This window comes from Mustela nigripes, chromosome 5 (genome assembly GCF_022355385.1).
Source record: "Mustela nigripes isolate SB6536 chromosome 5, MUSNIG.SB6536, whole genome shotgun sequence".
NCBI lineage: Eukaryota > Metazoa > Chordata > Mammalia > Carnivora > Mustelidae > Mustela > Mustela nigripes.
In genome coordinates this window covers 105,751,842-105,823,930 of record NC_081561.1, presented here as the reverse complement: position 1 = coordinate 105,823,930, position 72,089 = coordinate 105,751,842, and positions in this window count along the sequence as shown.

The following is a 72,089-nucleotide window of genomic DNA, read 5'->3' as shown; positions in this document are numbered from 1 at the left end:
ATGGAGTGGGATAGGTTGAACCCCCTCATGGTTTTGTCACACACGATTAGTAATGGGGAACAATGCCACTGAGATGTCATCAGGTCTAATGTGGCTGGCCGTATTAAACGGTAGAAATAATAATGGAAGAAATGTGAACCTCTCTTTGCTGCAGGGTGCGTTGCCGAGGAAATGAAGAACGTTGCATTCAAGACCTCATTTCCTCTCTTAACTACAAGGGATTTTAGCATCAAAGGACTTCATACCCAGACTTCAACCTTGTAAAAACGCAGCCTGCAAAGGAAACCAGCAGGGGGCGCTGCTACCCTTTCTAAGACTTGGCTTGCTCGGTAAAACAGTGACATCTGGATTATGAACCAAAGATGATCAAGTCTGATATTTATGACCCTCCAGTTACAAATCTGAAAAAAGAAAGGTTTATAGTGGTGTAATTTATATGCTTTCTTTAAAAGTCACGTGAACCAAGTTTGTATAAGCAATCTGTTTGGCACATAAAAATATCCTCATTTAGTCTGGGAAAATCACCTTGCGATAGAAAGGATGACCCAAGCTTTGGGAACACTGATTTAACATGATCCAAATCCACACATCAGTTTCAGGTCATCTGAGCTGGATGGGGCTCAGATGGGGCTGTAAGAACTTGGGTGTGATTTCTCACTGTGGAAACAACTAAGGGAGATTGAAAGATGATTTTGATAAATGAAGGTGGGGGTTTTCCATAGTTCTTACAGTAAATATCAAAATCTGATTTTAGCTTGAGGCCTTCAGAGCGAGTGCAACAAGCAGGAAGTTAGAGGGAAGTGAGTGGCCTTATCTGCGGAGGTCTAGCTGGTGTATCTAACTCCCTAGGTGATGGCCCTGGTAGAAGGGGCCGGGGTTTGCAAATTTGTGCCACCTGAGAAGAGACTGACCCCAAAAGCCTCTCCATTTCCAGCTGGGTTTCGTGTTTCTCTCAGGGGTATGTCATTGTGGACTGGAGTGGACAGTCACATCAGTCACCTCAGGAGTCCTAGCTTCTGTTGCTGAACGTGAGAAAGATGCTCAAACAGCATGAGCCTCTCACCGCGAGGTGGGGGGTGGACAGCCCTTGTCATCCCTGGGGCGGGTCTGTCTGCGGAGCGCTGGCGGGTTGTGGCCATGTCCCCGTTCTCCTTATATGATCCTCACTGCTTTGGTGGGTGCTACTGATGACCCCCATGTGTTCCTCTCAGGCCTTCTGATGCCCAGCAGAGGGGCCAGCTGCAAGCCCTGATGGGGGAAACGGAGGAGGAAAGCCGTTTCAGGAGGCCTTCTGAGGCTGAAGGATAGCTGCGGCAAGGAAAGGAAAGCAGACATTCCCCTCAGGCTTGGTGAGTGCTCCTCATTCACGGTTCTGGCCACAGACATTTCCTGGGAAACATCACTGTTTGTACCTGTTTTTTCAGTCCTGGGGCTATTCCTAACACCTCCAGTTCTTTCATGTTAACGAGAAGGAGAGTCGACTTACCTGCCGTTCCAAGCCAGCAGAGGGGGAATTTCAGTTGAAGTTGGCCCCACAGAACTTGAGGCTTGATTGAGAGTTTGATCGGGGGAAGCTACATAATTATCAATCCACTGTAAGGGGGGGGGTGCAAATATTTCATGTCATGTGTCACATGCCGCTTCCCTAATAGAAGATCTATGAATCTTTTTTTCCTTGTGAAGAATAAAACACTCCAAAGCTCTGGAGTGTTTAGGAATTTGCCTCCCCTCAGAAGCTGAGGGCTGCCAGTGGCCATGTGGGGGAGTGTGGGGGCCCGGGCTGCCTGAGACCCACACCTGTGCCTTGGCCCCCACAGAGATTAGAACAAGACTGCCAGCTCAGGGGCCAGAGCTGGGCGACACAGTGCACATAAGCGCCGGCAGATGTTGAAATGTTTAGAGACAAGGGGCTGGTCCTATTTGCTGGGGTGGGATTGATTAATGGAGGTGGGGCCAATGCAAATTCAACAAGCCAAGGAGACTGCTGGCAGGAGAGCTGGTGTTTGAACACTTTTTGTAAAGACTTCGTGGAGGTCTTTAAAAACAGGGTAAGTCCCCATGTGTCTGGAGATTTAGTGGGAGGTCTTCCCATAAGCTTGGGTGTGGATTCGATGAACCCTCAAAGTCTTTTTAACATTCTGATTCTGTGGTCAAGATTAGACAGACACATGTGGCCACAAAAGAAATAAAATAGGAATCCAACGGAAAGTTTTATGTTCTGTATCTTGATTGAGTTCCTGCCTATTTCCAAATGGAAGCTAATCTATTGTATGTCTCAAGATCGATCCCTGTCCTGTCTCTGTTTAAAAAACTCTCGATTTTGAGCTTTTGAGAGAATCGTAGAATCGATTCTCTTCATCTTGACCTTAGCATTCTGCTTTAATGTAGAAACATTTATTCCAATCCTTCTTAAAAACCCAAAGCAACGGGCTTAAGAAAACGTACTCTCCTAGGATATTACAGATGTACCTTTTTGAAGTCATTCGTTTAAACCTCTCATTCCCAATTCCATCAACATAATTTGGTTTGTCTGTTAACATTGACAGTTTGTCCCAGAAGAAATAACTGCCATCCCAAACAAACCCAAACTCCCAACAAGTATCTTTAGAAACTGTTTTTTTCTTTGTTGGTGATTTTTGCTCGAAACAAGAGGATCTTGTGGTGTGATAAAATGTTTTGAATACCCAAGGAGGGCCTCCTTTTGAAGGTTTATGCACTGCAGTCTCTCTCAAGATCTGAATTTACTCAGAGAAGAAAGGTGAACTGCATTTGTTCCAAGTAAAATATACATCTGTATTATTCACCATCGCACCCCTATTCCATTATAAACAAATACTGACCTTGTTCTTGTGATGTGAAGCCAGAGGGGGTGTGAAATATAGCAAGGAGAGGAGTCTGAGGCAGAAATATGAACGTTCCAAGCAACAGAAACACAATATTTAAAAGGAGTAGGGAAGGTCCCAAGTTGGTCTTTCTAATTCCTATTCTGTTGCTGACCTTGGGAGAAATAATGCAATAGTTATCAGTCACTTTGGGAAAATTGCCTGTTATTTCAGATTGCCAGTTGGATTTTTTTTTTTTCTTCCTTAGGATCCATTTCTTGGAAGTCCTTCTGTTTCTTTCTTTTGGCCTTAAGAACTTCTTTTGAGAATTTTTTTTGGGTGAACTCTTGGCCTACGTACTAGAAACCAGTTTCCACTTGGATGCCGAGCAAATTCCCTCTTTCAGTGGGGATGGGAGCTACTTCCCTACTTGTGATTTTTCTTAGTGTGACATCTTAGGAGTTACTTGGCAAACATTATATTAGAAAAAAGAAAGGGAATACAGGTTGGGAGAAGATGCTCAAGATGTGGGACTTTAATATCAAATGGAAACCAACCCAGTGTTCAGTGTTTTCTCTTGTAAAGTAGGAATATAAGGAAGATTAAAAGAGATAATACAGGGACGCCTGGGTGGCTCAGTTGGTTAGGCAGCTGCCTTCGGCTCGGGTCATGATCCCAGCGTCCTGGGATCGAGTCCCATATCGGGCTCCTTGCTCCGCAGGGAGCCTGCTTCTCCGTCTGACTCTGCCTTCCACTCTGTCTGCCTGTGCTCGCTCTCGCTCGCTCTCTCTGACAAATAAATAGAATCATAAAAAAAAAAAAGAGAGAATACAGTTATTTCTGCTCTAGTGTAATATATGTCTTCTTAAAAATTGAGGCATTATAGAATTTCATGCAGTAAAAATGGTGGGGCTTACGGGAAAAATAGAATTGGGTAGAACATTCAACACCTGTATAATCTAGTAAGGAATACCCTTCCAAAAACCCAATAAAAGTTTTAAACATCTTAAATACCTAATAATTTTTTTTTTAAACTAGGGTATATAGAGCACTTCATCTTACCAAAAGCATGAGGTTTGCTTCGTGGCAGCCATACCGTGAAATGTGGGGGTTTCTGAGCTCTGGAAGAAGAGAGTGAAGGAAGAAAACAGGACGTCAGGTTCGGACACCAAAGAGCTTTGTCCCAGTTCCGACACCAAAGAGCTTTGTCCCATTTCCCTTCGGCATTAACCTAAAACAGAAATCCAGTGTTTGTTGTTTTGCCATGTCCTCCTTCCTTTATGAAGCTGCCCAGATGGCTGTTAAGTGAGATGGGAAGCCACGTGGGTGGCCACTCTGCCTGACCTTGCGGTCTATCCCGGCAGGTGTCTGTCAGCCCAAGTCCAGCGGGCGATGCTTCTGGCATTTTCAGCTCTGGTGGGCAGCCATCTGACCTCATCATCAGTCCTGCCCCAGTAGCCCCGGGACCATCCCTGGCTGCCTCCTCAAGCTTGTTGGAGAGACTCTGTAGCCCCTACACTTCCCCGTTGAACAGCTTTCTCTGAGGTTCTCTGCATCATCCCCGTGGTGTGCCCAAGACCGATTCCCTTAGCCTCTTGCTCTGGTGATATCACAAGTCCTCTTGTTTCTTTTTATGCTTTATCATTTTAAGTGGCTCCTTAGGATCCAGGGCTTTCCCTTTTCATTTGCTACTTGGATTCCTCTACTCAGGATTCTTCTTCATGTTTGGGATGTGACAGAGAAGAGTTTTGGCAAGACAACTACGTGAATTTGGAAGGAACTGTAGACGCTCATGGGGCAAATCATGTAGGTCAAGTAGGGAAACGGATATCATTTATGTTCCCCCCTTGGTCACAGCATGTGTGTGACTCTTTGACATTTTTGAATTTACTTGGTGTTTCTAGGTGATATCATTAATAGTCATCTTGAGAAAAATTATATAGCTACTACCGTTTTGTCTTGGGGACTTTATCCCTTATTTAGCCATCTTGTATCAATCAATATGAACATTACAAACAAGTTTTGGAGCTGCAAGAGTGTGCATGAACCATGCATCCAAGCCATACCGGACACAGAATATAGTAAGCACTCAACCATTGTCAGCTAACGATACATAAATGGACCTTTTTTTTTTTTAAGATTTTATTTTTTTGACAGAGATCACAAGTAGATGGAGAGGCAGGCAGAGAGAGAGAGAGGAGAGAGAAGCAGGCTCCCTGCTGAGCAGAGAGCCCCATGCGGGACTCGATCCCAGGACCCTGAGATCATGACCTGAGCCGAAGGCAGAGGCTTAACCCACTGAGCCACCCAGGTGCTGCATAAATGGACCTTTTTGAATTGGTAGCTCAGTGCTTTCAGTAGTGTGGTAGAGATGCGTGCATGGTGAGATTTTCTGTTGTGTAATTAGTGAAGACAATTGGATGAGCCCGTGTGGAATAAAGTGTGAGGTGATACACGCACATCTTAGCTTTGCCTCACAGTAGCAGCGAGACTGTCAGAAGAATCTACTCCACACCTTCTATTCTCTCTAGTCTCGTATCTGAAAGACGAAGCCATTAAAACCTGCCTTTCCTCTGTACCTGCTGCTTCTGAATTCAGAATGGGAGAGTGAATGAGAAGGCTTTCTGAAAACACTGAAGCATTACGGAAATGTACCATCTTCATTCTGTCACTGAGTTGAGAGACCACAATGCTGGCTGGTGAAAATTGTTTGCAGGTCTAAAAATGGCATTTTTCTTCTCATAGGATTATCCTGTTTTGCTTTCTCATTCCCACCTCATGGGATAGCTGGCCACATGCCCTCCATAATTTGTTAGATACTCCAGAAATTTCTACGGGTGGGCCTGTATTTCCTTTTTGCTTTGCCTCACAAATACCTAGGTTCTTCTTGAAGCCAAATTAGGGTAGGGATGGAGGAACCCTAAAAGCTATTCCCCTCATCCCCAAATCTCTTCCCTTTGAGGCTTTGGGGAGTGTCTGAAATTCTTCCATGAGGTTTATTTTGTTTCTTAATTTGAGCCATGAATAATGAAACCGAGGTGGTGCCAAGGCGGTCATAAAGGGAGTACAGTATCTATACTGTTGTCCGAAACACTCATACTGGAGTGAGTAAAAATTCAGCTACCCTAAAGCCATCATGCTGTGAGGAAGCCCAAGCCACAGAGAGAAGCCATGTGAGGTGCTCTTTTTGACAGCCTCAGCCAAGTTCTGCGGGAGTCAGTATAGCCCCGGTGCCAGAAATGTGAGTGAAGGACTTTCCAGATGGTTCCTATCCTCAGCAACTGAGTCATCTTCAGTGTCTGAATCTTCTCAAGTGAGGCCAAAAGATAAACATGCCTGCTGTGCCCTGTTTGATTTCCTGTCATAAACAAATGGTTGCTTTGCCCCACTGATTTTGGGGTGGTTTGTTACTGAGTAATATTAACCAGAACTGTAGACAGCCATAAATGTCCACCTCGGGAAAATTCTGCCCCATCTTCTAAGCATGCTTACTTCCACAGAACAGTCCAATTTAAAGTTGTATATAAATGAAAAGAAATATGGTATCTTTAAAGTTATGAATATAACCTTATATGTGAATAAGAAATGTTAATTGAATCATGTTTAAAGGACTAGTACATTTAATCCTAAACATATGTGCAGGCCAAACTCTGGGTTAGTCCTGAAAAATAAGGACTCCAGAGCCCAGCCTCAGACCATGCTCAAACAGCCTCTCCAGGTGTGGGAATCGACATGTCAATGTTCAGAATCTCTCCAGTCTATTAAGAGACACACTCCTGGCTGAGGAACATTGATTCAGACATTCTACAAGAGCCATTATTATCTACAGACAGTGGTGTCAGGCTGATAAATTATTGATGAAAATACAAAATGTGAAAATGTGTGAATCTTAAGGGTTGATTGAAAGCCGAAGTTGGCCTTGTACTCAAGTCTTTCAAAGCCTATTTCAGACATGTTAATAAATTGCCAATTCTGCATGACTAGTTGAGGTAGGAAGGACAAAGTGTGGCGTAACTCAGATATGTTTGTTTTTCCAATGCACTCATTCTTCCTAATGAATTAAATTAGATTGTTATGTGTTGAAGAGTAGTGGACCCACAATTACCATTATGAGTGAATTAGGAACCCCCCAAAGGTTTTGAAAATAGCATGTTTTGAAATCAAATTGACACAAAACATTAGCGTAGCATTTGGAATCCTTCTGAAGTCCTTGGCACACCCGAACGCACACAGTATTACTGCTTGGGGTTGCTCTCTATGATCCCTCATTGCTCCATCTTGAGTGTTTTCCCTCCTTTTGGCAAGCATGGCCGGTCACATGGAGGCCATTCACAAACCACACGTGGTCCTCATTAACACTTCATTGCTTTGCATCACAAAGTCTAATACCTGGGTGATTAATTGGATGCTATCAGCAGTAGACTTACTGAGAAGGCAAGACCACAAAATGAAGGCTGAAGGTGCCATGGCATTGCATAAAGGCTCTGTTTAGGATACTTGTATTTTATGATGACTAGAGTTGAATGTGTGGATTTTCCCCCAGAGTGGTAGGTGCCTGTTTAATGATTCCCTCTGCTTAATATAATTGGAAAACACCTTCTCCATTTAAAAATTCATATTTTGAGGATTTTTTAGAGCCCACGGCAAGAAAAGTAGATGTTGACTTTATGTTCTCTGAGTGGTGAACGTGGAGCTGAGAAAAAGTGGTGTGAACTCCCATTTTTGCCAACGTCACCAATGATTTGACAGTTTGTATAGATTATGAAAAATAAAAAGTTTGGGATCTGGGGAATTATAAGAGCTTTATGGGGAGAGACTATGTTGTTTAAAAAGTCCTCTGGTATAAAAAGGGAAATTTGATTTTCTAGTTCATGGAGGGCAAAGTGTTTATACTGCAGTGTTCTAGAGAAGTTTGGGACATGTCTAACAACATTAACAAGTAGGTAATGGATTATATTTCAGCAGGCACATATGATTTAGCAGCAAAACCAAAGACAAGATCCTTTGGATGTATGCAAAGTAGCAGCAGGCCAGTTTGGGGATGTAATAAACATAAGCCACAGCAGTGGGTTATACATGTGGATACCATCTTAGTTATGTGTGTGTGAGGGAAGGTTCTAGATCTTTGAGGGTATGTGTGCTGTTGGCTCCAATGGGAGATGAGCTGGGCCTGGAATGCAGGGTGCAGGGTTAATATTGAGATGTACATGCTGTGAAAACAAAAGATGTCTAAATCTTGCACTCCCACTGGGGGCAATATCAGCTTCCAGGGGACAAATAATGGTCTTTGGGGGAAAAATATCATAATATCATAAAATATTTTTAAATTTATTTATTTATTTATTTATTTATTTATTTGAGAGAGAGAAAGAGAGAGAGACAGCATAAGCCAGGGGAAGAAGCAGAGGGAGAAGCAGACTCCTGCTGAGCAGGGAGCCCGATGTGTGGCTCTGTCCTGGAACTCCAGGATTATGACCTGACCTGAAGGCAGCTACTTTCAAATGAGCCATCAAATGAGCCACCCAGGCACCCTCATAAAATATTTTTTAGTATGTGAAGCACAGATATATACAGAGTACACAAGCAGATAAACAGTAAATCTGTGGCATTAAAATTTTATTAGGGTTGGTTGCTGGCTTTAAAAAGCCTTCTGTGGGGGACGCCTGGGTGGCTCAGTTGGTTAAGCAGCTGCCTTCGGCTCAGGTCATGATCCCAGCGTCCTGGGATCGAGTCCCACATCGGGCTCCTAGCTCAGCGAGGAGCCTGCTTCTCCCTCTGCCTCTGCCTGCCATTCTGTCTGCCTGTGCTCGCTCTCTCCCCCTCTCTCTCTCTGATAAATAAATAAAATTAAAAAAAAAAAGTTAAAAAAAAAAAAAGCCTTCTGTGGGAGGTGGGCAATAATGTTAACAAATTTAGTCTAAACAGAGAGGAAAAGTTATCCGTAACACAAAAGTCCAAACAAGTTGAAGTGTTTCCTTTGTCTGGAACATTCTTTCCAAGTTCATGTCTGGAAAGGCACAGGCCCATTGGAAGGAACATCAGCAGATTCTCGTGAACAGCTCTGCTATTTCTCTCCTGACATCCCCAGAGATGTTAAATGTGTATCTGCACCAATGTCTTACTTAGAATGGGACCTTCATTTGGAGCTCTTTCTTAGAAAATGTGTATACTAGGCCTTTCCATGTCTCTTTGCAAGAGATTAGTAGAGATAATGACAGTGCATCCTAATCTTGGAGTGAATGGGCAACTACAACTCAGAATGATGCCCCCAAGCCTCTTTAATTCTAGTGTTACAAGGTCAAGGAACAGCCAGGATGTGTGTTTTCTAGTTCCTGCTTATACCGCCTCATGAGGGACAACTCCTTCCATGAACCTTTAGTAGGCCCTAGGTGAGTTTCTCTCTTTGTCCATGGGACTCAGGCTCCTCACACTCCCCCACCCCCCATCTCCAGTCTCTATTGGTGCCCACTGCTCACAGGGTAATTAGGGGAGGGAACTTATCCCTTGTCACTGGCCCTGTTGCTGGTGCCATCCACCCCAAAGGGTCTTTGGCCTCCCCAATCTTTGTGGCAGCCCAGCCCCAGAGCTGTCTTGGAAAAAGGGAGACCATCCTCCCAGCTGAGTGCCCTGATGGAGCCTCAGGGTTGGTCTGGAGCAGATGCTGTATCCTTGCCTTCATGGTCCTCACCATCTCCATCCCTCTTCTAAACTCTTAACAAGATGGTTTTCTTCCCATAGGATCCCTATGTCTCACAGTGCCATAGACTGAGTGGCTCACAGAAAACAGAACTTTATTTCTCACACTTCTGGAGGCTAGAAGTCTGAGATCGGAGCAGCATTATGGTTGATGAGGGCTCTTTTCTCAGTTGTAGACTTCTCACTCTATCCTCATGTGACAAAAAGGGCTAGAGAGCTCTGTGGGGTCTCTGTTATAAGAGCACTAATCCCATTCAGGAGGACCCCACCCTTGTAACCTAACCCAACATGACCCACCTCCTCACACCACCACACTGGGTTAGGGTTCCAACGTGCGAATTCAGGGAGGAGACAAACATTCAGACCATTGCACCACATAAATGAGCTCACTCATTAGACAGTAGGCGAGGGACTACTCCTGGCCTCAAACCCAACCCTCTTTGAGTTAATTCCCAGAATTTTCATGGGTTGCTTTTTACTGGGAAAATGTTGGTAAGTACCCTGGCTTATTTAGAACCTGCCAACACGCAGAGAATAGAAGTGGGAGAATGAGTTTCTGGGAAATTTTAGCAGAGTATGAGAGACATTTTTAAGGAGTGGCACAGCAGAACCTTGGAGACACACTGGAGCTGGGGAGGGGCTAGCTAGGGAAATGAGCAGGTTCTCACAGGACCGGGAGAACTAACACAGCTGACGGACAATAGGGCCCACCATGCCTCCTTTAACACAAGTCTAATCTTTTGTATCATTGGTTTACAACCCTAAGTCCATTAGAAGATTTTCTTTGGGGTAAAAACCTTCAATTTCATAATGAATGACAAAGTATTAGTTGGGTTATTATTACAAAGGATATTATTATAATATTCTTTTTTTTAATGCCAGCTTTGCTGTACCATATCTCTGTGGAAATATATGGTTATTTAAACATTGACTTCTAACTTTCTTTAACTGAAAAATTAACTTATTTGCCCAGGAGCTAGAGAAAACTGTGATTCCCCTAAAGGGAATCAGGAAATAAGTGCTGAAAATAGAATGAATGCAGTTTGCCTACTTCCAAGAAGTCTCTATCCTTCTCTTTATGTCTGAGAATATCTCCATCTCTGTCTCTCCATCTCCGGTAATCACACACAGCACAAGCATTTCCCATCAGAACCGAAGCCCCTCTAGGTGCCAGGCATTAACATTTTGTTAGCTAGATTGTAGATGGCTGGGGACGGAGAGGGGCACTCATGTGGTCTAGAAATATACCAGCCTTTTAACCAGTTGCTACAGACATCTTGATGGATATCCATTTAATACTTTTTCTTTATTTAGATTTCCCTTTAATTATCTTCTCCTTTAAAGAGCTTTTCATTTGCTTATTATGATTTTGTAAGGGGCTAGCAGCAGGAGACGAAAATGATGACAGTGTTTTGTTTTTTTTCTTTATACTAGACATGTGGGCAAAGATGGAACTTAGGAAGACCTGGGTTGGTGAATATAGCCAGGGCAAAGGAAACCATTGTAAGCCAAATGGTTTTGCTATTGGAGGCCTCCTAAATTTTGAAAGCTGTTCGCAAGAGTGATTTATTTGCAAAGAGGTACTGCAGGGAAAGGTTTTTTGTATCTCTGCTGTTGAAGGCCACCCAGTTCAATAGTGTAAAAGTTTCTAGGATCAAGTATGATTCCAGGCTCACTGTTTAGTTATTCAAAGACTCATTGGTCTTCTTAAGAGGGTGAATGGAATTAAAAAAAAAATGGGTAAGGCCTTTTTATGCTCCATTTAGTTCAAATAGTCCAAAAGTGCCAAGAAAATGTTCTCAAGTTCATGTCTTACATGGTAGACAGCTTTGAGCTTCCTGGACTGTAATGTTTATCATTTTGCTGTTTTCATGTTACTGCTCCTAGTACCATCATTTTTCCAAGGTAGTAACATAGAGCTACTTTTCATTTCTAAACTTTGATTAAATCTGAGGGATTGAAAAATGTAATGATACATCGTTTCTCAAAATTGTACTGCAAGTCTTTTATCTTACAATTGTTGGAGTCATATATAGCTTTATGGTTTGAAGTACAACAGAAGTATTATTCATGGTTCAATTAAGGTAAGAAACGCTATTCCTTTTCTTACTGAAAGTGTTGTAGTATACAGCTGGATCCCACCTATGAATACTGGGAAGAGAGGTTCTAGTAATAACATTTCCTTTCATGGGCCACCCACCCCTCTAGCATCAGTTCCAATTCATATTCATTATTTTTTCCCCAAATCATCACTTCTGTCCAAAGTTAGCATTCCCCCATTTAAATTCACTGAACTGAGTGCCTTATACTTGCTATCCCTTTAGCAAGAAGTTTGGACAACGGTACATTGTGATTATAGATTATAGCTTATTTGCTCATTAGATTTTGTCCTTAAATGAACCATCCTAGAGCACTTCTTTCTTTCTTTCTTTCTTTGCTTCTTTCTTTCTTTCAACAATTGTTTCTCAAGTGTCTAGTATGTGCACTGTGTCTCTTGTATCACAAGGGCTGCACAATTATTGGCTTCATGAATGAAAGAATGAGTTCCAGTAAGTCTCCTGGTGCTGATCATCCAGCAATAAACAAAAGAGGTGAACTTCTTAATCTCATGGAGTGTATAATTAATGGGGAAAGAAAGTAGATATTAAAAATTATGTATAATTATGTAATGAAGATTTTATATTATATATTTTATAATTATATCATGAATCATTTAGCTATTGCTACTATATAAGCTATTAAGGAAAAGCATATGGTGCTAAGCATATTTAACAGAGGGACCCAACCTAGTCTGGAAGAGAGGACAGGTCTCCCTAAAGGAGTGGTGGGTTAAAATGAGACCTGAAGGATGATAAAATTGCACTGAGGAAGAGTCACATCTCTCCAAATATTATGGCATCTTTGCACTCCAGAGGGAGTCTAGCACCAGTGCCTGTGCCAAGTAGAACTCAATACACGAGAATAAGTAAACCTAAAATGCGAATATTAAGCCTGTCCTATTATGAGCCAGTCACTGTGCTGGGTGTGTTAGAGAAGGGGTGGGTGGACACCAAGGTTGAGGTGTGGGGCAGGGTGGAATTTCCCTCATCATCTTCCTCAGCCGACATAGATTCTCTTCCCAGTTCCCTCCCTCACTGTGGCCCCACTTTCCCTCAGCAGAGATCCTTAGCTGCCTCTTTTCAGACAAACTGAGTGCACTGGTGTGAACTTCCTCAGCTTCCACTCTATGACCTTCCTTTTTTGCACTCTTCCTTCCCAGCCTTATCCCGGATCTCAGAGACATCTCTAACAATCCTCTAACCAAACTGATTTCTCCACCTGTGCTCTTGGTCAGATCCTTTTAGATCTCTTTGAGCACTGTGCTCAAATGGTTGAATTCAAAGGAATCATTGCTATTTTTCATTTTTCTCATACTGTTGTGGGAATTTAATGCTTCTGATTGTGTCTTTGTTCTTGAAGTATTCTCCAGCATCAGGACTCTTTATACTGTAACATTGCCCCTGGTCTCCCTCCAGCTGGTGAATATTCTGTTCTTCTCAGTCTCTTGTATTGGCCCCTCTTGCTCTATTTGCTCCTAACGTGGTGGGGGAACACCAGCTTCCATCCTCTGCCTTATTCCCTTTCTCTACACACTCCTTCATAGATCTTTCTACTCCTCTTGTTTAATCTGCCACCTATATGCATATGGTGCCCAAATCCATGGTTCCAGTCCAGACTTCACTTCCAGTCTCTAAAATCATTTATTTAACTGCCTTTTGGATGCCCCCACTTGTATTTTGTACAATTGCTTCAAATGCAGTCTGTGCAAAATCGAGCCCATTCTTTTCTTCACAAGCTGATATACTCTTCCCATTATAGTTCCCTAGTTCGGTAAATAACACTGCTCTACATCTTGTCATTCCAATAAAAAAATTGACTGTTATCTTGGACTCTGCCCTTTCTTTTTTTTCCCAGTTCCTAATTGGTGAACAAGTTATGAAAGAAGTCTTTCCTCTATGCTCCTCCTGTCTCTTCTGCCACCAATTTATTTCAGGCTTTCCTTTTTTTTTTTTACCTAGATCATTGCAACAGCCTTCTACCTGGGATGCTTCCCTTCAGTCTCTGAAATCACCAGCACATCCCCCATGATGCTGGTGGAATGAGCTTTCCAAAATACAAGTCTGATCATATCACTCTCACTTTAAACCCTTCAGTGGTTCTTCATTGCTAAGGGTAAGCTCCAGACTCTTTAGGTAGATTCATGGTCTTTCAGAACTGGATCTTCTCCCTCCTCTGGTCTTACCTTTTTCTGTACTTCACTGAATGCTATAGTTCCTCATACTTTTCATGACTGTATGCTCTGCCCTTGTGTTTTACTCTGCCTAGAAAGTTGTTCTCTCTTTTGATTGCCATGCAAAGATGTAGGCCCTTCTTAAAACATAGTGCAAGGACCAAATGTTTCTCAAGCATGTCTCTCTGTATGTGTATGAGTGATATAATTAACTCATATATACCCAGCACACAAAAACAACTAATTTAAGAGTGAAGAAAGGAGATGTATATATTATAAGATTTTGGAGGGCTTTTGGTTATGCATATATCATCCTTTTAAAATTATCAGGAATAGCAGCACAAAGATCTTAATATATTGGTTAGGAATTCTTCTTCCACATAGAAGACTCTCAGTGAAACTGATGGTTGACCAACTATCTGATATTAAATGTAACAGGCCAAAAGATTTCCATAGCTCAGTGAGTCAAAGGTGGCAGGTTGGGGGCAGGGCACAGAGCTGTGACACAAGCCCAGAGAAAGAGTGAAAGAAATACAAGAGGCTTCGGCTCTATTGTTGGTTTCTTCATTCAGTGTCTTGGGATATTGGTAGAGTCAAGTGACATCTGGCCATCAGGTGGCAAATACCTACGTTGACAGGGCTGTGGGCAGAGCGTGGGTCTTCCTGGCTATACCAGTCCTCTCTTATTTTGGTAAAGTGAGCCTACAGGTCAAAGGGCAGTTTTGTTTTAAGCTCTCTCTTGGCAACCTCTCCTTTTCTCTTTGTGGAGATAAAAAAAAGGGGGGTGGGCAAAAATAGGAAACAGATAAATTTCCAAGTCTGAGGATACATAGGCTCCTGAGAACAAGTCTGTTAAGTGACTCTGAGAATTGCCTACCGGGTTCCAGGAAAACCCCAGAAGTATATTTGGTGCTTCTTTCTAGTTGGCAGAATAAAAGGCAGTTGGCATTGAGGAGAAAGCCAACATTAATAAATAGGGTAAAAGGCTTGATTCTTTCTAAATGTGCTGCTGAATTTGCTAATAAAACCACTTATTTACTTTAGCAAAGCCATAGGTTTAGCCAGACTTCAGTTTTGTAGGTTTAATATAATGTCAACATCATTTATTATAATCCTGCTCTTAAAATTTTTGCCTTTAAGAATCTTGAGAAAGAATAAATTAGGAAATATATTGGACCTACAAAAAGTGGAGGCAAAATTTTCAATGGAAATTTTATAATAAAGATTAATTTGGAAGAGGATTTCAACTTTGTTTTCAAATTAATTTTAGTCTGAGAGAATTTGGGGAGTGACAAACCTATTTGGTTCTGTAAAACATTATACTCTAGGAAGGCAGTTGAACTCCCTAATGCTGTCAGGTTTCCTCTCTTGAATAGAAAAAACTAAACAAAACAAAAACCCAGGGGGTCTTGGTAGGGTTGCTCTGGAGAACAATTTTATATTTGTGACTTTGAAATGGAGCTCCCATTGATCCTACTAAACCTCTGTGAGAGGAGAATAGCTGCCACCTAGTGCTGAGCTTTTTTAAGTTTTATGAAGTCTTAAATGCCATTCTTATTTATTTATTTATTTATTTATTTATTTTAAAGATTTTTATTTATTTGACAAAGAGAGAGAGAGCACAAGGAGGGGAAAAGGCTGAGGGAGAAGGAGAAGCAGGCTCCCCGAAGAGCAGAGGAAGCCCCATGTGGGACTCGATCCCAGGACTCTGGGACCATGACCTGAGCCAAAGGCAGTGGTCCAACCAGCTGAGCCACCCAGGTGCCCCATTCTTTTTAATTTATTTTTATTTTTATTTTTTATTAATTAATTTATTTTCAGAAAAACAGTATTCATTATTTTTTCACCACACCCAGTGCTCCATGCAATCCGTGCCCTCTCTAATACCCACCACCTGGTACCCAACCTCCCCCCCGCCCCCTGCCACTTCAAACGCCTCAGATTGTTTAGAATGACTAGAAAAAATGCTCTCACCATCAGGGCTCTTTCTTGACCCTACAGTACTTGGATCCTTTCTGACATGGACTTGCATGCCGTGTTGTAGGGGTTTCTTTGAGGTCCTTTGGATCCATCTGACGGAGAATCTTTCACATCTAAGGAATCTTCAGAGTCAGCTTGTCCACCAGGCTTCTTTCTCAGGAACCCACTAATAGGTCCAGAAAGACCATTTCCTCATGTCAGAGCTAAAACCACCTAGGGTTTTCTGACATCTCTGTGACCTGATACCACATTAATTTGATGTTACGGCTTTTAATCTCTCAAACATCCAGTATGGCTTGTGCTCAGTTTGAGAGGTATATGTTAGCCCCTCAAGAGGCCTTCTCACAAGACTTGCAGGCTGGTGTGCTAGGTTGTGCCCAGTCATCCAGGCCAGGTGACTGCATTTCCCACAGGCTCACTAGACACTGGTGTGTATACCACAAAGCTGACTGGTTTGTCTATTGTGAGAAGTGTCCCTAGTGGAGGTTGGATACTTGAAAGTTGGCAAGTACTTTTACTCTTGAAGGTTTCTTGGTAGGAACAGAGCAAGAGCCATGAGAATCAGGATCAGGTAGTACTTTTTTTTTCCTTTTTCTTAAGCCATGGGGTAACTGCTCCTCAATGAAGGGTTCCTCTGGAGCTCTCAGACTTACTCTTTTTCCATAATTCAGTTATTTCCTTTCTTGACAAGATTGAATAAATATTGACAAATTCATACTCTTTAGTTAGAGAGTTAGTTCACCTATTGCTTTCTTCAGGTATGTTAAGGCCACTGATAAAACTAAAGACTTTGTTTACACTTCATCAAGACTGAATTATTTTTTCCAGCTTTCTGCCTTCTGTTTTTGATGTGGAAACTATAGGCCTTCTGCAGATATATGATGTCATTTGCCATGTGTTGCTTTTAACCAGTTTAACCCTTGAGACTGAGGGGTTCTTAACTCCTGATGTACTAACTAAAGCATATGTTTGTGATGTTTAATTAAAGTGAATTACAGTTTTTGTTCTGAGAATTTTCAACATGATTGGAAATAATAAGATACTAAAAACATGTTAGAAAATATGTGCCTTAGAATAATTACAAAATGACTAATAATTTTTTCATTTGGGAAACTCAGAAGGGATGTTGAAGCTTGTTAAAAGATAAAATAGAAGAGAGTAACACATTTATAATAGCAAAATAAGCCAACAGAAAGTGCCAAAACATGTATGAGGAGGAAAGCTGTAAAACATCCTGAGAAATACAAAAGTGGACTTGATCACATGAAAATGCATACCAAGTTCTTGGGTAGAAAGACTCAACATCATAATGATGTCAGTTCTCTCTAAGAGAGAACTGACATCATTAACCTATACATGTAAGGCAATTCCAATAAAAATATAATGTTCTAGAAAGAAGAGCAAAGATGCAAGAATATTCCGGAAACCTCTTAAAAGACCAGTGAGAAGAATGAATTCTATCAGCATACTGAAACCTATTATAAAGTTTCTATAATTGAAATAGTTTAGGTTGGTTCATAGACAATAGAAGTGTATAAACCAGGTTGCACATGGATATGGAGGTTATTATACAGACAGCATTAGTGTTCAGTGGGGGAAAAGATAGAAATTTATTTGGTTAATTTGAATTGTATAAAGAACTCCCATATAAACTTTCCTAAGATTTCCTAAGATATTTTCTTTATCATTTCCATTCTTTCCCTGTCCCCTCTACACACACACACACACACACACACACATTTATATATAAACATTGTGTGTATATATAAATATATACACACACATATCTATATACTTGAGAAGAGTTACACAATCATATCCTTTTACCTGACAATATTTTAGTGCATATTTCCTAAGAACAGAGTATTCCTTTTTAAATTTTATTTTATTTTTTATTTCTTAAAATTTTTATTTATTTATTTATTTATTTATTTATTTATTTGATAGACAGAGATCACAAGTAGGCAGAGAAGCAGGCAGAGAGAGGGGAGGAAGCAGGCTCCCTGCTGAGCAGAGAGCCCGATGTGGGGCTCGATCCTAGGATCCTGGGATCCTGACCTGAGCTGAAGGCAGAGGTTTTAAGCCACTGAGCCACCCTGGTGCCCCAGAACAAGAGTATTCTTATAAGTGTCCATAGTACAGGTATCAAAGTGAGGGTTGCTGGAGGGGAGGTGGGTGCGGGGTTGGGGTAACTGCGTGATGATGTAATGATGATATAATGAGCGCTGGGTGTTACGCAACTGATGAATCACTAAAGTCTACCTCTGAAGCTAATAATACACTATATATTAATTAATTGAATTTAAATTAAAAAATAAAATTTAGAAAATTTAATATTGATAAAGCACTCTAATATACAATCCCAGATTCTAGTTCTGTCAGTTATTCCATAATGTCCTTCATAGTTATTTTTCCCTAGAAAAATGTGCTAATTCAAGTCACATATTGCTTTTAATGATAATATCTGTTTAGTTGCCTTTCTTTGCTTTGTGCCATTGCTATATTTTGAAGAATATAGACCAGCACTTTTAGAGAATATTTCTTAATTTGGGTTTCTGTGATGTTTCCTCTTTATTAGATTCACATTATACTTTTTTAAAATGAGTAGTGGTGGGGGTAATAACATAACCATGTGAAAACTATTTAACAGGATAAACTCTAAATGTTTTAGAAATCTATTATAAAAAATGAAATAATACTATTAGTAGATTAAAACACAGATGGATTCCTTTATGAGAATTATTTCCTCTAATTCAAAGTCCATAGGCAGTATGGGTTGATAAATATATAAGAAAAAATTTCTTTTATGCCCTCCCCCCAATAATATTCATAAATAGAGTAAAATGGCAAGCTGGCAAAATATTTGCAATTTCTCTCACAGATAAAGGATTAATATCCTATTATTTAAAGGATTTCTAAAAACAAAAAAAAACACAACAATCCTACAGAAAAATGAATAGGAGAGATTGATGACTCATAGCAAAAGAAATTCAAATACTTTTTAGAAATGGAAAAAGATACTCTATCTTGTTTCTAATTAGAGAAATATAAATTAAAACCATACTGAGATACAACTTATCAGCTATCACACAGGAAAATTTTCAAAATTTTACATAAATACTCTTAGTTTGTGGGGAAATAAGTACTCTTGGGCATTACTAGTGGAAATGCAAACTATCAGGACTTTGACAATATCTAGCCAAGTTATATAAGCATTTATCCTTTAGTCAAGCAATTCTATTTCCAGAAATGTATCCCAAGACATAATATATTTCCAAATTTATGCCTCCAAGTTCTGTACAAGACAGTTTATTAAAATAGTATTTGGAATGGCAAAAGGCTGGAAACAGCACATGTGTCCTCACTAGAGGACTGGTTGAATAAATTATGGTGCAGCCACCTGCTGAAGTGATATGTAGCTATAAAAATAAATGAGGAGCACTATGTAAGTATAAAAACAAACAGAAATGAGGATGTCTATATACTTTCACAAAGTGATTTCTGGGATATGTTGTTAATATATTATTAAGTGGAAAAAGTAGAGAAAAGTGAGCAAAGAAAGGGAATATATATATATACACACACACATACATATATATGTGTATATATATATATATATACCCTCTAAAATATCAAATAAAAAATGAAAACATGGCCAACAGGCACATGAAAAGATACTCAACATCACTAATCATCAGAGAAATGCAAATCAGAACCACAATAAGGTATCATATCACATTTCTCAGACTGGCTATGATCAAAGAGAAATTTTAAAAAGTAACAACTGTTAGCAAGGATGTGGGAAAAAGGGAACCGTCTGTTTTTCGGAATGAAAACTGGTGCAGCCACTGTGGAAAACTGTTTGGAAGATCCTCGGAAAGTTAAAAATAGAACCATATGATCCAACAGTTCTACTTCTGGGTATTTAATTTGAAGAAAATGGAAATAATGAATTTGAAGAGTCATATGTACCCCCTGTATTCATTGAAGCATTATTTGCAATAGACAAGATATAGAAGCAACCCAAAGTCCACCAACAGATGAATGGATAAAGATGTGGTGTATATGCATGTTTGTGTGTGTGTGTGTATGTGTATATATGTGTGTGTGTGTGTGTATGTATGTATGTATGTATTTCTCAGCCATAGAAAAGAATAAAATCTTGTCATTCACAAGAACATGGATAGACCTAGAAAGTATTATGGTAAGTGAAATAAGTCAGTCTGAGAGAGAGAAATACCATTTACTTTTACTTACATGTAGAATCTTAAAAACAAAACAAAACAAACAAACAAACAAAACATAAACAAACTCATAAATCCAGGAAATAAACTGTTATTTACCAAAGGGAAGAACGGTTAGAAGATGGGCAAAAATAGGTGAAGGAGATTAAGAAATAAAAACTTCCTGTTATAAACAAATCATGGGTGTAATGTACAGCATAGGAAAATATAGTTAATAATATTGTAATAATTTTAGATGATGACAGATGATAACTAGACTTACCATGGGGATCATCTACTAATGTATAAAAATATTGAATCACTATGATGTACACCGGAAACTAAGGATATTATATGTGATTTAATCTTAATTAAAAGAGAAAGGAAACAAATAAATGCAACTATCAAGTTGGTGACATATAACCACATGAAGGTCTATTCCAAGAGATTTTAAAACATCTCTCATGGCATATTCCTTAACATCAAAAATTTTGAGAATTTTCTGACTTCAGCTTTGCCATGCAAAATATAAGGTGATCCCAGAACACTTTATTATAATATAGAATGAAGAATTTGTTAAAGACTGTGGGATCATGACAAAAGAACTCAGGAGCTAATTTGAAGGGATTATTATTACTTAAAAATGAGACAGATGTCACCTCATGCTAATTTAGCCATTTCAAATGGTTAAAATCAAGAAGACAAGAAAAAAGTGTTGGTGAGGATATGGAGAAAAAGGAACCTTTGTGCACTGTGGGTGGGAATATAGATTGGTGCAGCTACTGTAGAAAACAGTATGGAGTTCCTCAAAAAATTAAAAATAGAAATAATCTATGATTCAATAATTCCACTATTGGGTATTTACCTGCAGAAAACAAAAACACCAACTTTAAAAGATATACACAATATGTTTATTGTGTTTTTAATATGTTTATGTTTGTTAATATACAAATTATATTATTACAATATTATTATATTATTACAATTATACAAATATAAATATATTTGTATAATATACAAATTATATTATTACAATATACACATTATATTATATTAATATATATTAACATATGTTTAATATGTTTATTATGTTTACTGCAACATTGTTTACAATAGCTAAGACATGGAAACAATGTAAGTGTCTATGAATAGATGAATGGATAAAGGAAATGTGATATATATATACACAACAGAATATTACACAGCCATAAAAGGATGAGATTATGCCATTTGAAACATCATGGATGGACCTAGAGGGTATGAAGTAAAATAAGCCAGACTGAGAAAGACAAATACCAATATGATTCCACTTATAAATAGAGTTGTAAAAAAATGAATAAACAAACAAAAAGCACAATCAGAACTATTAATACAGAGAACAAACTGGTAGTTGCCAAAGGGGAGGCAGGTAGAAGGTTGAGCAGAATATGTGGTGGGGAGAGGGAGATACAGACCTCTAGTTATGGAATGAGTAGGTCACTGGAATAAAAAGCAGAGCATAGGGAACATAGTCGATGATATGGTAGTGGCAATGTAATGGGACAGATAGATGATGGCTACACTTGTGTAAACAGCATAATGTATAAACCTGTCAAATCACTAAGTTGTACACCTGAAACTAATATAGCATTGTGTGTCAACGATACTCAAATTTTAAAAAAGATGGGGGATAATTTGAGCATCAATAAACAGTGGACTGATAACTGCAATAGATTGAAATATACAAAATACTAATTTATGAGTTCATAAAGATAGTAAAAGTAAAATCAGGCGTGCCTGGGTGGCTCAGTGGGTTAAGCCTCTGCCTTTGGCTCAGGTCATGATCCCGGGGTCCTGGAATTGAGCCCCACATCAGGCTCTGTGCTCAGCGGGGAGCCTGATTCCCCCTCTCTCTCTGCCTGCCTTTTTGCCTACCTGTGATCTCTATCTGTCAAATAAATAAATAAATCTTAAAAAAAAAGTAAAATCAGAAAAATCTTCTTAAGGATGTTAGCAAATGAACTCAATTTTTTGAAAATTGATAAAGGGAAAGAGTTAAGCATTTTACCTTTTTTTCAAGGTACATCAAGGTAATCAAACTGTTGATGAAGAAATCATTCTCTTTAAAATGTATTCAAGCTAAATGAAGAAAGAGTAGAATGAGAATCATCTCCATTTTGCAACCACTGATAATAATTCCAACAACAACCTGCCACAGCTGCTAATATCACAAAAAGAGACAGCTAAGTATAATGATGTCATGTGCTTCTTGATGCCTGTATTGAATGACTGATAGAGTATTTTTGTAAAAAAAAAAAAAAAATCAAACCTGAATTTAAATCAAGCCTCTAGACCTAATTAGTAGTTTACAGGAGGAAATAGGTGAAGAGGGACATATTAAATGACACCAGGGGTGTCAAAATTCAGAGTGTGAGAAATGATTCAGGAAAAAGTCCCTGGTTTGTTCAATAACAAACTGCAAGAGATAGAGGAAACAAGACAATGTACTACAGATTGAGATACAAGACCTATTGATTGCAATATAAGGTCCTCAATTTGAATGAACAGGTGTACAATATATTTATTCAACAATTCTACACATTACTTAAAGGCTATTATGTTAAGTGCAGTCACCAACTGTAAGCATACAATGTTATTACAATATTATTAAGTATGTTCTCTATCCTGTACTTTTCACCTCCATAACTTATTTATTTTATAACTAGAAGTTTGTACCTCTTTTTTTTAAAAAATATATTTATTTTTATTTTTATTTATTTATTTTATTTTTTATAAACATATATTTTTATCCCCAGGGGTACAGGTCTGTGAATCACCAGGTTTACATACTTCACAGCACTCACCTTGAATGAACAAGTTTGATTATTGACTGGATATTTGATGATATTAAAGAATTTCTAAATTTTCATATATGTTAATGGCTGTCTTAAAAAATAGTCCTTGTCTTTTAAAAATAGACTGAAGGGCGCCTGGGTGGCTCAGTTAGTTGAGCGTCCGACTCTTGGTTTCGGCTTAGGTCATGATCTCAGGGTCCTGGGATGGAGCCCTGTGTTGGGCTCCTTGCTCAGTGGGGAATTTGCCTGAAGTTTTTTCTCTCTCCCTCTCCCTCTGCCCTGCCCCCTGCTCCCACATGCATGTGCTCACACTCTCTCAAATAAATAAGTAAATTTTTTAAAAATTTAAATTCAATTAGCTGACATAAGGTACATCATGAGTTTCAGATGTGGTGTTCAGTAATTCATCAGTTGCATATAACAACCAGTGCTCATCTCATGTGCCCTCCTTAATGCTAATCACCCAATTACCCCATCCTCCCACCCACCTCCCCTCCAGCAGCCCTCAGTTTGTTTCCTAGAGTTAAGAGTTTCTTGTAGTTTTTCTCTGTCTCTGATGAATTCCCATTCTGTTTTCCCTTTCTTCTATGATGCTCTGCAATGTTTCTTATATTCTACATATGAGTGAAACCATATGATAATTGTCTTTCTCTGATTGACTAAATAAATAAATCTTTAAAAAAATAAAGATAGACTGAAGTGTTTACGGATGAGATTGTATGATGTCTGGGATTTGCCTTAAGGAATCCAGTGTTGGTGGAGTGCTGTGAGTGAGTTATTGATGTAGCATGATTGGCCAAACGTTGATAATTGTTGAGACTAGGTGATAGGTGATAGGTTCATTATGCTAGTCTTCTATTTTAATATATGTTTGACATTTTCCATTTTAAAAAAGAAGAAGAGGTATACTTAGAGATAGGACATTCTCTCACCCACAGGTATGATTAAACCATGGAATATACTGGCCTTCTTTTTGTTAAATAGGAAGCTTAATTGCCATTTCGATTCCATATAAATTTTAGGATTATTTTTTCCATTTCTTTGAAAAAAGTTGATGGTATTTTGATAGGGATTGCATTAAATGTGTAGATTGCTTTAGGTAGCATAGACATTTTCACAATATTTATTCTTCCAATCCATGAGAATGGAACTTTTTTTTTTTGAAATACTATTTTATTTTATTTTCAGTGTTCCAAAATTCATTGTTTATGCTCCATGTAGTACGTGCTCTCCTTGATACTCACCACAAGGCTCACCCAGTACCCCCCAGCCCCCTCCCCTCCAAAACCCTCAGTTTGTTTCTCAGAGTCCACAGCTTCTCATGGTTTGTCTCCCCCTCCGATTTCCCCCCACTCACTTCTTCTCTCCATCTCCCCATGTCTTCTGTGTTATTTCTTATGCTCCACAAATAGTGAAACCACATGATAATTGATTCTCTCTGCTTGACTTATTTCACTCAGCATAATCTCTTCCAGCACCATCCATGTTGATACAAAAGTTGGGTATTCATCCTTTCTGATGGAGACATAATACTCCATTATATATATGGACCATATCTTCTTTATCTATTCGTCTATTGAAGGGCATCTTGGTTCTTTCCAGTTTGGTGACTGTGGCCATTGCTGCTATAATCACTGGGGTACAGATGTCCCTTCTGTTCACTACATCTGTATCTTTAGGGTAAATATCCAGTAGTGCAATTGCAGGGTCATAGGGTAGTTTTATTTTTAATTTCTTAAGGAATCTCCACACTGTTTCCCAAATTGGCCGCACCAACTTATATTCCCTCCAACAGTGTAAGAGGGTTCCCCTTTCTCCACATCCTCTCCAACACATGTTTTTTCCTGTCTTGTTAATTTTGGCCATTCTAACTGGTGTAAGGTGGTATCTCAATGTGGTTTTGATTTGAATCTTCCTGATGGCTAATGATGATGAACATTTTTTCATGTGTCTGTTAGCCATTTGTATGTCTTCTTTGGAGAAGTGTCTGTTCATGTCTTTTGTCCATTTTCTGACATGATTATCTGTTTTGTGTGTGTTGAGTTTAAGGAGTTCTTTATAGATCTTGGATATCAGCCTTTTGTCTGTAGTGTTGCAAATATTTTCTCCCATTCCGTGGGTTGCCTTTTGTTTTGTTGACTGTTTCCTTTGCTGTGCAGAAGCTTTTGATCTTGGTGAATCCCAAAAGGTCATTTTTACTTTTATTTCCTTTGCCTTTGGAGACATGTCTTAAAAGAAGTTGCTGTGGCTGATATCAAAGAGATTACTGCCTATGTTCTCCTCTAAGATTTGGTAGATTCCTGCCTCACATTGAGGTCTGTTATCCATTTCAAGTTTATCTTTGTGTATGGTGTAAGAGAATGGTTGAGTTTCATTCTTATGTATATAGCTGTCCAATTTTCCCAGCATCATTTATTGAAGAGACTGTCTTTTTCCCACTGTATGTTTTTTCCTGCTTTGTCGAAGATCATTGGACCATCGAGTTGATGGTCCATATCTGGGCTCTTTATTCTGTTCCACTGGTCTATGTGTCTCTTTTTGTGCCAGTACCATGCTGTCTTGGTGATCTCAGCTTTGTAGTAAAACTTGAAATCAGGCAATGTGATGCCCCAGTTTTGTTTTTCTTTTTCAACATTTCCTTAGCAATTTGAGGTCTCTTTTGGTTCTATACAAATTTTAGGATGCAATGTTTTTCCATTTTGCTGTGTCTTCCTCAATTTTAATTGCCATTTTGGAATTTTCAGAGTATTATGATGAAAGCGGGTATAGCCTCTATAAACTGCCATGGGCCTTCCTCAAGGTTTTATGTGCACTTGATTACTTCTAGCTCAAATGTATCACCTCCAGGACACTGAGAAGAGCACTAGTGATTTTGATTCCATGTGACCAGTGACTGCCAGCTATGTGCTTCCCTTGCTGATTCTTACCAGGAGCACTAATGATTTCCAAGGTCAGCTCTTGCAGCTTTCTCCCAAAAGGCTGCGCCAGTGGAGTACTTTGAAGATCTCAGCTGTGCCTTGGCTGTGAACTCAGAGTGTGAAGTGTATGTGGCTATCTCTACTTCCGTTCCAGAAGTATTTCTGACTCCCCTCTGTGTAGTCTGTCGGTGACTGATCCAATGCTGAATGGGGTCAGGTGGACCTCTCAGGAGGACCCAGGCTAAGAACTCCATCTTAGTTTGCTGAGTGAGGCTGTCAACTGAAATTGGTTTTTGGAAGGCAAAAGTAGATTTCCCTTAACATTGCCAGAGCTGTCATTCCCACCAGTGGTATTTTAATTGCATACCAAGCAACTGTCTGCATATTTTGTTGTCCAACATGTCTAAATTTGTCCCCAAATGATTCCAGTGCATTTTCTTTTTCAGCGTATCTTAAAGGAGGATGTGTTGCACAAACATTTATCAGGGTGAGGTCTCCCACTGTCTGGAACTGATACAATGGCTCTAACTTATTCTGACATCAAAAATTAATATTCTTGAAATGATGCAGTCCTTTCTTTCACACTTTTGGAGGCAATATTAAGATTATAAGAAGTATAAATCATTGCTATGTTACAGTTGAGAAAATTTTTGTCAACTTTAGACTATTTCTGTTTTGACTATACAGTCTAGAAATAAAACTGGGTATGTTGATCTCACCACATTTTATTACCTGTTCCCATGGGTAGCTGAGGGCATATTCCCACAGATGGGGGTTCTAAAATGTCTCCTTGGCCTAATTTGAAAAATAAGGCTTAAAGCTATTAGATTATCTCTGGATTGGGAAGCAGGGGGCTAGTACAGAGCAAGAATCCAGACCCTTTCCATACTCACCCTGGTTGAATCTGTTGATGTGGGCCTTTGCCTGTCACACATTCAGAGCTTTTTTATCCCTAGACATATTGTGTCCAGAAAGCATCAGTGTGAAATGGAGGACAATGGCCTAGCCCAAGTGTGTGGGTGGTCACTTGTCAAGATCTTATGTCTTGATTTGGGGTCAGAGCTGAGTCAACTGAGGTGTCTGGAATTTCACTCTAACCATGTGTTATTTCTGGATTTTCTGTGTTAGATGCATCATTTCAACTTAGAGAAGGAATAGTAAAAAGAAATCCTCATTTATTTTTAAACATTGTGCTCTTATGATGGGGAAACCACATCGTCAAAGTGTTTCAATATCTGATCTAAAAATAAAAGCAGAGTTTCATGGCCAAAAGTAAAGTGATGTAAGTTCAAAAGCACTCATTTAGTTCATAAACACTGTGGAAGTTTCAATACTTTCTAGCATTGGGCCAAGTTTGGGGAAATTGAGGAAGACAATGTTTCTTTCTTCAAAGAACTCTCAGCATAGGTAACCCGAAAGCTATAAACCTGGACATTTAACCTTCATGGATTTATTTTGACTCTTCTCAAGTTATCCTCAAGGCCTAACTGAGAGCCATTTAGAATTTTGCTGGGACCAGATCATGGTCAGGGGAGGGGCTCACTGAACTGGAGAAAGAGTCCAGCAGGCTCTTCCATCCCTTCTCTCCCTCCTAATCAATCCTTTTGGAACTCAGTTTTGCTCTTATGTGCTCCAGTACCAATTTTATAGTAGAGATTATAGGTTTGGTGATATTGAGGGATTTGCTGATATGGGAAGATTTCAGGAATGCTGAGCTGAGGTGGAACAGGAAAGGAGAGCCAGCAGAGAGGCATTGACCCAGATGGGTCAGAGATGGCTCTGTGAAAGGCCCTAGCTGAACCCAAGAGAACTGGTAGGAATCGGCCAGAGAAGCACATAGCTGGCAGTCACTGGTCATGTGGAATCAATGTTACATTCTGTGTAGAGAAGATAGCACATTCAGAGAGCAGGAGGGTGACAGCCTGGCATAGTTTGGAGGGAAAGTAAGCAATTCAGCCATTCAACATTTGACAAATATTTATTTACTGAGTATCTCCTATATACTTAGGTTCTGTTGTAGGGGTTAGGGATTTGGTAGTGAACCAGATTGATAAGCTCCTGTTTTTAAAGAGCTTGGGGAAGATAGTAATTAAACAGTCAATAAATAGGGGCACCTGGGTGGCTCAGTTGGTTAAGCGGCTGCCTTTGGCTCAGGTCATGATCTCAGGGTCCTGGGACTGAGCCACAAATTGGGCTCCCAGCTGGACGGAGAGTCTGCTTCTCCCTCTCCCTCTGTGTTCTCTCTCCCTCTCTTTCTCTCTTCAAATAAATAAATGAAATCTTAAAAAAAAACAGTAAATAAACAAGTAAATTTCAGACAGATGTAGTTGCAAACTTCTCCTGGGGCTTTGCATTAAAAAGGATGACTATTTATTGATAGGATTAAATGCCTAATTATGACATTTTGTTTTATTTTATTTTATCTTTTAAAGATTTTATTTATTTATTTGACACAGAGAGAAAGAGAACACAAGTAGGGGGAGCAGCAGAGGGGGAAGGAGAAGCAGGTTCTCCATAGAGCAGGGAGCCTGATGTGGGACTTGATCCCAGAACCCTGGGGTCATGCACTGAGCCAAAGGCAGATGCCTAACTGACTGAGCCACCCAGATACCCCTAATTATGACATTTTAGAGGAAGTTTTATGTTAAGGCTGAGGATCCTTTTGACTATCTCTCAAATCACCAAATATGAGGTTGGTCTTATTCATGGGAATGGGTGGGGGCATAGGCAGTATCTGATAAGGGAAAAGAAGAGGCACTAAAGGTGTTAGGGGAAGAAAGAGGAGGGAGAGAGTAATAGAATAAGATCAGGGTGCATATTATGGCATGGATTATGAATAATAATTGTTGGCATTTTGGAGTGTTTATATTGATCAGGCACGGTGCTAAGTGGTTTAGATATCTTAACTTACTTTATCTTCACCACAGCTCTTGAAGTAGTTACCAGCATCACTCTCATTTTATACATATGGAAACTGAGGCAGAGAGAGGTTTGACAACTTGTCTGAGGGCTTTGAGCCAGAGGTGAGACTCTCTATCAGTTTCACTGTGGCCACTAATGGCCAGGGACAGCACAGTGGCTTCTTCATGCTGCATTCATTTATTGTGCACACAGAATTGGGAGATTCATCTGGAGCCAACTCAGACTTGTGATTTTGCAGAAACAATTTTAGCCTTTCTAGTGTCATAGCTTTGGGCACAACTCTGTTTTACCTTCTGGGGCTATCACCTGGGTGGACGTTGAGGATCCAAGGAGAAAGGTAAAAACCAAGACAGGGTGTTATCAGAATCTCTGTTCTGCTCCTGTGAGGACACTGAAAACCCTGCTGCTTTAGAGTCATGGAAATGAAGCCAGGAAAGGAAACATGGAAGTTCCTGCAGTGATGTCATAACTCTGAGAATCTAGGGGAAAATATCTTTGAGAAAGGTGACTTCACAGCATTCTTGGGTCATTTATTCTTGTGTCTAACCACCCTGTGATCAGCACATTTCTTTTCCTCTTTTAGTTTAATAGTTAAATGTGACTTTATTGTAGATAAAAAATTTCCTATTCCCATCTTTGATATAACCTGTATCCAGAATTTTCATTTATTTGAGCTAAATACTCACCTTTTTAACAGAATTTTGTCCAAACTCTCTCTGGGAATTTTATACTGTTACCTCAAGCCTGAGCAGTGTATTTTGGGGAGGATTACATGATGCGTATAAGTTTACTTGGACTGTCCTGCTCGATTTGCCAAAATACTTTGGAATTATAATTGGATCATTGTGTATTAATTATTGCAAAGTTGCTTCTTTGTATGGAAATGAACATTGATTTGGATGATGGTAGACAATGGAAACCATAATAATATTATTGAAATAATTCTACATGAGAGCCAGTGCTAGGTTTGTGCAGCAGAAGCCCAAGTCCTGGCTCCTTTGCTCACTGGCTACCCCAGAACCTGGAGCTTCAATATTCCATCCTTCAGTTTACTCTGCTAAAAATAAGAAGTTTGGATGAGATGGTTTTTAAGTTTTTTCCAGTTTTCAAAGTCAAGGACTTTAAACTCTTAGAGACAGAAAGTAGGACGGTGGTTTGCAGGGACTAGGAGGATAGAGGAAAGGGGGGTTGTTAATAGGTATAGGGTTTTAGTTTTGCACTATTAGAGAGTGCTACAGTTGCACAACAGTGTGAACACAGTGAATACTACTGTATTGTAGATTTAAACATTATATATATATATTCCCACAATTAAGTAGGCAGGGACTATAGTGGGTTTCTCTGTTTTATATCTCAGTAAGAATAAAATTTTTTAAAAATTTAAAACACAAACACACTAAACTTGCAAGTCATATTTATCTTGAGGTGCACTTGAACTCCCAGACACATCTGACTAACTCTCTACTTCAGAACACATACTCTCTCTACCTCTTCTCTCTTTTTCTGAGAAGTTTATGTAGAACTGTCCCTTTGGAGTGCATTTTAATGACAAGAAAGTTGTCACAGTGTTCCCAAAGTAAAGATTGCTTGGCTGGATTTATTTATCTTCAAGAACTTTTCTTTCATGATGGGCCTGGAGAAATTTAGAATTTATCTCCAACATGGGAAATATTATCCCATAAGAATCTTCTTCAAAGCTTGTTGTCAAAGCCAGAGAGTTGGCAAAGGCTTACATTTGGTTTTGGAACAAAGCGAACTGAAGTGATTTCTGCTTCTGTTCACAGTGTGTGCCTGAAGGAGGTCCTCCACGTTGCTTTTTCAACACTTTTTTGGATCCTTTGTGTTGACATGGTAACTTGGAGGAGAGCTGAACTGCTCTGTGAACATCAGAGCATCAAAACCTAGTGGGGGCAGGGGGTGCTTCGAGGTGGGCTGAGTTAAATGCTGTGAGCAGGAGCAGATGTCTGCTTCCTTCCCAGCAACCTCCACCCCACCCCTTTCCCTACATGGTCTTCATTTATTTATTTAGTACCAGTAACATCTCTCCATTGCGTATATTGATACAGAATATATTAGTGATGCTGAAGCTCCAGAAAGTTTTAGAAAGGAAAATGTGAATATTCTTCTACTGAACATTTAGAAGATCAAGACCACTGCCTGCCACAAAGGAAAAGAAAATAGAGATTCCACAAAGGGACAAATGCCCTTAACAAAGGTGAACTTCCTTGAGCTACTCCTTCTGTTGGGATGTTGTGATTCCTGTCTTATCTCCTGTAGGTTATGGAAAGCTGTGAACTAACTAACTTGAGGCACAAATTGACTCTGGATGTTTCCCTTATGGTGAACTCTTGCTTTTGGATCACTTCAGGGCAGAAGAGAGGCAGTGCTTGGGGGGCATGTGGCTTTGTGCTGCTGGTGGTGGTGGTGGTAGTGGGGGCGGTGGTGGGATGGATTCTCCAGCTGAAACCAATAAAATCCACCTTGGAAGAATTCTTCAAAGTCAGATGATGATTTGACAGTCCCTAAATGCTCACACAATTCCAACAGCTGTGTAGTCCTTAAAAAAAAAAAAAAAAAAAAAAAAAAAAAGGAAAAGAAAAACAAACAAGTTTCATAAAAAAAAAAATAGACAATTGTTCTGAATTCCTCTTCCCACTCTCTCCCTATGTCTTCCTCTAGGCCAATGATCATAAGTACTTACTTCTCAGTGATGTTAATTCATTAATAATTGCAAATATCTGTGTTCAGACATCTCTGAAGTTGGCCCCAACATTTCTTTATTTTTGGTAGAAGTGTGGTCAGCTTCCTCTCCATTGATTTTTATCTGGTTGGAGAATGGGCTCCCTGTTAAGTGTGTTTAGGGGCCACTATCAGCCCCTGGAGTTTTCCATTTTGATATGTGGCTAAGAAAACATCCAGGTTCTCTACTGGGTCTGGGTTATCTCTTACGTGAGTACTACTTCACACCTTGCAATTTGTAGAGGAATGATGCTGAGTTGCTACCTTAAAAATGTTTTCTCTCTTCTTTTAAGGGTTGTAATAAATGGTATTCTCATTTATCTGAAACTTGCACAAGAATGCTTATAGTAGCATTGTTAATATTACCAAAAGGTAGAAACATTCCAAGCATCCATCAATAGATAAATGGATAAACAAAATGTACTACATACATAAAATGGAATATTATTTAGGCATGAAAAGAAATGAAGTACTGAGACATGGTGTGATTTGGATGAATCTCAAAAAAATTATGCTAAGTAAAAGGAGACAGGCACAAAAAGACATATATTGTATGATTCTTTTATATAATAAACCCAAATTAGGAGATCTATAAAGTCAAAGAGCAGATGAGGGAGGGGAGAATGGTTTGGGTATTTTAGGCCCTTAGACTAGGCATAATTGCTGTTTAGCTCTGCTCCTTATATTCTCTCCCAGAAATATATACATTCATAGTATATAGTTTTCATCATATATCATTCATAATGTCATTTTCTTAGTGGCAAATGTATTCTTTTGAAGAATCTATACATCTGTGTTCAGGACTAGCCCTGATTGCAAATGAGGAGAACTCTGGAAAATTGGTGGAATCTCTGGAACAGGCAACTTGAGGTGAATAAACGTTTGGCCTTTCAAAGCCTTTTGGGTCAGACTACAGCAAGTGCAGCTCCTTTCCCCTTCCACTGCCCCTGCCCCTGCCCCTGCCTCTGCCCCTTCCCTTTCCTTCCCTTTCCTTTCCTCCTCTCCTCTCCTTTTTTGTCTTCTTTCTTTCTTTCACTGAACATTTCCTTTGTTTCTGTTCTTTTATTTATTCAATTCCCTTGACTGGTTTCCTAAGTGGAATGTTTTAATAAAGGAAAGAGTTTTCCTCCTACCTAGTCCTCTACTGGGGCATCAAAGCAATGGGAGATGCTGAAGTGAGCTTATTTATAAAAGTAGAACACGATAAACCCCACTGTCACTGGGCAATGGTAATTCATATTCTGGATGAGAGTGCCTCAACAGGAGAGAGAACACTCCTGGAGGAGGTTGTAGTGTGGATGGAGAGAATGTGCTCCCCTCTGCCACTTATGGTATTACAACAACTTCTGGATAGAATTATATTTCAGTTTGGTAGTCTTGTTCCTCTTTTACATCTCAGCCACAGGAGATAAGAGAACAGTTTTTCTCCTAAAATCTAGAACAACTTAATGCTGAGTAAACTTAGTGTTGAATCACTTGGGGTCAGGTGAACCAACCAAACTCAAGCTGAGGCACTATGGGATTCAAGTTCCATATACCAAGGATGAACCTCAGTCTTCTTGTTCACAGGGAAAGGACTGTGACAGCTTTTTAAAAGATTTCTGGACGGCAGATAACTTAGTCAATATTGAGACGAGTTAAGTGAAAATTAATCAGAAACACATACATTGCAGTTTATCTTGAAGCACACAGGTTTTAAAATGATGGAGATTAATTAGTATAAAAGTTGTAGGAATTTCAGCAAAATGTTTCTTGTGTTGCTTTTGTAGACAAATCTTAGATAAGCATTCAGATTATCCAGAAGATTCTGAAACCAGACCAGATTACTGATTGTTTACAAATATTATTCTTGCCTTTCCAATACGTGGTTCTTTCATAAGAGTTTCAAAATGAATATAAGAGGGACAGTTCTAAAAAGAAAAGGTATTCCTGTAATAACCTTATTGTTTTTTGGGTAAAATATAAAATTAAGGCAGCAGAAGTTTCATTTGACCTATTCCTGTATGAGACTTTCATGTTTCTCCCAACTATATTTTCAGAGTGCCAAAAAGGAGTACCCCTAGTCACAATGATTGGATCATGTGTGGGCATGTGACTCAACATGGATCAATCAGATTTTATCACCTGGAAAAATATGGAATTGGGGCATGGAGACTATATCCTTTACTCTCATATCTGAGGAATCATGTTGAATTGGAGAATGAGGTTGCCACTGATACGTGGTTAATTAAATTGAGAAGCTGGCTTGGGGAGAGAAGATAATTCAATATATGTACAGAGAGACACACAGGATTAAGAGAATATTTGGTCCCAAAGAGAGAAAGAACAAAGGTTCCTGGTGGCTTTCCACTTTCCCTAAGGCCCAGCTCTGGTTCCTCTCTTTGGTCTCCTTGAGATTCCCTAGTGTTCTCACAATAAAGTCTTTCCATTCGTTCTTGCTTGGGTGAATTTCAATTTCTCACAACCTCCATATGATCCCCCAAATAATTCAACCCTCTGCCTGTTCCCCAGAGCCAGCACCTCTAGGGCAAATGGTGATTTCCTCCATTTTAAAGGCTTTTCAGGGATGGAGATTCCAACTCTCATAAAAACCTATTGCAGTATTTAGAAACCTTTAATTAAAGTCTTTCTTATTCCACACCAAACTTTTACAGAGATGAGAGCCTTTTTTGTTGTTGTTGTTCCTTTTTGTCCAATGAGACAGGTAATAGTTTCGTTTCTTAGTGAAAGTTGACTTCAGATCCTTCATTAGTATCTCCCAAATTTGTTTTCATAAGAATCACCCAGGAGGCATGAATTAAAAATTCAGATTCCCTGTATCTTTCTCTGGATCTGATCCAGGAAGTCTGGGGTGGAGCTAAGAATCTGTATTTTTAACAAGCATCCTTAGTGATTCCTATAATCAGGGAAGTTGAGAAACATTATACTTAAAGATAGTTAATAAGTTATCCCTTGTGATTTACTGTCTCCAAAAAATTTCCTCACCTCTAATTGCCTCCCCACCTATGTCTACAAGTTCAAACTCTTCATTCTCTTCAAGGCTCAGAACAAATGCCAATGTCTTTGTCATCCCACAGCTGGAGGAAATCTCTTCTTTTATTTCAAGTATAGGAAGATAATTCCTGAACAGTGCTTGGTACAGTACAATCTATCATTGACCTTATCTGTGGTTCTTTATGGAATTTGTTCTACTTTACAATTATGATTTTTCAGCTCCTTATTGAATACCCCCTGTCAGACCCTGCACTCATTCACTCTGGAATTCTTTGGAGCACCCCACAGAGGGATCTGTAAAAAGTAGGTTCATGGGGTACCTAAGTGATTCAGTCATTAAATGTTTGACTTTGGTTCAGGTCATGATCTCAGGGTCCAGGGATCAAGCCCTACTTGAGGCTCCATGCTCAGAGGGGAGTCTGCTTCTCCTTCTCTCTCTGCCCTTCCCCCCTGTTTGTGTTCTCTCTCTCTCTCTCAAATAAATAAAATCTTTTTTTAAAAAGTAGATTTATGTGGTATGTGTTTAAGGACCTCTTCCCTGGAAACCATGTGACAGCAGCTCAGGGGTTACAGTGGAGCCCCTCTCCTCTACCCCCTGCCCCATTGGTAACATTTACTGAATTCTCTCTGACCTAGTCCAAAGAGGACTTGGTTCTTAATATGTGTTTCCCTACCCTATCCTGCTGAGAGGGGATCAACAGTTTGAGATCTTTATCAAGAAAATGTAGAAGAGAGTGAGTGGATACAGGAGATGATTTTGGGTAGAATGCAGAATCAGTCAAGAGGTAATGGTGTCTTTCTCCTCTTTTTGCCTCATGTACGAGGGAGCATTTGATTTTTAACTTTGACTGTACAAGATGGGAGGTGCTCAGAATATTCTTTTCTCTATAGTTAGGAATGGGTAGTAGTTTCTTCTCTAAAAGTTACTGTGCCCCTAAACCCCAAACCATCAGAAGGTGTGACACTGCTCTTGAGGAAAAGGAGTAGAAAAGAAATGGCAGAAGGGAGAGGGAGTTCTGGGATAAGGTGGAGGGCAATTTCCATGGTGCCTTCTCATTGTTTGACTTGACAAGGAAATATGGGAGTTCTTTGTTGTCAAGTGGAGACCTCAAGTGGAGAATGAGCTTAAGTAGGCTTAATTTTAGTAGAAACATCTAAGAGTGGTGGCCATTTGGGTGAGGGGACCCAAGTCCCAAAAGGGTATGGATTGGGCTACCCATTTTTGTGAATGGTGGTGGGGAATATAGGCAGAGCTGCAGAGCCTCAGCAGCCTTCTCTCTTGGGGAGCACAATGCAAGAAGAGGTCACTGAGTGCCCTGGGAAGAACAACATGTAAATGCCCCTGAGACAGTCAACATTTGGCTGCATGGCGAAGGAAGCAGCAAAAAGGAACCAACAAAAGGGACAGTGGACTTTCTGTCTATGATTTTTGGCCTCTGAAGCAAGCGAGTGTCACACCTCCCCCAGAACTCCCCATAGAAGCTTTTGTAATGACCATGTGCTAGAGGGGTGAAGAAAGGAGGGAAGTGAGAGAGAGTGGGAGAGCAGACTACTCCCCACCTCCCTAACCCAAGTAGCTTGAATCAATAGTTCAACTAGAACTGGAGCAAAAAGAAAGCTTTATACAGGACCAGAGATGGTTTTAATTGCCAAACATCATGGAAAAATAATGGAGCTGGAACCAAGATTTTGCTAGTGGGGCTACTCAGCAGAAAGGGGATATTCCCTATGACCCTGCAGTTGCACTACTGGGTATTTACCCCAAAGATACAGATGTAGTGAAAAGAAGGGCCATCTGTACCCCAATGTTTATAGCAGCAATGGCCACGGTCGCCAAACTGTGGAAAGAACCAAGATGCCCTTCAACAGACGAATGGATAAGGAAGATGTGGTCCATATACACTATGGAGTATTATGCCTCCATCAGAAAGGACGAATACCCAACTTTTATGGCAACATGGACAAGACTGGAAGAGATTATGCTGAGTGAAATAAGTCAAGCAGAGAGAGTCAATTATCATATGGCTTCACTTATTTGTGGAGCATAACAAATAGCATGGAGGACATGGGGAGATAGAGAGGAGAAGGAAGTTGGGGGAAATTGGAAGGGGAGGTGAACTATGAGAGACTATGGACTCTGAAAAACAATTTGAGGGTTTTGAAGGGGCGGGGGGTGGGAGGCCGGGGTACCAGGTGGTGGGTATTATAGAGGGCACGGATTGCATGGAGCACTGGGTGTGGTGCAAAAATAATGAATACAGTTATGCTGAAAATAAATAAAAATTAAATTAAAAAAAAAGAAAGGGGATTTTGAAATGGTGAAATTAGTAGTCGTTAATTAGAAAATGTCAATAATCCAAGCTTATACTTCTTAGTTTGGCCAATTACATATACAATGAATGGATTTTCTACTGAATTTCATTCTGTCATTTTTCACATATGGACCGTAGATCAACCCCTGTGCTTGAATAAGGGTATGACCAGTACTGCTACAATGGAAAGATTATTGCCAACCCTTGCACAACAATACCATGTTGTGACAATGGTATTTCTGACAGTAATATTATAAAAAATGGTATGCAGATATACTGAGCTATCCATTATTACGCAGTTCCTTTTTTCCTTCTTTTGGAATTACTCTTTGACTTTAATTTTATGTGTGTGTGTTTACCATTTAACCACAGTATTATCAATATATAATAAATTATATACAGTTAATATGTACAATTTTATGTTCTAACATATGTATACAACAGTGAAACCATCAACACAATCAAGATAATGAACATATGTACTATTCCCCAAAGTTTTCTTGTGTCTTTTACAATCCTTCCCTCTTAATACAAATCAAAACCACAGTGAGATACCACCTCACAACAATCAGAATGGTTAAAATTAACAAGTCAGGAAATGACAAGTGTTGATGAGGATGCGGAGAACTGGGAACCCCCCTACACTGTTGGTGGGAATGCAAGCTCGTGCAACCTCTCTGGAAAACCGCATGGAGGTTCCTTAGAAAGTTGAAAATAGAACTACCCTACGACCCAGCAGTTGCACTATTGGGTATTTAATCCAAAGATATAAATGTAGTGATCGAGAGGGGCATGTGCACCCCAGTGTTTATAACAGCTATGTCCACAATAGCCAAACTATGGAAAGAGCCTAGGTTTCCATCAACAGATGAATGGATAAAGAAAATATGGTATATATACACAATGGAATATTATGCAGCCATCAAACCCCTGAAATCTTGTCATTTGCAAGGATGTGGATTGCACTAGACGGTACTATGGTAAGCAAAATAAATTAACCAGAGAAAGACAATTATCATATGATCTCACTGATGTGAGGAATATGAGAAACAAGACAGAGGATCATAGGGGAAGGGAGGGAAAAATGAAACAAGACAAAATCAGAGAGGGAGACAAACCATAAGAGACTCTTAATCTCAGGAAACAAACTGAGGGTTGCTGGAGGGGAGGGGTGGGAGGGACTGGGTGATGGACATTGGGAGCGTACATGCTATGGTGAACACTGTGAATTGTGTAAGACTGATGAATCACACACCTGTACCCCTGAAGCAAATAATACACTGCACGTTAATTTAAAAAAAAAAAAAATCCTTCCCTCTTGCTGTTCTTTTCTACCCTCCTCATGCCCCACAGCTTCCATCTCCCAAGTTTCCAGGCAGCCATAGATCTGCTCTTTGTCATTTTTATATTAGTTTGCATTTTAGATAATTTTTTATAAATGGAGTTATGCAATAGGTATTCCTTTTTTGGGCTCCTTTCACTCAGCCTAGTTATTTTGTAATTAATCTATGTTGTAGTGTACTAACAGCTCATTCCTTTTTTCCCCTGAGCATTTCATCATATGGATATACCACAATTTCTTTATCTAAACATTTGATAATGGCCAGTTGGATTGTTTCCAGTTTTGGCTATTGCAGATAAAGTGGCTATAGACATTACTATACTTAGATTGGAATGACTAGCTCACATGGTAAATAAATATTTAGCTTTTTAAGAAATTGCCAAACTGTTTTCCAAGATGCGTACAACATCTTATGTTCCTACTAACAGCATATGAGAGTTTCATTTTATCCACACTTCTTCTGTTCAATTTTCTTAATCTTAGACATTCTGTGTGGTGCTTAGTGGCATGTCATTATGGTTTTAATTTGCATTTACCTAATGACTAATGATAATTATGATTAACATCTTTTCATCTTGTGTGCCATCTATATGTTTCCTTTAGTGAAATATGTGTTCATATATTTTATCCATTTTTTAAACATTTTGTTTATTTTCTTATTATTGTGTTCTTTTAAGAGTTCTTTATGTATTTTAAACACAAGGTGTTTATCAGATGTATGATATACAAATGTCTTTCTCCTGATCTGTGGCTTGTTTTTTACTGTTAACATTGTCTTTTGAAGGGCAGAAAATTTAAAAATGTTGAAGTCTATCTAATTTTGTGTACTTATTTTTTTATTTATTTACAAATCATGCTTTTGATGCTATGTCTAAGAAATCTTTGCCTAACCTAATTTTGTATCTGTTGTTAATCCATAAGCATTCCTAAAGAACATCATTTTGGTTTTAGCCAGGTACCTTGAGATCACCAAATTCTATTCCCATATTTTCATAGTGTTCCTGTATTTGCTGCTGAATGTTCCAGTGATATTGCATTACTTATCCTGCCAGTCAAGTTGCTGAGAAAGCCATTAATGAATGTCAACCATCTCACTCAATGACATCCCTTAGGTTGATGTTGAATATAACCAAATTTTAGGTTTAGTCCTCTAGCTGATTGTGTACTCACTCACACATTAAATTATGAGCTAGACCACATGTTGTTCATTGATTCATAAGAATGTCATATTAGAGATATCAGAATCTCTGGAAATATTTTTATTTCTTTTTTGACATCTGTCTATTGAAGAAGAAGACTAAACTGACCTGCCTTAATTCTCCCTCTGGGCTCTCCAAACATTTTACATATACCTATCTTTAGACTCACCTAACTTAGATATTGATCTACACTAAGCACAAATAATAAGTGACATGAATGAGCACATTTTCAGATATATGGCGGCTAAAAAATATCCTTCCAACCTCTTCTAGATATTAGTCAAGTTGGTTTGAATTTTTGGTGGCATTCCTGTCATTTTTTTAACTGAAGGAAGCATACCACTATTATTTATTTATTTATTACTTTACCACTCTTCAGGGTCCTCTACTGAATTCAGAGCTCTTCTGCCTCTTCTCTTGACTTCTTTTCATGAGGTTTGCAGAGAACTCACATTCCATCATAAGGAATTCACCTCTACACTAGGTTTTTATTGTTCAGGTCATCATAAACCTCTTATTTGTGGCTCATAATCACTCTTCCTGGGTGTGTTGCTTCCAGCTCCACACATGTCTTAGAACAAAGTTTACTCATACTGTTTTCAACCACAATTCAACATGCTTCCATTTTTGTTTTTTGTGTGGCTGTTTTCCAATTCTTATCTTTCCCTTCTTTGACACATTAGCTATGTTGGAGACTCAGCCTTATTGACTTTTGTAGAACAATCAGACTCATGATTCTTCTATGTATCTGTCCACCATCTTGCTACAAAGAGGCTAATTGTCTTGACATGCCAATTTCTCACATGAAAGTATATTTTATGTGTGCTCTTTCTGTAGCCCCTTTAGAAAATTTAGAGATTTGAAAGTATCTTTTTGCATTCAGCTTCAATATGATCTTTACAATTCTGGAACATTCTAAAAATATATAAATAACTGAATAAATGGTGAATAAATAAATAAATAAATAATATCTTCATGCCCAGTGGGTTTTTGAATGGAATATCTATAGTTGACTCATGAATATTCGCTGGATTTATTCAGTGATGAATAAATCTGGTGCTTGACAACTATCAAGAGTCATGCTTTGGATGCCATCTTCTTTTACCTACTTTCCCTAGGTTACTGCTTTACTGTTGTAATAGCTCTGAAGAGAGGATTTTGGATTGATTTGAAGTAACATGTGAAAATGTAGTCATGAGTTCCTTACAGTCTCCAGTGGAAATTTGTCCACATCAGAGAACCTTTGCATGAGGTGGCATGATTGGTTTTATATGTTCCAGGGAGGCCTAGTATTTGACAAGCTGGGAATGTTTTGGATTAAAATGGAAGCAGGTTGGCAGAATGATGTGGGGAAGCTTGCATAATGTATAATGCCTGTCAGCACCCTGCCCTGATCGAGCCAGTGCTTATGAGTCCCTCAGTTTAATGAGTCCAATATACACCTATGAGTTTTTATAAGCTAACACCAAAGCAAGTTAGAAAGAGTTGAAACACATATGTTTTTTGACCAACTGTGATATTTCCAGGGACTCACCCATGAGACTTTAAAATGCCTATAAAATTTTCTATTGGAAGCAGTTTCTGGCAGCAATAGTGTATTTAGGGTCTAAATTTACACAGAGCTGTAAAGGTGTATCACCTTCATGATCTGAAGATCTGCCTTACGGTGATTCCTTCTTCCCCATTCTTCTGTAGTCATGTGTTCATTTATTTTGGCCAGAAACTAAAACCTTTTGCTTAATCTAATGTCCCTTGACCTACACAGTTATTCAAATTTAAAAAGTCCTGGCATTACCAAAAGCATTCATAGGTAGTAGAGTTGGGTGCTTATAATAGAATTATATGATTAACAATGAATCCATTTTTGTTTCCTTTCTTATTGATAAAAATCTTATTTGAACATTTTCCCAACCTTAGTAAGTTTAATATAGTAAACATAGATAATTTCCTAATGGTTGAAGGTGTTCTGTCTGAGGTCACATATATGAACATTTCCTTGCATTCAGAACAGTTCTTAGCATACAGTAGGTGCTTGGTGTGTGCTGAGAAAAAGTGAGTGAATTGCACAATACTGCCAGAAGTATTGTAAGAGATGTATTGCCAGAAGATGTAAGAGAAGAATTTAAGTCTGCAATGACCCCAGGGCATGCATTGCCTATTTTTCCGTAAAATATTGTTTTCTATTCTTTTATTTTTTTTTTTTCTGAAAGTGGAATGCAGAAAGAATCACTCAGTTTACTGTGCGAAACTTAGATGGATTCTGATTAACTAACAAATATTTTTCTCCTTGTGTCCTTTGTAGATAAAATAGCCAAAAAGACTGACAGTATTAGTAAGAAACAGGTTTGCTCAGATGTAGCTTAAGACACTGTAAAGCTGTCTTGAGCATTCAAGAATTTAGTGGGCTTTGTGTGTGCCAAAACTCTTTATTTAGCTTATACTATCCCAGCTCCAAGATCAGAAAGTTCAACAATCCACAGAGTCAAAAGGAGTGCAGCTCAAGCCGAAGAGAGTGACAGGATACACTGTGTATGTTGCGTATTGCCCTCTTTTAAGAGATGCTTTTTCAAAGAAGACATGAAATGAGAATTCCCTAGCCAGGCTCTCTACTCTCATCATTACAGCATAATTGGCACGATGGTTTCCCTGACATCTGTACCAAAGATGTTGCTGATTGCTGAACGCATGATATTGGCAATAGTTGTCAGCTGTTCTGGGTTAGTGTAGCTGATGTAATCACCCAAGTTTCATTCATAACAAGCGCTCATCTTATATGGCCCCTTAACCACTTGAATATGGATTTGTGCTGTACAGGTCAGAGTTCAAGTATATATGCAGGATGAAGCAGTCCAGAATGTTCTGGTAGGTATTTTATTTGCCAACAATGTTTCTTTCAGTTCTGTCCAATAAAAATAGTTTAAGCGGATGGATGGTGTGGAGAGACAAGGTTCTTATACCTATAGGTCTCTCTGATCTTTCATCTTTCCCCCTGAGATCTCTACTATACTTTTCATCAAAAGCACCAGATACACACTTCTTCAGGATTGATTCTCATGCCTGTTGCACAGCAATTGATGATGTGTGCTTTCCTTGTGTAGCCATGTGGATGGTGTAACTGATCTTCCTTGTTCAGCAGTTAATAAGCACTTTGCTTTGCCTGGCGGACTCCTACTTCTCTTTTAAGACTTGGCTCAGGCATCCTCTCTGTAAGACTCATTTCTTGACACCCTCCTGCCCCCAACACTTCTGCTTCTGCTCTCATAATATCATGTGTTTATGTCTGTCAAAGCACTCATAGCACTGTATTGAAATTTTGTGGTATATATCTGTCATCCTTTCCAGAGTGTAAGTTTTTCTAGGTCAGTGGCTTCCTAGGATTTCAACTCCAATTTTTCTGATTTCAATCCCCCCCACAAACTCTTCACACTTTGTCACACATGGGTTACGAAGTGAAGCTATGGGTGCCTGAGCTCCAGAAATTTGTAAGAACAACACATTTAAACATGCACACAGTGTTACATGACTGCACATAATCAAATCCTTTTAAAGAGACAGCCCAGTATCTGAGGACTCTAGCAAAGTGCATACCAGAGGCCAAGCTCGTTTCAGGGTTGATTGTTCATTGTCTGAAGTTTCATATTGTGAACATAATCTATATGTGGATGTGGATTGGCTGGAAATATTTGGTCTGTGCTTTACTTCTCTCTGATTTTTTTCCCCAGAGTTTTGTAATAAGATGGGAATCTCAAGTGGTCTTACAAGTAGAGAGAATAATGTTGGTTCAGAATAGATGGCTGTGAGCCCATGATGTGTGGACCAGAGAAGGGCTTCACTTCTTTCCTGCATTAACTGTGAGGGGTAAATGTCACTAAGTGGGCTTGGAGAGTTTTCCCGAAATGCTTAATTTCCTTCCTGAACAGGAGATAGCAGAGTTATGGAATCCCAGTGTTGGAAAGCACTTTAAACATTCTATTAATATATTGATGACAGATAGATGGAATAGATAGTTCTAACTTTCCAAATCCACAATGCTTGATAATTGGTTAACAAACCAACAGTTAGCTCCTTTCCCAGACAAATGCTTTGCATTAACATAAGGTGGAGATACTTAGATTGATTTGCTTTGTTAGCCTGATCCATTACAGATATCACTTAATATTCCCAAGTGGTGTGTATATGTCTCTAGAGTGAAATTCAAAAAATATTTTACCAATATACATTATAACATCACATGTCTTAGTCACATTCTCAGGTGCGCAAAAAAAGTAACTATCTTTAGTTTCCTGTCACTTGAATTTATCTCCATCTCTCCATCTACATCTTAGAATCTTAAAATCTACATCTAAATCTTAGAAAATGCCAGACAGGGCCACCTGGATGGCTCAGTGGGTTAAAGCCTCTGCCTTCGGCTCAGGTCATGATCTCAGGGTCCTGGGATGGAGCCCTGCATTGGGCTCTCTGCTCAGCGGGGATCCTGCCTCCCTTCCTCTCTTTCTGCCTGCCTCTCTGCCTACTTGTGATCTCTCTCTCTCTGTCAAATAAATAAATAAAATCTTAAAAAAAAAAAAAGAAAATGCAAGACAAATACAGTCATTTTAAGTTAAAACGGAGTCTATTCAAAATTTCCTTCTGCCTCTTTCCCGAGGCCATGCCATCATTTCTCCAGGATTCTATGCAGGAACTCTTGGACTCCCAAGTTTGTTGGGGTGTTCTATACCCCCACCAATTGTAACTAAACAGGTGGGGAACATAGGCCCATGGATTCTAAGAAGTTGTCATTAGAGTCTAACTCTTTTTTAAAAAATTTATTTTCAGCATAACAGTATTCATTATTTTTGCGCCACACCCAGTGCTCCATGCAATCCGTGCCCTCTCTAATACCCACCACCTGGTACCCCGACCTCCCACCCCCCCGCCCCTTCAAACCCCTCAGATTGATTTTCAGAGTCCATAGTCTCTCATGGTTCACCTCCTCTTCCAATTTACCCCAACTCCCTTCTCCTCTCTAACTAGAGTCTAACTCTTGCTGGCCCTCTAATTCTTCTCTAGTCTTGTCTGATAGAATCTTTACTAAGTCTGGACTAACAAACTCATTATAACAAATATTCCATGCTTATTGTTCAAACCGGGACTCAAACAATGCCAAAAATTCAGGGTTTTTTTTTTTTTTTTTAGCTCAAAAGCCTTCCTTACAAAGCCATTGTTTCTTCGAAAGATTCATAATTGTATTTTTAACCTCAGAAACTGAGTCTGGATCGCTGTGTGTTGGTCCATTGTAGTTGATTTTATTATAAACCTATGGCTTACATATATATTATATATGTATAGTTTTCGTGGGTAAATATTTTAAAAAACAAACCTGATCAGTAACTTTCTGCATCTTTGCAATAGCACAGCTCTGAGGGCATGAAGTTGGAGCACCCCAGCTGGCTGGACGGGTGGTGGCAGGGACTCTAGGAAACAAGGACATGATAATTATCCTTCCACATATATGAAACCATTCATTTTTATAAGTCTGATGGGACATTAAATGTTATGATGCTTCTAATCTCATAATGGAAGTTTATTCCTACAGTCTACTGAAGAAGTAAATTTTTTGCCTCTTAACGTTATTAACCATGATCAATAAAATATGGAAGAAGATAAATTCTTGCTATAAGTTCTTCAGAAGAAATTTTATTATTTCAGTAGAAATTATTATTTAAACATAATTTTAATTTCACATATTTTTCATGTTTTTTTGAGATAAGTATGTATTTTGAAGGGGTGGGGTTGGAGTGCTTTATAGCTAGTGGAATTTCAGATTAAAAGTGTCAGTAATATTGTGAGTGTTTAGCAGTTGCCCTGGCCCTGGTCCTGCAGGCCCCGGGACCCTGGGGAAAGTAGAACGTCTAGAACCAGGGTGCCTGATTCCACATCCTGGCTTCTCTCTCTCTCTCTTTTTTGTAGTTACAAGTTTTTCTTTAAATTAGTTAGCATACATTGTAATATTAGCTTCATGTCTAGAATTTAGTGATGTATCACTTACATTCAATACCCAGTGCCCATCACAAGTGCCTTACTTAATAATACCCATCCCCCATTTAACCCACCCACCCACCTCGCTTCCAGCAACCCTTTTTTTTTTTTTAAGATTTTAAGACAGAGTGGCAGGCAGAGGCAGAGGGGGCAGCAGGCTCCCTGCCGAGAAAGGAGCCAGATGTGGGACTCGATCCCAGGACGCTGGTATCATACCTGAGCTGAAGGCAGATGCTTAACCAACTGACCCACCCAGGCATCCCCTCAGTTTGTTTTCTATAGTTAAGAGCTCTTTTGTGAATCACCTCTGTTTCCCCCTACATTCTTCTGTTTTATTTCTTAAATTCCACATATGAGTAAAATCATATGATATTTGTCTTTCTCTGACTGATTTATTTCACTTAACATAATACCCTCTAACTGTCCATGTCATTGCAAATGGCAGATTTCATTCTTTGATGGCTGGGTACTATTCCATTTACACACACACACACACACACACACACAATCACATCTTCTTTACCCATTCATCAGTCAGGGGACTTTTGGGCTGTTTCCATAATTTGGCTATTGTGTCAACAGTGTTGCTGTAAATGTCCTGGTGCATATACCCCTTTAAATCTGTATCTTTGTATTCTTTGGGTAAATACTTAGTAGTGCAGTTGCTGAATCATAGGGTAGTTCTATTTTTAACATTTTGAGGAACACCCATACTGTTTTCCAGAGTGGCTGTACCCGTTTGCTTTCCCACCAACAGTGTTAAGAGTGTTTCATATCCACCACCAGTTGTTTATTATGTTGTTAATTTTAGCATTCTTACAGGTGTGAAGTGATATCTTATTGCAGTTTTGATTTGTATTTCTGTGATAATGAATGATGTTGAGCATCTTTTCATGTGTCTGTTCTTTACTTTTCTGTTAATGAGTTGCTATAGGACCCCTCTATGTCTCAGCTATTTCAAAGATAAGGATGTGAAATAGCAACAATATCTGTGAAACAGCAACAATAACTCTACTGCAGAAGGTTGTTTTGGGGATAAAGTGAGTTACTGTATATGGAGAGTTAGGCTAGGGAGTGAAATCTTAGCCATTAAACCTTGCCTTTTATCTAAATCCAAATGCACATTTTTTGCCTCCCAAACATGACATCCAAGGCTCATAATCATTAGATTGACTTATTTTTTAAAAAAAGATTTATTTATGTTAGAGGAGGGGAGAGAGAGAGAGAGAGACATTGAGCAAGTGTGAGTGGGGGGAGGGGCAGAGGGTGAGACCTAGGGCGGAGCTCAACAAGGGGCTCCATCTCTTGACACTGAGATCATGACCTGAGCTGAAATCAAGAGTCCAACACTCAAGTGACTAACCCAGGTTCCCCTAGATTGACTGACTTCTCACAAACAGAAGTCAGACGGGTGAAAGGACTTGTTTCAGACTATTGCTGTTAATGGATGTTGTCAGGTTACATCATTGGGCAACTTTGGGATATTTACCATGTGTCAAGTGCTGTACTGGGGTGGATGGCAGGAACATGAAGTGGCCTTAAACATGGTCTGACTCCAGGGAATTTAGAAACAGGGCAGTAAAATGGGCACATGAAAGGTAGTTTTCAGAGAAAATTAGTTTATGCAAAGGGTCAGTTGAAACCATAATTGTGTAAGGAGAGTTTAACTTGTGCTGACATGGGCTGAATGTCCAGGACTTTGTGTGTTGTACTCCTCTTCATGTTTCTTGTGTCAGGTGAAAGGTATCTTTCTCCTTCTTCCAGAAGCTTTCCCTACTGCAAGTAGGGAAAGTAGGGACCCTTCTGCAAGTCTCCTCTGACACACAGGGCAAAGAATGGTGAGGGAATTCCAAGTAGGAGGAACAGCATAAACAAAGCACTGAAAACAATGGAGATCTTCTGTGCATTTGGTTCTGTGAAAATGTAGTGTGTACCATGGGAAGTGGTAGGAATGTTGCTGAAGTAGGGCATATGATGGTAGGCTGTCAGAAGTGTTTAGGCAAAATGTTGTTATGATCAGGCTTTACATGTTAGGAAACAATCCAATGTCAGTGTGGAGGATGGTGTTCCTGGGGACAGGACCAGAGATAGGGAAACTGTTGGGAGGTTATTGTAATAGTCCAGGTAAGTGTTGTTGCTGGTACCTACTAGTTGTTATGATAGGCATAGAGAGGAGGGAATGGACTAATGAGCTATTCAAGAGGAGAAATCTGCAGAGTTCAGGAGTGATATGAATGCTTTGTGCTCATAAGAAAGCATCATTGCCTGAAATGGGGTTCTTAGGAGAAGAAGCAGTATTAGACAGATGGGAATCATGAGGGTGAAGAACCCATCAGACGTCCAGATAGAGGAATCTTGTTGAGGTTGGATGTGAGTTAGTTACTGGCATACATGGGTGAACTGGGCCAGGACAAGTGTGGCCTGAGCAGAGTGGTAAGCCAGGATAGGTCTGGGAAACACTCGTATTTCAAGGTTGGAGGAGGAAGAAGAGACCCAAAGGAGCTGGAGAAAGAACAAAGATGGGGACAGAAACAGGAGTGCAGGGAGTGGGAAGGAAGTAGAAGGAAACCAGTGTGGATTACTTTTGAAAACTTGGCTTGTAAGGTTTGGAGAGAGAAGCAATAATTAGAAGACAACAGGCAGAAAATAGGTAAGCAAAGGGAGGTTTGAACAGGGAAGCCAGGAGAAACCTGCTCGGATAGTTCAGGCATGGGGCTGTGACCTACAAGAACCAGAGTGAGAACAGAGAACAGAGAATAGGAGAGAAGAAAAGGACACCGTGGGTATTAAGAAGGAAGGCTTTTTGGGCTGGGAGACCTGCAAATGATGCTGCTGTTGTCAAGAAGGTCATCCCCAGTTGGCCTATTTCCAGGGATATGTTCTTCTAGCTTGATCATAGGATGGAAATTCTAAACAGAACAGGATGTAATAGTGTTATTATTTAAAATCAGATTCTGTTTGTAGATACTAGCAAAAAAGTGTTTCGGTGATGTTTTTCATGGGCACTCTCTTCTTATTTAAATGTACTGAGACTGTGCCTTAAAGTGACAAAGGAAGATAATACCAGTTTATATCCCTTGAATGGTGGGCAGGCAGTATATCATACTGGGTAAACTCCCAGACTCTGCTAGTTCCCACTTTAAAGATGGGCATTCAAGTAGAATACCTTCTTGAAACTGTTGTTTTGTTGACTCAGTGAGATCATTCTACACATAAGCATAGTGGCTGGACATAATAAGCACAGGAGAAAAGATTAGTCGTTATTGTTATTCCTATAGTGGCAGTGACTCTTACATGTGATTTTATTTTTTTTATTTTCCAATCTATTGCAAATTGCAGTTTATTGAACAGAGTTCCAGTACGACATGGAGGTTCCTCAAAATGTTGAAAATAGAACTGCCCTATGACCCAGCAATTGCACTATTGGGTATTTACCCTAAAGATACAAATGTAGTGATCCAAAGGGACACATGCACCCGAATGTTTATAGCAGCAATGTCCACAATAGCCAAACTATGGAAAGAACCTAGATGTCCATCAACAGATGAATGGATCAAGAAGATGTGGTATATATACACAATGGAATACTATGCAGCCATCAAAAGAAATGAAATCTTGCCATTTGCAACAACATGGATGGAACTAGAGCGTATCATGCTTAGCGAAATAAGTCAAGCAGAGAAAGACAACTATCATATGATCTCCCTGATATGAGGAAGTGGTGATGCAACATGGAGGCTTAAGTGGGTAGAAGAAGAATAAATGAAACAAGATGGGATTGGGAGGGAGACAAACCATAAGTGACTCTTAATCTCACAAAACAAGCTGAGGGTTGCCGGGGGGAGGGGGTTTGGGAGAAGGGGGTGGGATTATGGACATTGGGGAGGGTATGTGATTTGGTGAGTGCTGTGAAGTGTGTAAACCTGGTGATTCACAGACCTGTACCCCTGGGGATAAAAATATATGTTTATAAAAAATAAAAAATTTAAAATAAAAAATAAAAAATAAATAAATAAATAAAAAAAAAGAAATTTATGATAATTATAATTAGTAAACTTGTATTTGCTTCTGAGCTGTTAGTTAACAAAATAAAACTTACAGAAATTATTAAAAGGAAATAATTGCCTACTTAAGAAAGCTGCTTTTTCACTATTTTAAGAAGGCTCTTCACATACACATGATTGAATTCCATGTAAACTAAAGCTAACAGGCAGATCATTGGGGTATGTTCCAAGTTATTCAAATTTGTTATGGAGTGCAGAATGTCTACTAAATAACATTTACCCAATGTAGTCACAGGAGATGTAGCCTTAAAATTTATTTGTTTATGTATATTGTATAGCAGAAGAATTCTACTGAATTCAGGAAATATTTCTCTCAAATAGGTCAGAATTACCAAGGAGTTTGGTAACTTTTTGTTTACTTTTGGGTGTGTATAATTTTATTGCTGAGACTAGGAAGGGCTTTATTTTATGTTCCCTCTGAAATATGGCATTCTCTGGGACTGTATTCTACATATGGGAGGTATTCAATAACTATTACTAGCCTTTATGCAGGAATAAAATAAAATTTTTGTAATCATTTCAGAAATTGGTTCATTATTGCATGCAGCTTTTTGGAACATTTCAGTGTTTACTTTAGTCAGCTAGTGTCAGAATGGGAAGATATCTCACTTTAATTAATGGTTTGGTTTTCTTCTGGAACATATATTTATAAATTATTTCCCTTTCTTTCCCAGAGATTAGCCTAATTCATTATGGATAGGCTTCTTGGAAATGTGATGCTTAGCAGCAGCCTGTGGTTATTATATTTATAACAACATGAGTCAGGTTTCTTTTCATGGAGAATTGAGGTTTCATATCAAGGAGTATTCATTTACAATCTCATTTCCTCCATAAAACTCTGAGATAGGATATATTTTAAGCTCAATCTGGAAAGACACTAAGATTTGTAACAGTCTTGAAGTAAAGTTGTTTCCTTAAAAGGTTTTCAAATAACCATTGATTTCCCTTTTCACAACTGTGGTTTTGGCTAGTTGAATAAAAAAAAGAGACAAATTTGGGTGTCCCATGCCAGGATGCCTATCAGAAGAGCACTTACAAATAAGAGAGAGCCAGGCCCTTCATTGTCCAGGGTGAATTTTAGGCTTGAGTTAAATCAGAAGAGAAAATTATCATATAATCTTGCACTTCTATTCCAGATGAGATTACTCATTGATCCTGACCAGATCTCCCTCCCTCTCCCCGTTTTACAATATCTGTTTCCTGTCTTTGGAGAAAAGCACTGTCTTTTCAGAAACGAATCTGAAGAGATTCCAGCATGGTCAGTGTGGTGTACTTTAGCTGATATAAAGGCTCAGGTTTGAGGGAAAGGATCTGAACCGGTGAAGAAGATCCCCAAGAGTCCAGAGTCCCATCTCGACAGTGTTTTGGGTCTTTATTCTTAGAGATCTCTAAAATATCTCTTTCAGCAGGTTGTACTGAATAAGGTATTCCAATAAGATAGTCTAATTATTATAGCACTCCACTAAACCCAGTAGTTTATGTGTTCTATAACTTTATATCCAGCGACTAGTGAAATGATATAAACCTCAGTGGTGAAATAAGTCTATGTCTTCCCAATCACTGTTTTAGTTCTTCCATCTAAAAATATGCATTGAAAAATGGCATACTTACCGAGAGCAAAGCAAACAAAAAAGTCCCCCTTTTTGAAAACTGATGGCTGAGTCTAAAGAACTACTTAGATTAATGGTATACAATTAAAAACATTTAGTAAATCCTTTTCTCTTAAACATGTTTTGATTTCCCACCCCTAATTTTTTCAATTCTATTTCATCTATTCATTGAAGTTTCAAATTCCCTTAAAAAATGGATGAAATCTTTTCTTTCCCAATGATAAGTAAGATTTCAAATGCAAATGGAGCATGGAGGTTGAGTAATTAAAATTCACACTAAGGTATAAATGACTAATACCAGAGTCTTTTCACAAAGCAGGGATCATTTGCTACTCAAAGGAAGGGCCTGAAAGTGGTCTGTACTAGGAAGAGGCATAATGCAAATTGGATGTGTTGTTCACCATTTCTTCTGTTTCCGTGTGACTCTGTTTATGTCTTGAATCAATAGATTGACTCTATATATCACCAATAACACATTCATCACTTCTGCATGTTATCTCTTGGCTTTTGTAAAGTGTATAGAATTGGAATAATTATAACTCGGGCTATTCATAGATTAAAAACATATGATTTGAAACAAACATACCTTTAAGAAAAGACAACATTTGGAACTTGTTATCTTTGTACGAATGGTTTTTTATTTTTTCTTTTCTTTTTTTCTTTTTGAAAAGACAATTGTATGGGATTCTAATGGTCTGGCTGACCTAAGAGAAGAGAAGTAAGGGGCTTAATGCTTTTCTTTCCTCACACAGTTTTCCTGGCCAGTGCCTGCGATTTGAATGATTGGCAAGCTCTGTAACTGAGTTCTTGGGAAAACAAATGATCTCATAGATGGAGCTGTTCCACGTTAGGAAGTGCAAGAATTATGAAATGCAGTCACAGCAGGGAAAGAAGTTTGTTTGCATTGGGATGGCGACCTTTTGTTTCTAAGGTACCATAGAGTGGATGTGGCTAATAAATGCCTTTACTGTGGTTATGGGGAAAAATGGGGAAAAATTCTGGTTTCTTTCACCCCCTCTCTTCCCATTTAATTCTTTTTTTTTTTTTTTTTTTTTTTTTAATCCAGGTTTTTGTCAGCGTCTCTAAATCATGTGATATGCTTGAGGCTACCAGGTGAGAATACCTTTTGGCTTGGATTTGATTCCAGGAAGCAGAGCTTCCTGGTTCCTGGCTTTTCTAGAACATTCATCCCTAGAGTCCCCTCAGTGGTTTGTAGTCATTTGTCTGTGTTGACGTGATATATATTGTTTCTGCTGCTGTTGTAGGAATTCAACAAGAGTTTGACTAGTACCCGTTTACATCTTCTCATATATTGAGGAAGCTGTAGCAAGGGAGAGAGTTGGAGACCTTGCCCTGGGGAAAGACTTGTTCTGTGACAGGACTCAGGCCAGGAAGAAGAGTTCACAGTAGTCAGTCCCCAGCACATCTGGTCAGCTCAGACACATAGTTGCTTCTCTTCTTTCTGCATGTCTGGGTGGCTCCTAGGAACGGAGCTTCAGCTTTTATCTTTCTACTGTCTGCTCCTTAAGTGCTTTCCTGGACCCTTGGGCTCAGAAGATTGTTAATAGAGAAGAATCTTCTCCCTTCATCTTTCTAGTTTTGATCTCTAAGCTGATTCTGACCCCCCTTTTAAAATAGACTATTTTTAAGAAAAGTTTTGGGTTTGCAGCATAATTGAAAAGAAATACAAATATTTCCTGTATACCCACCCCTGCAACCTTCCTCACTATCCGTATGTAGCACTGCAGTGGTACATTTTTTGCACCTGAGGACCTACATTAGCTCATCATTGTTACCTGGAATCCATAGTTTACATCAGGGTCCATGCTTGGTGTTGTACGTTTCATGGGTTTGGACAAATGTGTAATGACAAATAGCCATCATTATAGTATCATGCAGATAATTTCACTGCCCTAAAAATCCTCTTTGCTCTGCCTATTCACTCTTCCATATCTCCTAATCCTTGGCAACCACTGATCTTTTTACTATCTCCATAGTTTTGCCTTTTCCAGAAGGTCATATATTTATAATCATATAGTATGTAGCCATTTAAGGTTTTTTCCCCCCACTTAGTAATATATATTTAAGATTCCACCATGACTTTTCATGGCTTAATTGCTCAATTTTTTTAGGTGCTGAGTGATATTCCATTGTCTGAATGTACTATAGTTTATTTACTCATTCACCTATCGATGGCAATCTTGGATGCTTCTGAATTTTGGAAATTATGATAAAGCTGCTATAAATACTCTTGTGTGGCTTTCATGGGAACAAATTTTTATAAAATTTATAAATAAATTTTCATAGGGTCTCCTGGGTGGCTCAGTCAGTTAAGCGTCTGCTTTCAGCTCAGGTCATGATCCCAGGGTTGATCAAACCCCACATTGGGTTCCTTACTTAGTTGGGGCCTGCTTCTCCATCTCCCTCTGTATGATGACCCCCCCCCCCGACCCCCTGCTGCTTGTGTTCTCTTTCTCTCTAATTCTGTCAAATAAATAAATAAAATCTTAAAAAAATGTTTTCATAAATTTTCAACTTCTTTGGGTAAATCTTTACCAAGGAGTGTGATTTCTGGATTGTATGAGAAGAATATATTTAGCCAAACTGTCTTCCAAAGTGGCTGTACCATTTTGCATTCCCACCAGGAATAAATGAGAGCTCTTGTTGCCCCATGTTCTTGCCAGGATTTGCTGTTGTCAGTGTTCTGGATTTTGGCTATTCTAATGGATAGGTAGAGGCATTTCACTGTTATTTCTTTTCATTTTCTTCTCTCTCTCTTTTTTAGTTAAGATTTATTTATATATTTATTTGAGAGAGAATGTACCCAAGCTGTGGGGAGTGGCAGAGAAAGGGGGAGAGAGAGAATCTCAAGCAGATTCCCCACTGAACACGGAGTCCAATACAGGGCTTGATTTCAAGACCCTGAGATCACCTGAGCTGAAATCGTGAGCCAGAGGCTTACTGACTACTGATTACTGACTGAGCCACGCAGGCAACCCCTCATTGTTTTAATATGCAGTTCTCTGATGACATTTGTTGTTGAGAATATTTTCATATGCTTATTTGCCATTTGTGTAGCTTCTTTGGCTTGGTATTTGTTCAGCTCTCCCACCCATTTTATAAATCAGATTATTCATTTTCTTATTGGTAAGTTTTAAGAATTCTTTGTATATTTTAGTTAGGAGCCCTTTATCATATAGATAAGCTTTTTGCAAACATTTTCTTCCAGTCTGTGGCATGTCTTTTTATTCTCTTGATCATGTCTTTTGCAAAGCACAAGTTTTTTATTTTAATGAAGTCCAGCTTATTAATTTTTCATTCATGTCTTTGGTGGTATATCTAAAAAGCCATTCCCATACACAGAGTAATCTAGATTTTCTTCTATGTTGTCTAGTTTTATAGTCTTGTGTTACATTTAGGTCCATGATCTGGTTTGAGTTACTCTTGTGAAGGACATAGGGTCTATGCCTTGTCTTTTTTTTTGCCTGAGTATGTCCAGTTGTTCTAGCACCATTTGTTGAAAAATCTATCTTTTCTCCATTATATTGTCTTTCTTCCTATGTCAGGGATCAGTTGACTATATGTGGTTCTATTTCTGGGCTCTCTGTTCTTTTCTATAGATCTACATATCTGTTCTTTCACCAGTACCAGACTGTCTTGATTGTTGTAGCCTTATAGAAAGTCTTAAAGTTGGGTAGTGTCAGTCTTCCAACTTTCTTCTTTTCCTTCAATATTGCATTGGGTGTTCTGCGTCTTTAGCTTTTCCATATAAACTTTATAATCAGTTTGATGATATCCAAAAAATAACTTGTTGGGATTTTGACTGGATCTATAGATGAAGGTTAGAAGAACTGACATCTTGACAAGAACTGATCCTGATTATTCTTTAAGTTCAGATTTGTTCAGGCAGGTATGATCTTATTATAACCCCATGAGATAGGCAAACTATAGAAATCAAGGATCAGAGAATCTGGGTAATTAGTTCAAGGTCACCAGGTAGGAAATGATAGAGACAGGATTTAAGTGTCTCATAGACCTTACTCTGAGATAGTTTCCAAGGTAGTATCATGTGGTGATTCAGGGAGCAGGCTCTGGTGCCAATATAGCAGATTTTAAACCTTGGCTCTGGCACTTGTTGGATGTGAGACCTCTCTTGCTTCAGATTTCTTGTATATAAAAAAATAATCTCGTAATAATAGTACCTGCTTGATAGAGTTGTTTGGGGGATTAATGGAATTGGTCATGGGCAATGATATGAACAGTGTCTGGAACATAGTAAGAGCTTAATGAGTTTTAACTATTGACAGTATGCCCATTCCCTGTTACTCATAATGCCCTTTGGAGACTGGGTCTTAGCATGTAGGCGATTCAGACTAAATATTATAGAAAAGGAAGTGACCATTTGGCATGTCTAGAAGAATGCCTACATGTTGGTACAGAGGGAGCTTTGGACCTAGTAGTGGTGAGCCCATGTGATAGTGTGATATCTTTTATTCCAAAGTTTGATAAAAGCCTTAAAATGGAAATAACTCCACAAAAGACAGATCTTGCCTTGAAATTTTTCCAAGGTATAGGTGATTGGTATGGCAGATATTTTTCTCAGCACAAAAAGATTGCATACCAGAATTTGGGATCAGAGGCAGAACAGAAAGGAAAAAGATGTTTAAAGAGAAAACTAAATTGAATTTAGATTAACAAATCAATTAAATTAAATAAAAATGAATTTGATTTCTCCCTAATAAGAGAAGTGAAAACCCAAATACTAAGAAATGGTATTTTGTTACAAATATTATCATCATAAATATTATTACACTATTATATATCTAAGATTTTTTTTTACAACCTGCTTTCTCGCCAAGAACCAGTTATTATCTTCTTAGGAGTGATAAAGCCCCTGTCGAAGAGGCATGATCTATACTATAGTTGCTTCATCTCTCACATGGGCTCGATACCTTTAAAACTTTTAAATTGATCTATAGACCAAAGCACTTTTTTTTTCTCTTTTTTTAAAAAATTTTTTATTTTTTATAAATATATATTTTTATCCCCAGGGGTACAGGTCTGTGAATCGCCAGGTTTACACACTTCACAGCACTCACCCAATGTCCATAAACCCACCCCCCTTCTCCCAACCCCCCTCCCCCCAGCAACCCTCAGTTTGTTTTGTGAGATTAAGAGTCACTTATGGTTTGTCTCCCTCCCAGTCCCATCTTGTTTCATTGATTCTTCTCCTACCCACTTAAGCCCCCATGTTGCATCACCACTTCCTCATATCAGGGAGATCATATGATAGTTGTCTTTCTCTGCTTGACTTATTTTGCTAAGCATGATACACTCTAGTTCCATCCACATTGTCGCAAATGGCAAGATTTCATTTCTTCTGATGGCTGCATAGTATTCCATTGTGTATATATACCACATCTTCTTTATTCATTCATCTGTTGATGGACATCTAGGTTCTTTCCATAGTTTGGCTATTGTGGACATTGCTGCTATAAACATTCAGGTGCACGTGCCCCTTTGGATCACTACGTTTGTATCTTCAGGGTAAATACCCAATAGTGCAATTGCTGGGTCATAGGGCAGTTCTATTTTTAACATTTTGAGGAACCTCCATGCTGTTTTCCAGAGAGGTTGCACAAGCTTGCATTCCCACCAACAGTGTAGGAGGGTTCCCCTTTCTCCGCATCCTCGCCAGCATCTGTCATTTCCTGACTTGTTGATTTTAGCCATTCTGACTTGTGTGAGGTGATATCTCATTGTGGTTTTGATTTGTAGTTCCCTGATGCCAAGTGATATGACGCACTTTTTCATGTGTCTGTTGGCCATCTGGATGTCTTCTTTGCAGAAATGTCTGTTCATGTCCTCTGCCCATTTCTTGATTGGATTATTTGTTCTGACCAAAGCACTTTTGATGGAAGTTTATTTTTGGTTTGAGATTGTTGGAGAGGATGAATTTTGGGATTCTCCTTAACATTTCCTTCTACTTTGTTTTTAGTTGGATCTTATATACTTGATTGAGTATGATAGCTATTAGTTTGTTATGAGATTATGGCTAAATTCTGTAGCATCTCATTTTAGGCCTCTATCAGGGCTGCTTGCTGCCTAATTCCTCTGTCTTCTTATGACCCATCCATGACAGCCAAGCCTGTCACTTCACTTTGCTCTACATCTCAGGTACTCTCACTTTCTCTAAGATATCTTTTTAGTGCTTTTCTGTCTAGTCAGAAAGCCCTCCTACCTTTTTAGTCAACACAGGTAACTTGCTTCCTCAAACAACCAGCTCAGGAATCATTTCTTGTCTTACTCCCCCTACAGTCATCTTTTATTTCTCACTAGGTCACTTGCCCTTTGTCTATGCCACACAGTCTTACCCTTGGCAAGATGTGTGTGTGTGTGTGTGTGTGTGTGTGTGTTTGTGTGTGTGTGTGTGTGTGTGTGTGTGTGTATGCTTGGTTTCTTTTTAGTTCACATGGTACTTATTGTTTTACAATTAGATTATAAATCTTTATTGGCAGGGATTGTTCTTTCCCTCTTCTGTAGGAATTCTGAGATCTATATTGAGTACACAAATGAGGCTCAAGAGATACTTCTAGTCTTAAAAACTCTGGTATCTTGAGTAAATCATTCATGTTAGAAGTCATCAAGGAAACCTCACCTTTATCTTCTGTTGCCATATGTAAACTGTCAGTTGTAACAGGGAGATTGAACTGGCTTAGTTTCTCTCAGACTTTGGATTCCATGGACCAGTAGAATCTTAAAAACATATTTTGGGGCATAGAATTGAAATATTAGCTTTTTACTTTGCCAATTATGGACAAAATACTAAGTACTATCTCATATAGTTACATCATTTCATAAAAGGAAGGACATTTATGCACTAAAAGAATAAAAATGACAATCTTAAAGTATACAATTTTTTAAATTAAATAAATTTAACTTTATAAAAAGCTCTTGAATTTTTCTTACTGTTTCTAATTTTTCCACCCATGAGTGAAAACTGGCATACACTAACAGGGTGCACTGATCAGATCAGTCTTTCCCTTATTTGGTCCTCTAAATATATCTTTCTTACTTATTTTGGAAATGGTACAGTGGCCCCAAATCGTATTTAAAATCTATTACAGTGGCAAATAAAATTATTTAAAAATTAAGGTTCATTATTCTGATCATTTCCCTATCCATATTGTTATATAGAGTTGAGAGCCAAGTAAAGAATGTGCTCTAGTGCAATATCAAGTTGACTTTTGGATCACCTGTGTCACAATTCCATCTATAACTTACTATGGCTTTTTCTTGTTTTATCTAAAGACTTATATAAAATGACATAATGAATACAATATTTGCAACATTTGATGTTTTGTTAAAAAAATTTATGAAAACGAATATACCTAGTTTCATTCAGAAGATTTAGATAGAAGTGGCTATTTGTCTGTATTTCTGCACCATTATTACTGGGATTCTAGAGCATCAAGAGTCCCAGAGAACATGAAAGCCAAAGGCAGAGCATCCAGTAAGCTCTTGCCCAAATGACAAAACATCAGCTCTATAGTCCTCAAGGAAAGATGAGGCTTATAAAGTTATCACAGAAATTTCATATATTAACTTTGGTTAGCAAGGTACAGAAAGCAGGAGTTAGAAGCTGTGGTTAGCTGTCTTCCCACTTTGCTTTCTGGAGCCAGCTGTGGTCTCTGGAATTTTAAGTCACACTTGATTTGTGAAATGCATGATAGCCCTTATAGACTGCTCCAAGTATGTATGAAGTTTCTATACTCTGCATGAATGAAGTTGCAGGGACAAGATATTTATTTCTCCTCTAGGTTGATCGTGTGTGATCAAGACATCGGAATAACATTTTCTTTGTATGAGGCCATTTGAAAGTTCAGTGCAACTTTGTGGGCACCCTTGAAGCTCAGTTCCATGTCTCCAACTCAGAGGCCTTCATATCCTGGGGAGTTTTATTGGGTAAATGAATCTTGACCTTCAGCTAACTGGACATCTCAATTAAAGAGAACATTCTGGTTTCTAAATCATACCTCTCACCTTAGATGTTACTTAGGTGTAAGGTATAGAAAGAGTTGAGCATTACAGTACATAATGTTAAATGAATTCTAAAGTTATTACTTCCTTATTTCTGAACATTTAAATAGTAACATTTTTATAACAAAACAGCAAAACCTTAGTAGTTTTCTTACTGACCTTCTGCAAGATTTGTCCAATTATGTTTTTTTGTTTGTTGCAAATGAAGAAGACACACTGAATATTTGATCTCTGCTCTATCTTGCTACCAAAGTCTACTATTGAACCAAAAGTATGGCATTGTTTGAGGTCTACAAAATAGACAGCATAAGACAGAAAGGTATGGCAGATTGGGATAGACTAATTTGGGATAGCTAATTTAGTGCTTGCTCCACTGTAGTTAATTAAAATATGCTTTAGGTGGTTCGGCAGAATACTCTAGAAGTATTCTAGAGACGTAAGGGTGTAGGTGAGGGGAGGCGCTCCATGGGTGGCACATTGGGAGAGATCATCACTTTGATTCCAGGTTGCTGTTATGGTCACTTGGAAGTGGTTAGAGGTCAACTATGGAGAGGCTCCTTTAAGCATTTTACGTGTTTTTGAGGAAGATAAAATGGTTGTGGTAGAAATATGTTCCCGTTCAGCGTCTGTGCTGCCCGTTATTATCTATGGTTCACTTCTCTGTGACTTAGTTTCTCACCTATAGAAAGGGAACTAGTGGGAAGTCCTTGCTGTCATTCAGGAGTGTAGGCTGAGAGAGGCTCTGCTCTCAGACAGATGTGGTCTTCAATTATGGGTGGTGGTCTGATCCAGTTACCCAGAAGGGGAGGAGCATGGAAGATGCCCTGAGAGAGACTTAGAAGTGATTTCTACCACTTGCACACATCCTACATTGGCTTCATCTCATCACAGGTCCACATCTCACTGCACAGGAGGCTACAGAATGGGGATTAGTTTTGTGTTCAGGGAGAAGAAGAAAACAACATGGATTTTGGTAAAGAGTCTAAAACCAAATATATTAGTGCTTAACAACGTGTTTTTGTTACTATGACCTCCTAGCTTAATGTACTCTGTATGCTCAGAAAACATTTGTTTATTTACTTGTTTATTCATGCCAGGGTATTTGTTAAGATCTACTTTGTGCCGCTTATCTTGCCCAGTTCTGGTAGCTAAAATGAAGATGATTTTGGTTATTTATTTATTTATTCTTGGTAGCAAAAGAGAGAGACTCCAAAATTTCAAAACATATAAGTGTTGTATTGCATCATAACCCATAATTGAAAGCAGAAGTCGTGTGAAACCCTTGTTTCCTTTGCATCAGTCTTATACATCTTCCAGATCTCCTTTCTGACTTGGCACAATTCTCACTGAACACATAGTGAGCATTCAAATATATCTGTTGATTAACAGTGTATTTATTTGATCAAGGAGTGAGTGTGCCTGAAACCCATTAATAAATATGAGTCACTTTCTCCACTATGTTCCCTGATAGGATTTGAATTCTAAGAGAATATTTTGGTTTTTATTAGGGATTTTGGCTAAATTCATTGACCACTTCATTTAGTACTGTGTAGACAGGACCTTTAGTTCTTGGGGTAATAGATCTTATGGGACCAATTTAGTTTTATTCGGGAAAGCAAATTTCCCTCCCCTGAATGAGATCTGATTTTCATTAGATGGGGTTGCTACAAGATTATTTAGTGAAAGTAATGTCCAGAAGCTTCTGACTCAATTCAAATTTAACTTCTCATCCGCCTGCATGCCTGAGTCTGGAAGCAGGCTGCAATTCTATTTGGGAAGCTACCATTAACACTATCTGGTCTGAAAACTTAGCTCTTTATGGAAGACAAATGAGAGGATGAATGCTTGGGCATGACTTTCTCAGAAATAAATTAGGGATTAATATTGCATTGCAACTAGAGTTAGCCAGTAATTATTCTTTGCACCATGCTTTCTCAAATAACATAATCCTTGGGTGAATCACAGAAATAAAAGGAAGGAAGGAGAGCACTAGACCAGCTCAGGGGGCAAGTTGTACAGGAAAATATGCCGAACCACCTAAAGCATATTTTAATTAACTACAGTGGAGCAAGCACTAAATTAGCTATGCTTTGGACTCAAGACACCTTGAAGCAGTGAGAGGGATTTGGGGGGTTGAATAACTTTAATTTTTTCCGAAGAAAACTATTATATAACACATCTGTTGGTGGTTAACAGATCTTCAACATGTCTGAAAGACTGAAAATATTGTATATTTAAATGATATAACTTTGGATTCTCTGATTTTTCATGAATTCAGTGGTAGAAAGGAAAACGTATTAGAAATAGGGCTCCAGAAATTTTAGAACATTCGAAGAAAAAAATTCTGTCAAACTTCATAGCACCTGAAGGAGTCTCAGCCATCTAAGGACACCTTAAATATCCCCTCAGCCTCAGTGCTATGTGAGCAGATGAGTGTGCTTGTAATCACGGTGCAGTCCAAATTGCTGGTCTTTGATGGCTCTCAATTTCATATCATACACTTTCCCTTCTCATCTGGATAATTATCTTCTTAGCAGATCTTACAGGAGACTGGAGCTGGGGAGAAGCTTGTGTATGGATTGGGAATAGGAGTACAAGGCAACTCAGGATGTCTTCCCTTTAAAGGCTGGTTGTTAGAGCAAGGAAGCATCTAGGATTGATTTTCAAAACTGCTGGGCTGCTGCCTCCAATTACCCTGTAAATTGTCTTAGGGTTGCTCATCCCCCATTGGGGCTTTTGGACTTTGGAAGTTCCCTGGAAGAGATGCAGTGGTTCTCAATGCTGGCTGCATGTTTGAATCTCTTAAAGAGACCTTTTTTTTTTTTTTTTAAATTTATTTTTTATTTATTTTCGGCATAACAGTATTCATTATTTTTTTCACCACACCCAGTGCTCCATGGAATCCGTGCCCTCTATAATACCCACCACCTGGTACCCCAACCTCCCACCCATCCGCCAATTCAAAATAAAGATGCGAGGACTCCTTCTCAGATATTTGATTCAATTGATTTGGGTGGGGCCACCCCTTGTGTATTTAAAGGTGATTGCTGTGCGGTCAGCATTCACCTGAGGCCACAGAGACAGAGCAGCTTTGTATTTACCAAGGCCCCAGGGGACACTCCCACACTAGATGAGTTGCTTTTTCCCACAGTCACTTGCAATTTGTCTTTTTCAAATCCTAGTTCAATTTTTCTGCCCTTATCACTGACTCTTCTGTCAGTAGACAGTTTTAGACTAGGTGTAGCATTATTCCTTAACATTGGATATTAGCCAGGGATAGTTCTCATTTTTTCAGTTGATCTATGTTGCTATAAAATGTTACGTCAACTACCAGAATTAGCTGAAATAAACCTCACCAGTGGCTGATTAGGGCCAGGTTAACTTCTCTCTGATGCTTTGAGTTATTTTATGGTTTAGCTGGTTTCCTGTCAGCCAGTGATATATGAAATAAAATTTGGTGTGTATTATATAGAATGTCTAAGAGTAAAATCAGACACAAGAAGTTCAGTGATTCTACAGTGAAAATATCCAAACCACATCTCTACCTAAACCTTTTCCAGTTGACATCCCTGTTCTTTTTAGGCTAAACATGCCTGTTTGTATGATACAGTTTAAACCATATTTTGTGAATGAAGTTGGAATGAGTTCCTGTGCAGTGCTAAGTTGGCTCACTGATCTAACCCTGTAAATTTGCATTGGTTATAAACTTCATTCATAATTCAGTAGTCTCACTGCCCTATAGACTAAATACTCTTAGTTCTGTATTAGAGCCACTTCTTTGCTAGATCTGCAGTTAGGGAAATATTCTTAAGAAAATCCAGTTCTAAACATCAATAATCAGAATAAATTGAATAGGTTGGGAACCTATTATTTGCTTTGCTAAACAGGTCATTGTAGGATTTCTTTGGGGATTCAATTTACTTATTTAAGGTGGATCACACTTACTCAGAAGAATGTGAAGAATGTGATAGCTTATTGATTCCTTACAAGGAGCACCTGTGTGACATTCCATGCGAAACTTTAATGCAATTGCACATAAAGCCACAAAGTTTATAAAGGCATTAATCAATTAGTAGGTGAAATGCTTGGCTAGTTTGTATCCTTCCAAAGACAACAGATCTGGGGAAGCGGACGACCCCAGGAAGAAAGAGTGGGGAGCATCGTAGATTGAGAATGGAGGAAATAACCCCAGGGTTGGTTCTACCACTTGCTTCATGTGAAAGATGACCCGACTGAGCTTAATTATGCCTCACTTTCTTTCCAGTCCTAACAGCCTAAATTGTGGTTCACTACTGTATTTTCATCTTTGTTTCTGTGTATCTCATCATTGCTTCCTCACGCTTAGGACCAGCATTACTATGATCTTTAGTGCTGATGGCCTATAGTATGGTGTTTCTCATTTTCCTTGTTAAGTTCACTGGTGTTCTTTAAAGGATATTTAATTTTTTAATTTTAAAAAATATTTATTTTTAGAGAGAGAGCACAAGCGAGTGAGCAAGCATAACCAGAGGGAAGGGCAAAGGGAAAGAGAACCCTTAAGCAGACTCCCACTCAGTGCAGAGCCCTATTTGGGGCTCAGTCTCCACTTCAAGATCATGACCCGTGCTGAAATCAAGAGTCAGATATGTGGGGTGCCTGGGTGGCTCAGTGAGTTAAGGCCTCTGCCTTTGGCTCAGGTCATGATCCCAGAGTCCTGGGATTGAGCCCTTGCATCGGGCTCTCTGCTCAGCGGGGAGCCTGCTTCCTCCTCTCTCTGCCTGCTTCTCTGCCTACTTGTGATCTCTTCCTGTCTAATAAATAAATAAGATCTTTAAAAAAAAAAAAAAAGAGTCAGACACTTAACTGCCTGAGCCCCCCAGTGCTGTGAATTTTTAAGTTTTTAAGGAAAGCATGCTTCTTACAGTCTTCTCAGGATATCTTAGGAAGGGACTGATCACTGACTGCCTCAGAGGAAGGGTTGTGGGTCAAGGGGATTTTAAAGAGATGAGGGGGTTGGTAAGAAGTTGGTGTATGAAAGAACAGGGAAACATATGGAAGAAGGTAGGAGTGGGATGGGAGAGGTTTTATTTAAAGCTTTCTTTCCTTGTTTCGGTTTACTGTTGAAATTCACACAGATGCCAAATTGGTATTATTATTATTTTTTAGAACAGGTGCATGAATTGTAGTTGTTGCTTTGAAGCTTTTCCCAAGCACTTGAAAATAAAGATTACTGAGAACAAATCTCCTAGAAGTTAATCTACCTGAGTGCAACTATGCCAACTATCCAGACCATAACTCTGGACTGATGTCGGATGGGTAATCAGAGCATGAACAAAGCTTTCTATTTTTCCTAATCCTTTACTGGCTCTCCTGGGCACTATCAAAGCCAAGCTGAGGAGTTCTTAGGGGTGTGGCTACAAAGCTGGCCTGAATGTAGAATTCTTTGAAGTTCCTGTGGGATTTTTCTTGTTGCTGTTGTTTCTACTCCATGGAAATCCAGGACGAGATCCTGCTCCTCTTGAAGCAGCAGGCAGGAAAGGAATTCAGCTAGAAATGGGCAGGACCAGCAGCCCCATCACTGAGAGAGCAGGTTTAGGAACATTGTCATCTGAAGTTGTGTTAGTGTTGAATGAAAATTTTTCACAAACCTGGAAAATGTTGTTTTGCAATGAGTTAGTCTGCCCTTTTAAAAATTCTTTTTTAAGAAAGCCACTTTATAAATTACTCTTTAAAAATATTATTTACTTATTTATTTGGGAGAGAGAGAATGAGAGTGAGCATGAGCAGGTAGAAGAGCAGAGGGAGAGGGAGAAGCAGATTCCCCACTAAGCAGGGAGCCTGATGTGGGGCTCGATCCCAGGACCCTGGGATCATGACCTGAGCCGAAGGCAGATGCTTAACGAACTGAGCAACCAGGCATCCCATAAATTACTCTTTTGATCAGTTTGCTTTACTTTAATAATACAGTAAGATCAGTAGATATGTTGACAGACTGGGGGAGTTGACACTAACTCAAGGAACATTTTAATTTTTTCCCCACTTTTCCCCTTCCCTTTTGTTCGTTCACTGACTACTTCACTGGGCCAAACAACCTTCTCCCAGGTGCCTCATGCCTCCTTTGACACTGAGACCCCTCACTGTCACTCACTTCCTGGGGAGTGTGACATGGTCCTGAGCTCTTTGATACTCTCCTTCATTCTGCCTCCCACCTCCTTATTAAGATGGTGGGATAAGGTACTGTTTCCTCAGAGCGTGTTAAAGGAGGGGCCAATCTAGTAAATAAATTCAGGATAAAGGGTTCATGGACCACAATAATCTAAAGCAAGGACCTACAAACTTTTTCTTCAAAAAGTCTGATAGTAAATATTTTAGGCTTTGTGGGTCATGTGGTCTCTATCAGTTGACTCTGCCATTTTGAGAAATCAGCTGTGGACAATACAGCATACCTCTGTTCCAATAAACCATTATTCATGGAATACTAAAACATGAATTTAGTATAGTTTTCATTTGCCATAGAATATTTTTCTTCTTTTGAATTTTTCAACCATTTACAAATGTGAAAACTGTTCTTCACTCTCATACCACACAAAAATAGGCAGCAATCTGGATTTGGCCCTGGGTCCATAGTTTGCTGACATCGGGTCTAAAGTATAAGTTCTTTGAGATAATCTTCCCATATATACTGAAACATTACATTTCTTTAACAAGAGAAGTAATTAGCAATTTCAGGTCTTGTGTGTATGAGGGATAGAGGGGAAGTTGTCAACAGCTCTCAGTCATAGCTCAGAACCCAAAGCCTGTCAATCTTGCTTCCTTAAAAACAGCTGGGGAAAGAGTCCCATCTATTAAGTGCATTTGGTTAACCCTGTATAAATAAGCTCCACGGTTGAGTAGGTTTCACTGAATAAACAACTCATACTTCTCATGTAGGGTCTAGAACCCGGAAGGTTCTGATTCACAGTGTGGGCCAATCATGGAACTCTATTCAACTCAAGAAAAGGAAACAAATGGCAGTATTTCCAAAGATAAATGAATAATCTTTGGAAATACTGCCATTTGTTTCCTTTTCTTGAGTCCTGCTGTACTGTTCTAACACTCCTCCATAGTGATCTACATTCCTTTTTTCCTTCTTATTTAGAGTATGTCAACATTGGGAATATGTAACAATCCCAGCGGCATAAGTAAAGGTTTGTAATGGTCCAGGGTAGATTGATGGCAATGGACTGGTGGGATTCAGGTTGGGGGAGAGGTCTCTGTTCCATTCAGTTCCTCAGGGACCCAGGCTCCTTCACCTAGTGGTTTTGTCATTCCCCAAGATCTTGGAGTATCCTACTGGACTGCATCTGAACAGCAGATAACAGAAATATAGAGAATCGTATGAAGGGTGCTAGAGGGCCTAGGCTGGGAGCCCAGCTGAGGCTCTTGCCAGGAGCCTCCATTCCTCTTCATGAGAGCCTTTCTGGGGGACTGTTTGGACTTTCTCACAGCATGGCATCTGGATTTCACAAATAAATGCTCCATAAAAAGACAAGAATGAGAAAATGCAAGTCCTTCAGATCCTGGGTCTGGAAAGGGGTACAATATCCTTCTGTAGGTTATCCAGTCACATAGCTCCAATTAAATCAGAGAAGAGAGATCTTTCCTTTTCCGAAAGAAGAATTTCAGAGAATCTGCAGCCACATTGAATCTACTGAAATGTTACATTAAGAGTTGATCTAAGTGAGTACAGGTGCATGATACTAACAAAGAAGTCCATCTCTATTCACATCTGCTGTGAACTCTGCATCAGCCATTCTGGGAACATGTTGAGGCTGCAAGTTGATTGTCTACAGCAAGGCTCAGCAAACTACAGCCTGTGAGTCATATCGGATCATTGTCTATTATTGTAAATAAAAGTTTATTGAAACCCAGCCATCATCAGTCACAAATATATAGATAGATAAATATAGTTTGTGGCTGTTTTAATAGCAGAGTTAAATAATTGTGATAGAGGCTATATGACCTGTAAAACCTAAAATATTTACTCTTTGACCTTTATAGAAGACATTTGCTGATGCCTGTTCTTAAGAGAACCAAAAAAAAAAAAAAAAAAAAATCCCCATTATTAGGACTGAGTACTTTTTCTTGAAAAATCAAGATCTGCCTTTGTAATTGATATGAGGACAAGCACATTACTAAGGATCATGAGTTACCCTGGCTTTGATAACAGAGCCCTTAAAAAGGTGCAGGTTGTGCATTCTGCCATCAAATCACTCAAATTTCTGGCAGGATGGAATTTTCTGGTAATCTGAGTGTGTTTATTCTTAGCAACCCATGCCCAGAACCTGGCAGCAAGTTATATGTTCCCTTTCACCATTTTTCTCAGCACCCTCCAACTCCAATGCTTGTAACCATGATTACAGTAGATAGGACTGTGAGTATGTTTTTTCAGCCCAGTACTTTCATGGGGCTGATTTAGGAGGCTTCTGAAGCTGAGTGGGTCTGGACTTTGCTGTGGGTCTTCTCAGACGTCATTGATATTATTGTTGGTGGAGGAGGGTCTTTATCACTTGACACCCTTTCTTTTATTTATTTATATATATATTTTTAAAGATTTATTTATTTGAGAGAAAGAGAGAGAGAGAGAGAGAGAGAGAGTGTTGGAGGAGGGGCAAAGGGAGAGGGAGACAAAATCTTAAGGAGACTTTCAGCTGAGCAGGGAGCCCTGATGCAGAGCTCCATCCCCTGACCCTGAGATCATGACCTGAACCAAAACCAAGAGTCAGACGCTTAACCAACTGAGACATCCAGGTGTCCTGACACCCTTTCTTTTAAAGTGAAGTTCCAAACACTGGACTTATGTTTTCTTTTTGTTCTTAAAGTCATTTCTAGATTATCTGTATTAGTGGCAAGTGTGTGTATGTGCTGTAAGGATAAATTAAAAATGAAGAATAATCTAATCACTCCTTTACAGTTAACATTTGGAATTCTTTTTTTTTTTTAACTTTATTTTATTTTTTCAGTGTCCCAAGATTCATTGTTTATGCATCACACCCAGTGTTCCATGCAATACATGTCCTCCTTAATACCTACCACCAGGCTCACCTAACCCCTCACTCCCCTCCCCTCCAAACCCCTCAGTTTGTTTCTCAGAGTCCACAGTCTCTCATGGTTTTTCTCCCCCTCTGATTTCCCCCAACACCCTTCTCCTCTCCAGCTCCCAATGTCCTTCGTGTTATTCCTTATGCTCCACAAGTAAGTGAAACCATATGATAATTGACTCTCTCTGCTTGACTTATTTTATTCAGCATAATCTCCTCCAGTCCTGTCCATGTTGATACAAAAGTTGGGTATCCATCCTTTCTGATGGAGACATAATATTCTGTTGTATATATGGACCATATCTTCTTTATCAGTTCATCTGTTGAAGAGCATCTTGGTTCTTTCCGCAGTTTGTCGACTGCATCCATTGCTGCTCTGAACATTGGGGTACAGATGTCCCTTCTGTTCACTACATCTGTATCTTTGGGGTAAATACCCAGTAGTGCAATTGCAGGGTCATAGAGTAGCTCTATTTTTAATTTCTTAAGGAATCTCTACACTGTTTTCCAAAGTGACTGCACCAACTTGCATTCCCACCAAAAGTGTAAGAGGGTTCCCCTTTCTCCACATCTTCTCCAACACTTGTTGTTTACTGTTTTGTCTTGTCTTGTTAGTGAATTCTTTTTCTTTCTTCCTCATTTTCTTTCTTCATGAAGCAGCTCTGAAATCAAGTACTCACAGAAAATCCACATTGAAAATTCACATATAAAAGTCCTGACTTTAGAAGCCTAAGAGTCACTTTTCAAACATCCCCTCTCTCCGTGTGTTCTTCTCTGTCCCTCTTTTTCCTTCTGCAAGAACAGAGTGGGATTATGGTCATACCAATGGCTTGGAAATGTGATTAGATCACATGTGCTGTGTTCTAGTTACTTTATGGGTTCCTTGGCAGACAATTTGTCTAAAGGCAATGGGAGAAGGTCTTTGCTTAACTTATGCTTAATCATCTCACTATTCAATACCAAGGAATAAACAGAAACCTAAAGATTTCACTTCCCAAGGAAACCTTAGACTTGAAGGTATTCAGACTGATGCTCTCTGCTTTCTGTAGACTGCACATCAACATGAAATCACATGTTTTCCTTTACTTTTTTGTTATTTTGCAAATTCTAACTTTTTAAAAAATTTTATCCCTTTGGTGTTAATCTGAAACAGGCCATTAGTCCAAAACAGCAGAAACATTCACTGATTTGATTCCTTGACACCTTATAAATGTATAGCAGAAACCAGAATCATAGAGGTATGTGTGAGGTAGGTTCCCCATACCACCTGGTGTTAGCTGGCTTCAAGGCTGAGAGAAGAGAGTGAAGTTACTCTGCGTGAGGCAGAAAAAGAAATTTGTTCAGGTGCTTGTGTGGCTCCATTGGTTAAGGTTCCAACTCCTGATTCCAGCTCATGTCGTGATCTCAGGGTTCTGAGATTAAGCTCTATGTCAGGCTCTATGCTCAGAGGGGAGTCTGCTTGAGAATCTTTCTCTCTGCCACCTTCCCCCAGCTCATTCTCTCTCTCTTCTTCTCCCTCTCTCTATTGCTCTAAAATAAATAAATAAGTACATCTTGAAAAAAAAAAAAAAGAAAAATTTCTGGACTGCTGAGAAGTTGTGGAGGATGGAGAGTAAAGGGCCATGGGGTAGTGGCAAGCCATGCAGTGTGTGACTCCCCTTGACCAGTGAAATTACCAAATTTACACATCATTTTACAAGAACAAATTTCTTTGTGGAAAGTGAAGAAAAGGCCAAGTTTGTGCCTGGATTAGTGTGGAGTGAAATGGTTAGTTTGCTCAATACTAATGGCAGCATTGGAAGACATCTCGTGGAAACATACCCTAAGGAACTTTCAGAAACCATGGGGAGTTTAGACTGTCATGGACCATGGAATTGAGGGCTCAAGTCAAGTGTATGTAGATTCTTGAGGGTTGAGAAAGCCTCAGGGGAAATCTGGGGTATACTGGTCAATCTGTTGGAAACAAGAGAACTTTGGTAAAGTATGGAACTGATACATGTATGGAACCATTCACTCCTCCAGTTGATCTTGGCAAGGAGAGGGGATGGAAGTTCTCGAGCATTTTTTTCCCTTAGGATTTAAGTTAGGATATGTTTGAATAAAGTCAGCAGAGAGGGACATCTCTCACTACTATATAGGAATGGGGTATAGGGAAAAAACTCAGAGTAGCTAGTGGACCCTTGGATAAATGGACTATAGCTCTCTGTGTGCCTGCCTTTGTTTCTCTCTCTTTCTCACAAGGGAACGGGTGGGCTGTGAAGTCATAGTGCCACCTGGATGGGCATTTTCTCTGTGCAGAGGAGGTCCCTCTTTTTCTGATTCCCATCTCCTCAAGGCTAACATGCCTTGATCAAGTATTAAAGGGTTTTGTTCATTAATTAGAAATAAGGTCTAAAGTATGTGTTCTTTCTTGCTATCTTATTTAAATTCAGTTAATTAACATCATATATTATTAGTTTCAAAGGTAGAGTTTAATGATTTATCAGTTGCATATAACATCCAGTGTTTATTAAATCAAGTGCTTTCCTTAATGTACATCAAGCAGTTACCTCATCCCCTCACCAACCTTCCCTCCAGCAACCCTCAGTTTATTTCCTATGGTTAAGAGTTCCTTAGAACTTAAGAGGTTTTTCTCCTTCTCTAATTTCATCTAATTTTATTTTTCTCTCCTTCCCCTATGATCATCTGTTTTGTTTCTTAAATTCCACATATAAGTCCATCATATAATCATCTTTCTCTGATTGAACTTGTTTTGCTTAGCCTAATACCCTCTAGTTCCATCCCACGTAGCTGCAAATGGCAAGATTTCAATTTTTTGATGGCTGCATAGTATTCCATTGTGTATATATACCACATCTTTATCCATTCATCTGTTCATGGACATCTGGGCTCTTTCCATATTTTGACTATTGTGGACATTGCTGCTATAAACATTGGGGTGCAGGTGCCCCTTTGAATCACTATGTTTGTATCCTTTGGGTAAATCCCTAGAGTGCAATTGCTGTGTCATAGGGTAGCTCTATTTTTAACTTTTCGAGGAAACTCCATGTTGTTTTCTAGAGTGCCCAAACCAACTTGCATTCCTACCAACAGTGTGAGAGGGTTCCCCTTTCTCCACATCCTCACCAACATCTGTCCTTTCCTGAATAAAGTAAGTGTTTTGAAAAGAGGCTCCACTTGATTTAAAAATCACACTCATTTGTGGATCATAACAAATAGCATGGAGGACATGGGGAGATAGAGAGGAGAAGGGAGTTGGGGGAAATTGGAAGGGGAGGTGAACCATGAGAGACTATGGACTCTGAAAAACAATCTGAGGGGTTTGAAGCAGCAGGGGGTGGGAGGTTGGGGGAACCAGGTGGTGGGTATTAGAGAGGGCACGATTGATGGAGCACTGGGTGTGGTGCAAAAATAATGAATACTGTTATGCTGAAAATAAATAAATTAATTAAAAACAAATAAATAAATAAACAAAGTGTTTACAAAAAAATAAAAACCACACTCTGGTCAGTGTCAGGACCTGGGATGGAGAGTGGGGAGGAAGCAGAGTGTGAGGAAGGGCTGGAATGTAGGAGGGAGGTAACAGTTTTTTAAGGTCCACAGTTTTAGACACTCATACATTTTTTTTTGAAAGATTTAATTTATTTATTTGATGGACAGAGATCACAAGCAGGCAGAGAGGCAGGCAGAGAGAGAGAGGAGGAAGCAGACTCCCCACTGAGCAGAGAGCCCGATGCGGGGCTCGATCCCAGGATCCTGGGACCATGACCTGAGCCAAAGGTAGAGATCTTAAACCACTGAGCTATCCAGGCACCCCTAGACACTCATACATTTTAATCCTTGCAACGACTCCCTTGAAGATGGCATCATTTTCTTTATTTTACAAATGAAAGAATTAGGTTTTTTTAATATATACAAAGAGTAAAGCTAAGGCACTAAAAGATATGCACTACCATCAGATACCCAGCAGTGGTGAGCTGAAGGGAGGAAAGGTACATCAAAGGGAGCACAATGTCCTGAAGAACAAATTTCCTATTTCCTGACTTG